Source organism: Bufo bufo, chromosome 7, assembly GCF_905171765.1.
Source record: "Bufo bufo chromosome 7, aBufBuf1.1, whole genome shotgun sequence".
In the NCBI taxonomy this organism is placed as follows: domain Eukaryota; kingdom Metazoa; phylum Chordata; class Amphibia; order Anura; family Bufonidae; genus Bufo; species Bufo bufo.
Genome location: NC_053395.1, coordinates 22579363 through 22651451, shown reverse-complemented (window position 1 = coordinate 22651451; position 72089 = coordinate 22579363). Strand labels below are relative to the sequence as shown.

The 72089-nt window shown below is 47.0% G+C and overlaps 1 protein-coding gene across 1 annotated transcript; it reads right to left on the bottom strand.

Moving 5' to 3' along the window:
- Positions 1-18439: 18439 nt before the first annotated feature.
- On the bottom strand, positions 18440-47653 carry TEKT4 (tektin 4). The gene is made up of 6 exons (XM_040441097.1): positions 46784-47653; positions 46410-46480; positions 41389-41532; positions 27659-27881; positions 23582-23736; positions 18440-18717 (listed from the first exon to the last, which is right to left on the bottom strand). Exons 1-6 carry the CDS (start codon positions 47315-47317, stop codon positions 18501-18503), a joined length of 1344 nt encoding a protein of 447 aa, XP_040297031.1. The 5' UTR covers positions 47318-47653; the 3' UTR covers positions 18440-18500.
- Between the last annotated feature and the right edge of the window lie 24436 nt (positions 47654-72089).

Sequence of the window (72089 nt, the reverse complement as noted above, 5' to 3'; positions counted from 1 at the left end):
CACTCAAGTGCTTTGTAATCATTTGGATGGATTTCCTCATGTGGGGCCCGGTTAATCTCCCACCGCATCGTCCACGCTTGTTCTTAACACCAATCACATTATTAGACAAATCATTGGCAGCGGATGATCCACTGCAGGGTGTTCTTTATATCTAATAAACTGTGGCAATCAATTCCTTTAAATACAGACCCAAGCTCTTTTCAGGGAAGCTCAGGGACGTCCGTGGATTGCGGTACCATCTGCACAATGAAAGGAAGGTCTCATTAGTATGTAAATTGCATTAATTACATTTTCATATTTATTTCATACTGACCAAACTTGCAAAATTGGAGCCAATAGACCGTGCCCCTGAGAACACCCCAAATGAGGTGAGACCGCCTATGACATAGGGCCATTTCATTTGACTCCAGGAAAGCCCAATTTTGCAGGGACAGTCCCTGAAAACGAGGGACTGTTGGTGACTGTGTTATTATTATTATTTATTTATTTATTTTCAATTTAGGAAAACTTTCTTGAGAGCGGCCATATTGGAGGCACCTCCTTCCTGTATTGCCTGCAGAGACAGTATGGCAAGGTATGCGCACTGTATGGCATCTGCGCTGCATGGGACCTAATGGACAGAAAAGTGTCCATAGACTTATACGGCCCCCAGAAAGTGATGGTGTACAGATGATGGCATCATCTAATAATAATGGGATGACTCTGTTGACCCTATCTTCTAATGATAATGGGATGACTCTGTTGACCCTGTCATGTAATGATAATGGGATGACTCTGCTGACCGTGTCATCTAATGATAATGGGATGACTCTACTGACCCTGGCATCTAATGATAATGGGATGACTCTACTGACCCTGTCATCTAATAAAGCGATGACTCTGCTAACCTTGTCATCTAATGATAATTGGATGACGCTGCGGACCGTGTCATCTAATGATAATGGGATGACTCTGCTGACCGTCTCATCTAATAAAGCGATGACTCTGCTAACCTTGTCATCTAATGATAACAGGATGACTCTGCTGACCCTGTCATCTAATAACGGGATTACTCTACTGACCCTGTCATCTAATGATAACGGGATGACTCTGCTGACCCTGTCATCTAATGATAATGGGATGACTCTGCTGACCCTGTCATCTAATGATAATGGGATGACTCTGCTGACCCTGTCAACTAAAAACCGGGATTACTCTACTGACCCTGGCATCTAATGATAATGGGATGACTCTGCTGACCATGTCATCTAATAACGGGATGACTCTGCTGACCCTGTCATCTAATGATAATGGGATGACTCTGCTGACCCTGTCATCTAATAACGGGATTACTCTACTGACCCTGTCATCTAATGATAACGGGATGACTCTGCTGACCCTGTCATCTAATGATAATGGAATGACTCTGCTGACCCTGTCATCTAATAACGGGATTACTCTACTGACCCTGGCATCTAATGATAATGGGATGACTCTGCTGACCATGTGTCACGGAACCATGAACCAGACGTACAACAAGAGATAAGTGAAAATAAGAAGGCTTTATTGAAAATAAAGCTGTAAAGCAAAAGTCCAAACGAATGGTGAAACCGAAGCAGAGTCTTTGAGAGGCCAGAGATCAGGAACCAGAAGGGTAGTCAGGCGAAGCCAGGATCAGGAACCAGCAGGGTAGTCAGACGAAGCCAGGATCAGGAACCAGCAGGGTAGTCAGACGAAGCCAGGATCAGGAACCAGCAGGGTAGTCAGACGAAGCCAGGATCAGGAACCAGAAGCAGCAGCAGTCTTAGAAGCATGTGAACACAGGAGGACCAAGCAAGGAACTGAAGCCACAGACCTCCTATATATATGAGCTAGGCATCCAGCTCCTCCCAGTGGGAAGGAGGAGCCGCAGGGTGGAAGGCTACAAGAAACCCAGAAACCAAGATGGCCGCCAGCACATGTCAAACGAAGGAGAACAGCAAGAAGGTAAGACCATGACAGTACCTCCCCCTCAAGGGCCCCTCCTCCGCGGAGCAAAAAACGGTTTCTGAGGGAAGCGTGCGTGGAAGGCTCGGAGCAAGGCAGGAGCATGGACATCTGCGGAGGGAACCCAGGAGCGCTCCTCTGGACCATAACCACGCCAATGGACCAAAAACTGCACCCGACCGCGGACCAGGCGTGAGTCCAGGATATTGCTCACCTCATACTCCTCATGATTGCCCACTCGGACCGGACGAGGCCGAGGAACCGAGGAAGTGAAACGATTACACACCAGTGGCTTCAACAGGGAGACATGAAACACGTTAGAGATCCGCATGCCAGGAGGAAGCGCAAGGGCATAGGCTACCGGGTTTACCCTGCGAAGCACTCGGAAGGGACCAACAAAGCGAGGCGCCAGCTTGGGAGTGGGCACTCGAAGGTTGAGGTTGCGGGTGGACAACCATACACGGTCTCCGACCTGGTAGGAAGGAGCAGGCGCTCGTCTGCGATCAGCCTGGAGTCTCTGGCGCTGCGCAGAGGCCTCAAGGGACTTCTGGATCTGTACCCAAGAAGCACGTAGGACGGAAAGGTGATCCTCCACAGCCGGAATATCCTGGGGAGAGAATACCTCCGGTAACACGGCAGGTTGGAACCCATAATTGGCCATGAAGGGAGACGTCCCAGAGGAAGAGTTCACCGCCGTGTTCCTGGCAAACTCAGCCCAAGGCAGAAGGTCAACCCAATTGTCTTGGTGATCGGAGACATAGCAACGAAGGAATTGCTCCAAGGCCTGATTGGATCGTTCTGCGGCCCCATTGGACTGAGGGTGGTAGGCCGAGGAGAAGGAGAGATGAATCCCCAACTGGGAGCAAAAGGCGCGCCAGAACCTGGACACAAACTGACTCCCCGATCCGACACAATCTCCTTGGGCAAACCGTGCAACCGGAAGACCTCCCTGGCAAAAATCGTGGCCAACTCTTGTGCAGAGGGTAACTTCTTGAGAGGAACACAGTGGCACATTTTGGAAAACCGATCCACAATCATGAGAATGACCGTATGGCCTCGGGATGCAGGGAGGTCCACAATGAAATCCATCCCCAGGTGTGACCATGGGCGCTCCCCGGTGGCTATGGGTTGCAGAAGGCCCAACGGAAGGTGCCGAGGGGACTTACTCTGGGCACAAACGGAGCATGCCGCTACATATGCGGCGATGTCGGAACGTAGGGAAGGCCACCAGAACAGACGTGAAACAGCCCAGGACAGCTGATTCTTTCCAGGATGCCCCGCGGTCTTGGAGTTATGGTAGGTTCGCAACAACCGAGTGCGCAACTCCTCAGGCACAAAACATCTGCCGTTGGGTCTCCCAGAGGAGCACCAGATTGAGCCGCCAAAATCTGCTCACCCAGGGGAGAGGTCAGGCTGGTGCGAATGGCGGCCAGGATCTGATTCGGAGGTATGACCGAAGTCGGAATCGACTCCTCCCTGGACAGCTCGGAGTACTGCCGTGATAGGGCATCCGCCCTGATGTTCTTGGAACCGGGTAGGTAGGAGACCACGTAATTAAAACGTGACAAGAACAGAGCCCATCTGGCCTGACGTGGTGTCAATCTCTTGGCCTCAGAAAGGTAGGTCAGATTCTTATGGTCCGTCAGGATGAGAACCGGAACCACCGAACCCTCGAGCAAGTGCCTCCATTCTTTAAGGGCCTGCACGATGGCCAATAACTCCCTGTCACCAATCTGATAGTTGCACTCCGCGGAAGACAGTTTCCGGGAGTAAAACCCACAAGGAAGCAGAGGACCCTCTGGTGTTCTACGCTGAGACAGAAGGGCGCCTACTCCCGTCTCAGACGCGTCCACCTCGAGGACAAAGCGCAACCCAGGGTTGGGATGCGACAGAATCGGAGCCGACACAAAAGCGGACTTTAGGGCCTCAAAAGCTCGGATGGCCTCGAGCGGCCAGACCTGGGAATTACTGCCCTTCCTGGTCAGATCCGTGAGAGGCTTGGCCAGCATGGAAAAGTCCCTGATGAACTTCCGATAATAATTGGCGAAGCCCAAAAAGCGCTGCAGGGAACGAAGACCACTGGGCTGGGGCCACTGTAAGACAGCCGAAACCTTCTCAGGATCCATGGAGAACACCTCAGCGGAAATGATGTAACCTAAGAAGGTTACCTGGGATCGGTGAAATTCGCATTTCTCAAGCTTACCGAACAGCTTGTTCTCTCGTAACCGTTGCAACACTCGTCTGACATCCAGAATGTGGGCCTCCATGGATTCAGAATATACCAAGATGTCATCCAAATAGACCACCACACACTGCTGCAACAGGTCACGGAAAACATCGTTGATGAATTCCTGAAAGACTGCGGGCGCATTGCACAACCCAAAGGGCATAACCAAGGATTCATAATGACCGGTCCTGGTGTTAAACGCGGTCTTCCACTCATCGCCCGCCTTGATCCTTACCAGGTTATATGCCGCCCTCAGGTCGAGTTTGGTAAAGACCGTGGCCCCTTTAAGGCGATCGAACAGCTCGGAAATCAAGGGTATCGGGTAAGCGTTCTTGATCGTGATGCGATTGAGACCCCTGTAATCGATGCAAGGCCTCAACTCACCGCCCTTCTTTTTCACAAAGAAAAATCCAGCCCCTGCCGGGGACGAGGATTTGCGAATGTGTCCGCGTGAAAGCGCCTCCCTCACGTACTCCTCCATGGCCTCATTCTCCGCTACCGACAGTGGATAGACTTTGCCACGAGGAGGAACGGCACCAGGTTGTAACTCTATGGCACAATCGTATGGGCGGTGCGGAGGTAGGGCAACCGCGCGCACCTTATCGAATACATCCCGGTACTCCTCGTATTCAGGAGGCAACAGAGAGTCCGAGGAAGTACACAGCAACTTGACAGACCCATGGATGCAACTAGCCCCACACTGCGGTGACCACGAGAGGATCTCGGCTGATCTCCAATCGAAGTCGGATTATGCTTCTGGAGCCAGGGGTAGCCCAAGACCACCGAGTAGTGTGGAGACGAAATAACCTGGAGGCAGACCGACTCTCTGTGAACGGCACCAATGGCTATCCCCACTGGAAGGGTCTCATGAGTCACGTGTGACGACAGAAGGGGTCTGCCGTCTATCGCCTCAAGAGCCAGTGGGGAACCTCGAGCCTGCAGAGGAATGGAATTGGCGGCAGCGAACACACTATCAATGAACAAACCACCAGCACCAGAGTCCACCAACGCCTGGGTCGTCACCAAGCCCCCGACCCAGGAGAGGACAACAGTGATCAGTGGTTTGTCAACACGGGAAACCGGGGACGAGGAGACTCCACCCAAGATCTGCCCCCGAGAGGATCACAGGTGCGAGCGTTTCCCGGACGGTTCGGACATGCCAACCGAAAATGCCCACCGAGACCACAGTACATGCATCGACCCTCGCGTCTCCGGAGTACCCTCTCCCCCTCGGACAGGCGAGCAAACCCCAGCTGCATGGGTTCACCCCCAGACAAGTCATCCCCAGGAGGCGTGGGAGGAGAGGGAGGCACGGGTGGGACAGCAAACGTAGGCGCCAATCTGTTAGAAGACCTCCGCAGGCTCTCCTTAAAGGAAGGTCTCTCCCTGAGTCTGGTGTCAATCAAAATCAGGAAATAAATAAGAGACTCGAGCTCTACTGGTAGGTCCTTAGCTGCAACCTCATCCTTCAAGGCATCCGAGAGACCATGAGAGAAAGCAGCGACCAGAGCCTCATTATTCCAGCCCACCTCTGCTGCCAGGGTACGAAACTCAATGGCGTATTCAGCTACGGATCGTGAACCCTGTCTGATGGACATAAGGAGCTTCGCAGCAGAGGCAGCACGAGCCGGCACATCGAATACATTCCGAAGAGAAGCAACAAAACCGGAAAACTCGGCAACCACCGGATTGTTGTTCTCCCATAAAGGGCTGGCCCAGGCCAAGGCCTTGTCCGAGAGCAGCGAGATCAAGAAGCCCACCTTTGATCTCTCAGTAGGAAAGGCATGTGGCAGCAACTCGAAATAAATGCCCACCTGGTTAAGGAAACCTCGGCACTGAGTTGGCTCTCCCCCAAAGCGCTGTGGAAGAGGGGCAGAACCGGTCATACCCCGAAACACCGCAGGCGCAACCACAGGTGTCGGGGTAGACTCTGGCGCAACAACCGGAGCGGCAGTAGGAGCGACAACCGACCCATCGGCAACGGGAGCGAAATGAGCCGTGCGTTCAAGCAGGGTTTGCAACGCCACATCGAACCGACCCAACAGGTGATCCTGCTGATCAAGTCTGGCAACCAGCATGGGTAGCGAGGATGGCCCTGTACCGTCAGAACTCATGGCTTGGTCCTAATGTCACGGAACCATGAACCAGACGTACAACAAGAGATAAGTGAAAATAAGAAGGCTTTATTGAAAATAAAGCTGTAAAGCAAAAGTCCAAACGAATGGTGAAACCGAAGCAGAGTCTTTGAGAGGCCAGAGATCAGGAACCAGAAGGGTAGTCAGGCGAAGCCAGGATCAGGAACCAGCAGGGTAGTCAGACGAAGCCAGGATCAGGAACCAGCAGGGTAGTCAGACGAAGCCAGGATCAGGAACCAGCAGGGTAGTCAGACGAAGCCAGGATCAGGAACCAGAAGCAGCAGCAGTCTTAGAAGCATGTGAACACAGGAGGACCAAGCAAGGAACTGAAGCCACAGACCTCCTATATATATGAGCTAGGCATCCAGCTCCTCCCAGTGGGAAGGAGGAGCCGCAGCGTGGAAGGCTACAAGAAACCCAGAAACCAAGATGGCCGCCAGCACATGTCAAACGAAGGAGAACAGCAAGAAGGTAAGACCATGACACCATGTCATCTAATAACGGGATGACTCTGCTGACCCTGTCATCTAATGATAATGGGATGACTCTGCTGACCCTGTCATCTAATAACGGGATTACTCTACTGACCCTGTCATCTAATGATAACGAGATGACTCTGCTGACCCTGTCATCTAATGATAATGGGATGACTCTGCTGACCCTGTCATCTAATAACGGGATTACTCTACTGACCCTGTAATCTAATGATAATGGGATGACTCTGCTGACCATGTCATCTAATAACGGGATTACTCTACTGACCCTGTCATCTAATGATAACGGGATGACTCTGCTGACCCTGTCATCTAATAACGGGATTACTCTACTCACCCTGGCATCTAATGATAATGGGATGACTCTGCTGACCATGTCATCTAATAACGGGATGACTCTGCTGACGCTGTCATCTAATGATAACGGGATGACTCTGCTGACCCTGTCATCTAATAACGGGATTACTCTACTGACCCTGTCATCTAATGATAACGGGATGACTCTGCTGACCCTGTCATCTAATGATAATGGGATGACTCTGCTGACCCTGTCATCTAATAACGGGATTACTCTACTGACCCTGTCATCTAATGATAATGGGATGACTCTGCTGACCATGTCATCTAATAACGGGATTACTCTACTGACCCTGTCATCTAATGATAACGGGATGACTCTGCTGACCCTGTCATATAATGATAATGGGATAACTCTGCTGACCCTGTCATCTAATAACGGGATTACTCTACTGACCCTGTCATCTAATGATAACGGGATGACTCTGCTGACCCTGTCATCTAATGATAATGGGATGACTCTGCTGACCTTGGCATCTAATGATAACAAGATGACTCTGATGAATCTGTCAACTAATGATAATGGGATGACTCTGCTGACCCTGTTCTCCAAAGGTGGCCACACACATGCAATAACTGTTCTCCAAAACTGTATGTTTATGTCAGCGGGGAGAGGAGAATAAGTCTCCTGCCAGACATCTCTGAAATTTAACATGCCCAAGTTCGGAAACCCCCTATATACACACCTTACATCACCTGCCTAAATGGCTAGTTTGGCCAAAGCACAGTCTACGACTTCAGGCCGAACACTTCTAATTAATGAGTGGCTCTCAATTATTCACTTAACCCCTTGTGTGCCATGCTGACCCGGGGGGGGGGGGGGGGGGGGGTAATTTTCCTCCGAGCTTCATGAAGCATTCCTGAGATAATATGTAAATTACTCTCAATAGAGAATATTAACGTTATGTGCAAACATGAAATCTGTGCTCCCTGGATGGTGGTGCAAATTAACATCAGAAAAGATTTAATTATGCAAATTGCACCCATTGTTTGCTTGTATGCACAAGTCTTAGAATCTCAATAGCACCGTGATTAGGCCAGACTAGTTGTGGAGCAGGGAGCGGGCAAGACAGTCCAGCCGTGAAATGAATTGGCAGGAAAGAAACGTACATAATACTAAAGAGAAGAGGAAAAAAGAAAGCTGCAAGCTGATGGCGCCCCTAGTGGTGAAGCCTGTAATACATACAGGATGAGTAATGTAGTGTATTGACACAGTGACTCCACCTACAGAATAGTGAGTGCAGCTCTGGAGTATAATACAGGATGTAACTCAGGATCAGTACAGGATAAGTAATGTATGTACACAGTGACTGCACCAGCAGAATAGTGAGTGCAGCTCTGGAGTATAATACAGGGTGTAACTCAGGATCAGTACAGGATAAGTAATGTAATGTATGTACACAGTGACTGCACCAGCAGAATAGTGAGTGCAGCTCTGGAGTATAATACAGGATGTAACTCAGGATCAGTACAGGATAAGTAATGTAATGTATGTACACAGTGACTCCACCAGCAGAATAGTGAGTGCAGCTCTGGAGTATAATACAGGATGTAACTCAGGATCAGTACAGGATAAGTAATGTAATGTATCTACACATAGACTGCACCAGCAGAACAGTGAGTGCAGCTCTGGAGTATAATACAGGATGTAACTCAGGATCAGTACAGGATAAGTAATGTAATGTATGTACACAGTGACTCCACCAGCAGAATAGTGAGTGCAGCTCTGGAGTATAACACAGGATGTAACTCAGTATCAGTACAGGATAAGTAATGTAATGTATGTACACAGTGACTCCATTAGCAGAATAGTGAGTACAGCTCTGGAGTATAATACAGGATGTAACTCAGGATCAGTACAGGATAAGTAATGTATGTACACAGTGACTGCACCAGCAGAATAGTGAGTGCAGCTCTGGAGTATAATACAGGATGTAACTCAGGATCAGTACAGGATAAGTAATGTAATGTATGTACACGGTGACTGCACCAGCAGAATAGTGAGTGCAGCTCTGGAGTATAAGGCCTCTTTCACACTTGCGTTGTTGGGATCCAGCATGCACTTCCGTTGCCGGAGGTGCCTGCCGGATGCGGAAAAACGCAAGTGTACTGAAAGCATTTGAAGACGGAACCGTCTTCCAAATGCGTTCAGTGTTACTATGGCACCCAGGATGCTATTAAAGTCCTGGTTGCCATAGTAGGAGCGGGGAGCGGGGGAGCGGTATACTTACAGTCCGTGCGGCTCCCGGGGCGCTCCAGAGTGACGTCAGAGCGCCCCATGCGCATGGATGACGTGATCCATGCGATCACGTGATCCATGCGCTTGGGGCGCCCTGACGTCACTCTGGAGCGCCCGGGGAGCCGCACGGACGGTAAGTACACTGCTCCCCCGCTCCCCGCTACACTTACCATGGCTGTCAGGACTTTAGCGTCCCGGCAGCCATGGTAACCACTCTGAAAAAGCTAAATGTCGGCTCCGGCAATGCGCCGAAACGACGTTTAGCTTAAGGCCGGATCCGGATCAATGCCTTCCAATGGGCATTAATTCCGGATCCGGCCTTGCGGCAAGTGTTCCGGATTTTTGGCCGGAGCAAAAAGCGCAGCATGCTGCGGTATTTTCTCCGGCCAACAAACGTTCCGTACCGGAACTGAAGACATCCTGATGCATCCTGAACGGATTTCACTCCATTCAGAATGCATTAGGATAATCCTGATCAGGATTCTTCCGGCATAGAGCCCCGACGACGGAACTCTATGCCGGAAGAAAAGAACGCAAGTGTGAAAGAGCCCTAATACAGGATGTAAATCAGGATCAGTACAGGATAAGTAATGTATGTACACAGTTACTGCACCAGCAGAATAGTGAGTGTAGCTCTGGAGTATAATACGGGATGTAACTCAGGATCAGTGCAGGATAAGTAATGTATGTACACAGTGACTGCACCAGCAGAATAGTGAGTGCAGCTCTGGAGTATAATACAGGATGTAACTGAGGATCAGTACAGGATAAGTAATGTAATGTATGTACACAGTGACTGCACCAGCAGAATAGTGAGTGCAGCTCTGGAGTATAATACAGGATGTAACTCAGGATCAGTACAGGATAAGTAATGTATGTACACAGTGACTCCACCAGCAGAATAGTGAGTGCAGCTCTGGAGTATAATACAGGATGTAACTCAGGATAAGTAATGTAATGTATGTACACATTGACTGCACCAGCAGAATAGTGAGTGCAGCTCTGGAGTATAATACAGGATGTAACTCAGGATCAGTTATGTACGTATGTACATGGTCAGTGTGCCTTTACTCTATGTATTTTACTCACTTATACAGCGCTGACACAGTCCGCAGCACTTTACAGACATTACCATTTCTTGCTGTCTCCAGTGGCGATCACAATCCTTATCCTTCTGGAAAGCAGGACAGCTCCTATAGGAGTTTAGATAAACATTAGGGGATATTAACCGAGAATGTAAAGTGATCCTCAATTACAACTAATTGGCATCAATAACAAGTGAAAAAAACAATAAGAATCCGCCAAGGAAGAATTATATTAATATGCTGAGTTTTATACCAGGGATCAGTACAATATAGAGACACCAATGTAAAGTGTGTAATAGGATTTGCTGGATGTGTGTCTTGCAGAATGCCCGCGGTGGTGAGCAGATATATTATACCGTCCGCTTATGCACTGACTCTGGAGCAGAACAGTTAAAGCCTCCCTACCAATTACTAAATCCAGGATTTGGTGAGACTTGTACAGGCTTGATAAACGAGCCCCATGAGAATACGCTCTGCTCCTAAATGTGCTCCCCGCCATACAGCAAGCAGGGGCGCATAATTATACAGACCATCAACAGTGATGTGAGACTACCCCCCATCAAGTGTCAGCGTCATTATACTGTACCCCAAGTGTCAGCGTCATCATCCTGTACCCCAAGTGTCAGTGTCATTATCCTGTACCCCAAGTGTCAGCGTCATTATCCTGTACCCCAAGTGTCAGTGTCATTATCCTGTACCCCCCATCAAGTGTCAGTGTCATCATCCTGTACCCCAAGTGTCAGTGTCATTATCCTGTACCCCGAGTGTCAGTGTCATTATCCTGTACCCCAAGTGACAGTGTCATTATCCTGTACCCCGAGTGTCAGCGTCATTATCCTGTACCCCAAGTGTCAGCGTCATTATCCTGTACCCCAAGTGTCAGCGTCATTATACTGTACCCCAAGTGTCAGCGTCATTATCCTGTACCCCGAGTGTCAGCGTCATTATCCTGTACCCCAAGTGTCAGTGTCATCATCCTGTACCCCAAGTGTCAGTGTCATCATCCTGTACCCCAAGTGTCAGTGTCATTATCCTGTACCCCGAGTGTCAGTGTCATTATCCTGTACCCCGAGTGTCAGTGTCATTATCCTGTACCCCAAGTGTCAATGTCATTATCCTGTACCCCAAGTGTCAGTGTCATTATCCTGTACCCCGAGTGTCAGCGTCATTATCCTGTACCCCGAGTGTCAGCGTCATTATCCTGTACCCCAAGTGTCAGCGTCATTATCCTGTACCCCAAGTGTCAGTGTCATTATCCTGTACCCCAAGTGTCAATGTCATTATCCTGTACCCCAAGTGTCAGTGTCATTATCCTGTACCCCGAGTGTCAGCGTCATTATCCTGTACCCCGAGTGTCAGCGTCATTATCCTGTACCCCAAGTGTCAGCGTCATTATCCTGTACCCCAAGTGTCAGCGTCATTATCCTGTACCCCAAGTGTCAGTGTCATTATCCTGTACCCCAAGTGTCAGCGTCATCATCCTGTACCCCAAGTGTCAGCGTCATTATCCTGTACCCCGAGTGTCAGCGTCATTATCCTGTACCCCAAGTGTCAGCGTCATTATCCTGTACCCCAAGTGTCAGTGTCATTATCCTGTACCCCAAGTGTCAGTGTCATCATCCTGTACCCCAAGTGTCAGTTTCATTATCCTGTACCCCAAGTGTCAGCGTCATTATCCTGTACCCCAAGTGTCAGTGTCATTATCCTGTACCCCAAGTGTCAGTGTCATTATCCTGTACCCCAAGTGTCAGTGTCATTATCCTGTACCCCAAGTGTCAGTGTCATTATCCTGTACCCCAAGTGTCAGTGTCATCATCCTGTACCCCAAGTGTCAGTGTTATTATCCTGTACCCCAAGTATCAGTGTCATTATCCTGTACCCCAAGTGTCAGTGTCATCATCCTGTACCCCAAGTGTCGGTGTCATCATCCTGTACCCCAAGTGCCAGCGTCATCATCCTGTACCCCAAGTGTCAGCGTCATTATCCTGTACCCCAAGTGTCAGCGTCATTATCCTGTACCCCAAGTGTCAGTGTCATCATCCTGTACCCCAAGTGTCGGTGTCATCATCCTGTACCCCAAGTGTCAGTGTCATTATCCTGTACCCCAAGTGTCAGTGTCATTATCCTGTACCCCAAGTGTCAGTGTCATTATACTGTACCCCAAGTGTCAGTGTCATCATCCTGTACCCCGAGTGTCAGCGTCATTATCCTGTACCCCAAGTGTCAGTGTCATCATCCTGTACCCCAAGTGTCAGCGTCATTATCCTGTACCCCAAGTGTCAGTGTCATTATCCTGTACCCCAAGTGTCAGCATCATTATACTGTACCCCAAGTGTCAGCGTCATTATCCTGTACCCCGAGTGTCAGCATCATTATACTGTACCCCAAGTGTCAGTCATTATCCTGTACCCCAAGTGTCAGTGTCATTATCCTTTACCCCAAGTGTCAGCGTCATTATCCTGTACCCCAAGTGTCAGTGTCATTATCCTGTACCCCAAGTGTCAGTGTCATCATCCTGTACCACAAGTGTCAGTGTCATCATCCTGTACCCCAAGTGTCAGTGTCATCATCCTGTACCCCAAGTGTCAGCGTCATTATCCTGTACCCCAAGTGTCAGTGTCATCATCCTGTACCCCAAGTGTCAGTGTCATTATCCTGTACCCCGAGTGTCAGTATGTCATTATCCTGTACCCCAAGTGTCATTATCCTGTACCCCAAGTGTCAGTGTCATTATCCTGTACCCCAAGTGTCAGTGTCATTATCCTGTACCCCAAGTGTCAGTGTCATTGTCCTGTACCCCAAGTGTCAGTGTCATTATCCTGTACCCCGAGTGTCAGCATCATTATCCTGTACCCCAAGTGTCAGCGTCATTATCCTGTACAGGGCAGTTTCTAGGGAAATTTACCAACAGGGCGAACATCAAAAAAGCGCGCCCCCCCTCTGATTGTGGGCGGATCTCTGCCGCCGTACCCCATTGTAGTTGATGGGGGCGGCAGGCATTCAGTCTGCAGTGCCGGATCCAGTGAATTCTCAGCTGGAACAGCCCGCCAGAATCACTAACGCAGTTGTGAAGGCAGCCTAATACAGCCCCACATACCTCTTATATCCAGTGATGTCTCCTCTGATGTAGACGTTCTCTTTCTTCATCTTCTCCATTCAGACCAGACCGCCATGATGATTTATTTCAGCCATCTCACGTCTCTGCAGATTTTGACAGACATCTTAGTTTCCTACTTTTCCATCATCCTCCCACCTCCTCAACATCCCATCATGCACCCCCAAAACTATACTGCATAAACTGATAAACCCCCTAAAAATACTAGTTACACACAGATAGCGCCCCCTTCAATAATTATTTGAACACAATGCTCTAAAAAATATCTGCACCCAGCAAATAATGCCCCTGACACTAATAGTGTAACCATAATGTCCCCCAAAAACAACTGTGCTAAGCTGATACTGTGCCAGGGTGCCCCCACAGTAATAGTGCTCCCCCAAAATCCCAACAATAGTGATAATACTGTGCCAGGGTGCACTTAGTAGTAATAGTGCCCCCAACAGTAATTGTGTCCCAGAAGTACGGTAATAATGCTCCCATAGTCCCCTAGTTGTAATAAAGCCCACCATAATGCCCCTGGTAGTAATAATTATATTTATAGTGTGCGCCAGTAGATGCGTCCCCTCTTCTCCATAGTGCCCCCCCATATTGTGCCAGTATATAGGGCCCCCAGTAGATGCGTCCCCTCTTCTCCATAGTGCCCCCCCATATTGTGCCAGTAAATAGGCCCCCAGTAGATGCGTCCCCTCTTCTCCATAGTCCCCCCTCCCATATTGTGCCAGTATATTGGGCCCCCATAGTGCTTTCCCTCTTCTCCATAGTCCCCCCCCCCCCCATATTGTGCCAGTATATTGGGCCCCCACACTCCTTCTTGCCATACTGTACTATAATAAAAACAATAAACACATACACTTACCTTATGCTGCTTAGCGATGCGATGCAGGCCTCTTCCGGCCTGTGTCCCGCTCTGGGTGCGGTATGCCAGACCTTGCAGGGGAATTATGTGTGAGGGCACGGTGTGAGCGATAGGTGGGCCGAGGCAAATACAGTTCTGGTTACTCACGGTTACGTCGTCCCTGGGCAGGCTCGCATAAGTGAAGAGGAGAACGGCACAGGAATTCTCTGGGGCACACTCTGGTGTAAGGGACACGGGCCAGATGTGGGTTCGAGGTGCCCTTGATGGTCTGTATTAATGTGCCTATGGCAAGGTCCCTTGTAGTCGTGACGCCAGTACCTTTTATATGGAGGTACAACCATTTACTGTAGTGTTCATAGAGGAACTGAGTCTGAGGCAAGCAGGGTGACACTCCAAATTGAACTTTACTGTAGATGACTTTTGATAACAGTTCATCCAATGCATTAAACAGTCTCAGTACAGAGAAGTCCTCTGCTGACAGGTGTAGGTCCCTCTCTAGATATGAGATAAGGAGATGGTAGCCTTACTGTTAGTAGAGCTCAGGAATGGTCCTGGTTTTCCTTATTCAGGCTTGTGAAGTAGCCAAAGGCTGAGATATCCTTCACGGTGGAGTCCAAAGGTCCTGAGGCACTCAGAAGAGGTGTCTAATAACCCTTTGGGGGTCTCCTTTCTGTAATAGTCTCTGAATGAATAAAGCGCTTCAGCTCTGGGCTGAGAAATGAGGATAACGCCTGCTGCATCCACTGCTAGACTGCGCTCAACTGCCACCAGAAGGTATCAGGAAGTCAACTGCCCTAACTAGGCCTGAGCTAACTATATATATATGGGAGGTATTATCTCCCCCTAGTGGTGAGCTCAGTGTAAATGCATGCTAATACACCTGTTAGCAGGGATGATGCATAAGGACATATTGCAGCTTAACAACAGGGTATATAAAAGGCATTTAAAGTACAATACAACAACTTTGCAGTACCCACGAGGGTAGTGGGACGCTGCATGGGCCGCCTGCACCGGCCTCTGATAGGCTACAGGCACTAAGCCTGTAGCCTATCAGAGGAAGGGCCAAGGGAGACGCCTCTCCCCTGCTCCTCCGCACCGTTCATCTGTATCGCTGTCCTGAGGACGGCGATACAGATGAATTTGGAGATGAGCGCTTCCACAATGGAAGTGCTCATCTCCACTCCTGCTGCCTTCGGACAGAAAGGGCCCCCCTTCGGCGCTGGGCCCTGCTGACGGCACCCCCCCTCTTCTGTCCTGAGGGATGCGCCCCTGGCGGTCGCACCCCTCGCCCGCCTCTAGAAACGGCCCTGATCCTGTACCCCAAGTGTCAGTGTCATTATCCTGTACCCCAAGTGTCAGTATCCTGTACCCCAAGTGTCAGTGTCATCCTGTACCCCAAGTGTCAGTGTCATTATCCTGTACCCCAAGTGTCAGTCTCATTATCCTGTACCCCAAGTGTCAGTGTGTCATTATCCTGTACCCCGAGTGTCAGCGTCATTATCCTGTACCCCAAGTGTCAGTCTCATTATCCTGTACCCCAAGTGTCAATGTCATTATCCTGTACCCCAAGTGTCATTATCCTGTACCCCAAGTGTCAGTGTCATTATCCTGTACCCCAAGTGTCAGTGTCATCATCCTGTACCCCAAGTGTCAGTGTCATTATCCTGTACCCCAAGTGTCAGTGTCATTATCCTGTACCCCGAGTGTCATTATCCTGTACCCCAAGTGTCATTATCCTGTACCCCAAGTGTCAGTGTCATTATCCTGTACCCCAAGTGTCAGTGTCATCGTCCTGTTCCCCAAGTGTCAGTGTCATTATCCTGTACCCCGAGTGTCAGTGTCATTATCCTGTACCCTGAGTGTCAGTGTCATTATCCTGTACCCCAAGTGTCAATGTCATTATCCTGTACCCCAAGTGTCAGTGTCATTATCCTGTACCCCAAGTGTCAGTGTCATCGTCCTGTTCCCCAAGTGTCAGCGTCATTATCCTGTACCCCAAGTGTCAGTGTCATTATCCTGTACCCCAAGTGTCAGCTTCATTATCCTGTACCCCAAGTGTCAGCTTCATTATCCTGTACCCCAAGTGTCAGCATCATTATCCTGTACCCCAAGTGTCAGTGTCATTATCCTGTACCCCAAGTGTCAGCGTCATTATCCTGTACCCCAAGTGTCAGTGTCATTATCCTGTACCCCGAGTGTCAGTGTAGATGAGAAGAAGAGGAGCACAGAATACCAAAAGGATTTCTTTATTGCACATGTTCCGTGTTTCAGAGACGTGCCGCCTTCTTCATCAGACCTCAGACGGGTCTTGTACCCCAGGTGTCAGTAAAGGAAAGTCTAAGCTCTTAGGTTCAGACTGGATCCCCATGTTTTCTCACTTCCTACTAGGCCCCACACCAGTAGTGTATTCTGCCCCCTAGTGACAATCAGACAACTTTTGTACAAAGTGTTCGTAAGGACACATTTTTTTCGTCATTTTTTGCAAAACCGCCACGTTTTCGGGAGGCGGTAATGACCCTTCCACAACAGCACTGAAAATTTCCTTTATAAATGATAGTTAGGTTCCATTACTTCAGTGAAGCAGCAGGACAGAAAACCTTTCTTAATTAGAGATCACATTTCTTTTCTTTCAGCCGCAGAGAGTGACCTCGAGTCGTCTGTGGGGACCGTGCGTCTATGGACCATTAATATTCAGATTCTCGTTCTTCCCATCTCCTCCAGAGATAAGGAACCTCGGCCTCTTGCCCTCATTGTATCGGAGATCTTTCGCACTCCTAAGATACGACAACGTGCGCCATAACTGCACCTCAATGTAAACTGAGACCAAACGTATCATCCAGGACACACCTAAGGACGGCCATACACTCTAGAAAACGGTTGGCCAGCGAGCGCTCTCTACCAATCCCTCAGCCAAGCATGATTTTTACATCTCTTAAAAGGACTGAGCATGTTGAAATCCATCTGACCAATCCTGCAATGCAGGAAGAGTCTGGAGGCCGCCATACATATTAGATGGTCCTCAGATCCCACCAAAAATTGGTGGTTTTGGCTGACATACATCTGGACAGTTTAGACAGGATCAGTAAATCCGCCCTACTGTGCAGAAAACTCCTATTACCTGTAGAGTTAGTGTTTTCCCAAGTGGCAAATGATTGGGGCCACGTGCTGCTTGGGGGACACGTCACTGCTGTGGTCAATCATTGGCCGCTGTGGAAATTTACTTGCAGGGACTGAAGCACAGTGAAGACCATTATTGGACCAACGAAGCCCGAACCAAGCACTGGGGAGCAATTAAAGGGTTGTCTGACGTCAGCCATTGGGGGCATAGTACTAGGATATACCCCCAATGTCTGATGGGTGCGGGTCCCACCTCTGGGACCCATACCTATCTTTAGGACAGAACCAGAAAAGTGAAGGAGAGCGCACCACACATGCATGGCCGCCCTGCATTCATTTGTATAGAAGCGGTGAAAACCACCGAGCGGAGAGCTCGGCAATTTTCAGCAGTTCTATGGAAATGAATGGGAAGGACACCGTACAAGCGCGGCCCACGCTCCATTCACTTCTATGGGGTGTTCCCATCTCGGACATCATTGAAGAAATATCGCTAGGATATGCCCCCCAATGTCTGATAGGTGCAGGTCTCACTTCTGGGACCCGCACCTATACTTAGAACGGAGCTCGCAATATGCTGGAGGGCGCACCGCGCATGCGCGTTCACTCTCCATTCATTTCAATGGAAGTGCATAAAATAGGCAAGCGTTTCCATAAGCCCCATAGAAGTGAATGGAGCGGTGGCCACGCTCGGGCAGTGCGCTTCCTATTTATTTCAATGGGACTTCTCAAAATATGGGCAAGATGGGCATAACCGTTAAAGTTCTTCGTTTGTTGGGTATCGCCCCATGTCTGCGCTCTTAATTTTCTCTTATCCTTATAATCAAAGACGACGTCAAACGGCGGGACTGAATTCTCAATCTTTATTCACGCAGGTAACGGTGAGCAGAAAATAACATCTCCATTGAATCTACTGAAAGCCAGTCAGCTTCATGACCGTCGGGTAGCGGGTGCGGTGGGTCATGCACTTTTCCCGGTCAATGAAGAGAGTGTTGGCCTTGTTGGCGATGTCTTTCTCCAGAGACATCCTGGTGTCCTCCAGGTTCGTAAGGGACTGCTCGGCCTCCTCCAGCTTCTGCTTCAGGAACTCTACCGACTCTGTGAGCTCTCCAACTTCACTGACCAACCTGGAGGAACAGAGACGCCAACAGATGACTACATGGTAGGTAGGGGGGCAGGGCAAGGGCGGGGGCACTGGTGAAGTGGCCTTTAGTGGCATCCCATAATACCATGTGAAAGAGCTATACCGTAAAGAGGCAAATGAAATGACCCCCCCCCCCCCTATGATCGTGCTGGTACTTACCTTCTTCCAAGTCGTAAAAGACTATTATATTCCCACTAATAAATAGAAGTATCATAATACTGTCCTCCATACTGTTATTATATAGTAGTACCATACACTGTCCTCCATACTGGTATTATATAGTAGTACCATACACTGTCCTCCATACTGTTATATAGTAGTTTTAAAGAAAAACTGAGATTTTGAGCAGCTCTCACCTGCCAGGGATTCCACTGTTATAGCACGGAACAACTCCTTCACCCAAATCAGGAGAAATACGGAAGTATAGAGAAAAAGAGGTTTTGTCCAGCTTGTGGTAATCCAAAGGCTTCTTTATTGAATATTCAGTATAAAATCCAGGTACAGAAAGCAGAGTCTACATGTTTCGGGCACAATGCAATCTTAGCCCTTACTCATGAGTAAGGGCTAAGATTGCATTGTGCCCGAAACATGTAGACTCTGCTTTCTGTACCTGGATTTTATACTGAATATTCAATAAAGAAGCCTTTGGATTACCACAACCATAAGCTGGACAAAACCTCTTTTTCTCTATTATATAGTAGTATCATACACTGTCCTCCATACTGTTATATAGTAGTACCATACACTGTCCTCCATACTGTTATTATATAGTAGTATCATACACTGTCCTCCATACTGTTATATAGTAGTATCATACACTGTCCTCCATACTATTATATAGTAGTATCATACACTGTCCTCCATACTGGTATTATATAGTAGTACCATACACTGTCCTCCATACTGGTATTATATAGTAGTACCATACACTGTCCTCCATACTGTTATTATATAGTAGTATCATACACTGTCCTCCATACTGTTATATAGTAGTATCATACACTGTCCTCCATACTGGTATTATATAGTAGTATCATACACTGTCCTCCATACTGGTATTATATAGTAGTACCATACACTGTCCTCCATACTGGTATTATATAGTAGTACCATACACTGTCCTCCATACTGTTATTATATAGTAGTATCATACACTGTCCTCCATACTGTTATATAGTAGTATCATACACTGTCCTCCATACTGGTATTATATAGTAGTATCATACACTGTCCTCCATACTGGTATTATATAGTAGTACCATACACTGTCCTCCATACTGGTATTATATAGTAGTACCATACACTGTCCTCCATACTGGTATTATATAGTAGTACCATACACTGTCCTCCATACTGGTATTATATAGTAGTATCATACACTGTCCTCCATACTGTTATTATATAGTAGTATCATACACTGTCCTCCATACTGGTATTATATAGTAGTATCATACACTGTCCTCCATACTGGTATTATATAGTAGTACCATACACTGTCTTCCATACTGGTATTATATAGTAGTATCATACACTGTCCTCCATACTGTTATTATATAGTAGTATCATACACTGTCCTCCATACTGTTATTATATAGTAGTACCATACACTGTCCTCCATACTGGTATTATATAGTAGTATCATACACTGTCCTCCATACTGGTATTATATAGTAGTACCATACACTGTCCTCCATACTGGTATTATATAGTAGTACCATACACTGTCCTCCATACTATTATATAGTAGTATCATACACTGTCCTCCATACTGGTATTATATAGTAGTACCATACACTGTCCTCCATACTGGTATTATATAGTAGTATCATACACTGTCCTCCATACTGGTATTATATAGTAGTACCATACACTGTCCTCCATACTGTTATATAGTAGTATCATACACTGTCCTCCATACTGTTATATAGTAGTACCATACACTGTCCTCCATACTGGTATTATATAGTAGTAACATACACTGTCCTCCATACTATTATTATATAGTAGTATCATACACTGTCCACCATACTGGTATTATATAGTAGTACCATACACTGTCCTCCATACTATTATATAGTAGTACCATACACTGTCCTCCATACTGGTATTATATAGTAGTATCATACACTGTCCTCCATACTATTATTATATAGTAGTATCAATCTTTATATAACTACTCTCCTGCATAACGGAAATGGGACGGATCCGTTATGCAGGCCACAGACTTCTATTATGACAGAATGAATAACGGAATGCCTTTACCGCCACGGAATTGCGCTATGGTCCGCGGTAACGGAATCCATAACACAATTCACATTATACCACAACACGAACCGTAAATGAATTTCAAAATATGAAATTCGCTCATCCCTAATAATAATCGGACTCGACCGTGTGTATAATTTATTGGCCTTAAGCCCTTCATTATCCTAGGCCAGTAGGGATTCTGGTATTAACCACTTCATTATTCTAATCCCATCATTATGCTAGACCACTAAGGATGCTGGCATCGAAGAGGACGTCCTGCGGGATATATTTTTTTTTGAAAATGGTCTTAAAAAGAAAAAGCTATAATCACCCGCACCGATCCCCACAACTTGCTGGGCCTCCACTTCCAGGTTCAGACCTGGCAGGAGACGCTGCGGCGGCTCATCACGGTGGCCACTGATTGACCAGGTGACCGTCTCCGGCCATTTCTTGTCTACCAAACAGGGACCAGGAAGCACAGACCAGAGGGGACCTGGTCATCAGTGGCATGGCAATGGCGGGGGAATCGGTAAGGACGTTCATGTTTATCATTCTGCTCCACCACAATGTATCCCGCCAGACAACCCTTTTATCCCCCTCACTCAATACACTCAGACCACAAAGGATACTGAAATTAACCTTTTCACTACTCTAGACCACCCGGGATGCTGGCATTAACCTCTTCACTATCATAACTAGAATATTAACTCCTTCATTACCTCAGATCACCAAGAGTGTTGATATGCCCATTAGTCATGGATAAAGCATAGCAAAAATGCCCAGAAAATGTAAAAAAACAAAAACAAAACAAGAAGTATTACCGCAATAATCCCTCTCCGCTCACTCACACCCAGACAATGGCTGGAACTGCAAATCAGCTCGTCACACCATGAACGACACGGAGTTGGACAATTCCTTTAAGATACCCAAACCCATGCAGTCAGCTGGTAGCGCTGCTCAGCCACGTCTCACTTTCAATCCTGGTTACTTGCCTTTTCCGTCAAGCGTCGAATAGGTAACGGTAGTAACAGCAATTTTCCAGCAAATTTTGTGGTTAATTTATTTCTCTCTTTTGGAATATTACTATTATTACAAGCTCTCGGCCGCATATATTAGGAGAAAGTAGTTATTTTTTATCTTACAGGTTTTTCTCTGATGCTTAGATGGGAAAGGAGGGTCGGTATTTCTCATTTATGCTGCGGCCTCGGGGCTTCTTTCATCTCTATATTCTCCGTATTAGGGACATTTGACATGTTGGATTATTTTGCATTCTCCCGTCATACCCATGCATTCTCCGTGCGCTTATCACAGAGACGAGACTTCATTTTTTTTCCCTCTGCATGTTTCTCCATGATCAAAGCGGAACGTCTTCGTGAAGTGATCCCGGTGGACACTACACAGTAGCGGGGACATGACTCATTGCTCCTCGGAGCCTCAGAAGTGGGGTCTGACTTGAATTGGACGAGACCTATTATTAAGAGCGGCCTCATCAATCTTTAAACGCAGGACATCTTCCAACCTAACAGAGCAAACCTCGGAACCCGGCTCCAGAACACAAGGGTTCTCAAATCAATATCTTAGGTGGGTTGTTCACTTCTTCTCAGCGGTGGACGGTTTTTAGCGTTTTTGCTACTAAGTTGGAGCCAGATTAGAAACAAATGGATGCTTTCTTCCAAGAAGAGTGCCCCATCTGTCTACTGGTTGTGTGTGGTATTGCGGCCCGGTTGCATTGACTTAAATGGAGCCTTGGTGCACTACCAGACACAACCTATGGAGGACGTAGCCATGTTTTCATAAACTTGTGCAGCTTTGGTATATTTTGGAATAGGCAGACCTTCTTGAGTATGGCAGATGTTGTACTGGAACGCGATAGGATTTGGCCCACCTTTATCACCATTATACATTGCTGTGTTAACTAACCTAAACCAGTGATGTCTCAGGTGGGTAGATCTGGGCCAACACCTGACTGACACTAATTTCTCTCGACCCATTACACCCTTATACACGTGACCACTCAACTCTGTGGGGCATGCATGTGTTCTCAGTGTGGAGAAGGGTGTAAGCCTCTGCAGGTGTCCGATTATCTCCCCTAAGAACAGACGGATCCTCCATGCCTGATCCAACATGCCCATTCCTCCTTTCCCTTCCGACATTTGAGAGTGGGGGCACCACCATACCTAATAACTGGTCAACTGCTCCTACCAAAATTGGGGAATTTGACTGACAATCTAATTTGTACAGCCGCCTTTAGACCAACCGACCAACTCAATTGTACAGCAACGGTTTCAGAAGTAGAAGAAGCAGTAGGTGGAAGAAAACCTTAGGCACCTCCATTTCTACATTGCAAGATTTGAAACCTGACAAATTTTTGGGATTTGTCACCAGTTGACCAGCTTCACCCATATAGTAAACCAGCCAAAGCCCAGTTTTTCATTCACCACCAAATTAGGTACTGTGACTAGGACATGGTCATCATGATGCATGGTGATTGATGGAGGTAGCTCCACCAGTAAACTTTGAAGTGCCCCATACCAGGATCCTCATCCAGAACCATCTCAGGAACAGAGGCTGGAGTAATATTCCCGATTCCCTGCACTTACCGGAACTGTACAGGATCCCTGCAGAGCTCTACATTGGGTCTGAAGGACCTCTGATACAACCGAGTCTGAGCAACCTTCATAGGAGCCTCCTTATCTGTGATGGCCTGCTTGAGAGCAGCAATATTATTCTCCTGATCTCCAATCTCCTTCAGGGTCTGTGCAGAGAAAAGAAAAATTACAATATATACATCTAAAAGTGCCGGTATTTTTATACAGAACCTCGTTTTATTTCATTTACTCAATAACCGCCCTCCGGAGCCTTTGTAGGTGCTCAAATATTTGCAAGGATATTATGGTGTATCGCCAGGAGGTTGAGCGGTGAATATCCAAGTGTATTTACACAGGGAACATGTCAGGAGTCTCAGCCAGATGCAAATACAGCGAGGAAAAAAATATCCCCTCTGCTTATAGCCTATTAACAACAGTCACAATATACAAAAGGTGGCGTTAAAGGGAAGGCAAAAGGGTTGGCTTAAAGGGACTGTCCACTTTGGACAATGGCTTTTTGAGAAAAGGATTAAGATCGTCCTGCTCCTGTGACCCTAAGTCGATAGCTGCAATCTGTGGAGAAATCTGAAAGCAACTGTTCAATTTTCCTGCAGTGCCCCCACAGGAGAAATGAAGTATTACAAATGTCTCATTGAAATCAAAGGGCTGATTGTATAAGACATAGATGCTCCAGGTCCTCGAGAGAGAGAGAAAGAGAAAGAGAGAGAGAGAAAAAGAGAAAAAGAGAAAAAGAGAAAAAGAGAAAAAGAGAAAAAGAGAGAGAAAAAGAGAAAAAGAGAAAAAGAGAGAGAAAAAGAGAAAAAGAGAGAGAGAGAAAAGAGAGAGAAAAAGAGAGAGAGAGAAAAAGAGAAAAAGAGAGAGAGAGAAAAAGAGAAAAAGAGAAAAAGAGAGAGAGAGAGAGAGAGAGAGAGAAAAAGAGAAAAAGAGAGAAAAAGAGAAAAAGAGAGAGAGAGAGAGAAAGAGAAAGAGAAAGAGAAAGAGAAAGAGAAAAACAAGCGCTCAATTTCTCTGCAGCACCAGCACAGGAGAAATGAAGTGTAGCAAGTGTTCAGTTTTTCCACAGCACTCCCGGAGGAGAAATGAGGTATTACATATTTATCATTGAAAACAAGGGATGGCTAATAAATAAGGGTTCTCAATGAAGGGGTGGATGCCACTTTCTAAACCAGGCAAGCAATCAGTTAAAAAAGACTCATGTGAACAGGAGGCAACCTCAACAAGACTGGCCATATTAGCATATCATCCATATGTACCTTGCTCAAAACAGGGGGCGCCATAGGTAACCGCCTTTGGCCGTTTGATTCTTCAGCTATAGAGCCTAAGGCTACTTTCACACTTGCGTTTGGGGTTCCGCTTGTGAGATCCGTTCGAAGGCTCTCACAAGCGGCCCCGAACGGATCCTTTCATCCCCAATGCATTCTGAATGGATAAGGATCCGCTCAGAATGCATCAGTTTGGCTCTGTTCCGCCTCCATTCCGCTCTGTAAGCGGACACCAAAACGCTGCATGGCCGTGCGGAGCCAAACGGATCCGTCCTGACTTACAATGCAAGTCAATGGGGACGGATCCGTTTGACGTTGACACAATATGGTGCAATTGCAAACGGATCCGTCCCCCATTGACTTTCAATGTAAAGTCAGGACGGATCCGTCTGACTAACAATTAGACTTAGACTTTTTTACATATAATGCAGATGGATCCGTTCTGAACGGCTACCATCGTTTGCATTATAGGTGCGGATCCGTCTGTGCAGACACCAGACGGATCCGCACCTAACGCAGGTGTGAAAGTAGCCTAACCTATACATTTGATATATTAAAATTCCCCCATGGCACAAGTATGGCCAAAGCGGATCCACGGAGAGCATAGCCCATCTAAAATAAGAGAAGCAGTGAACCTGGGCCCCCTCTCTCCAGGGGCCCCATAGTATCTGTATGAAGTGTCCTCGATAATTGGCTGGAGCGGCTCTCCTGAATTCCTTCATGCATGTAATTAGTGACTAAGGATCTAAATATTAGGGAAACCCGAGCCAAGCGCCACTTAACAGATGTCTGAGTGCTCGCATTACACCGTCAGGTCCCTCTAATGAACAAGTGTTAGCGGGCGGATGAGTCGCACGGTCGGAAAACAAACAAGTGAAACAAACAGCGACGTTCCGAGTTTAATGATCTGTCAGCGACTGTTGGCTGCGTGGGTTGTTATGGAAACCGCGGGGACGCGCGGCACGGGGCCAAAGGGCCAAAGAAAATATAGAAGTAAATTAATTATCTTCACAATCGCTACATAAAACCTACACAGACGACGGAACCGATACTAATGGGGCTAGACCAGAAATACAGCAGAGCGCTAATCATACGAGATACACCGAACGGCACAGGGACGGGTGTGTGACGGGCGACTCCCTGGGAAGTCAGTGGCCGCCATGTAGGTGCTCAACCCCGACACGCACCGCACACCAGGGTCAGTTGTAGGAAGTCAATTTACCTATTTGTATGTTTTTGGAGCATGGGAGGAAACACAAGGAGAACATAAAACCCATCTATCTATCATCTGTATATCAATCTATCTACTGTATCTATCTAATATCTATCGATCAGATAGATACTGTAGATGTACAGTACTCCAGAATAGTACTTACAAATTGTTTCTTGTTATATAATGTTCTGAATGTATTGTATAACCCAGTATAGCTTTGTATGGATCAGTCAGGGTTAACAATCCTGCCTCTGCTCTTGTAGGAAGCTAGGAGATGGACTTAGGTCCACCCCTGGTTCAGTGTGATTGTTAGCTGGGAAAGTGAGAGCAGCTACATGTGCTCATTCATCGGAGCCATCTCTGCTTCACAGTACTCCAGAAACAGAGTAAGATAAAGAACTAGAAGGTCCAGACTCTGCGAGGCCGAGCACTGGAGACAATCAGTAAGGTATTTGCTGTATAAGGCTCATATGGACTCTACTGCAGTGACAGGGACATTGCTGATACACCGTTCATACGTGGACATGACCTGGCCAGCTGTATCTCAATCCTCTCCCTCTCAGCTGGGAATTACAGACACCACTGTAAGAACCTTATTACCGGCCTTAGATGCTGCAGAGAAAAACCTAGGAAGAATAGAGGGAAGGAGTACTACAACTCCCATCCTAGCCTATTTACACACATTGCTATCATGGAAGATTTGCGCTGTGAATTGACTGGAACTGAGTTTTGATCCATTGGATGTACTACAACTCACATGCCTGCAGAGGGAGTACAAACTGGCCCCATATCTGGAGAAACTCCCCAATCCAAGAGACCGACAGATCCTGAGCCGCTACAGACTGAGCGCCCACAGCCTGCTCATTGAATCCGGGCGTCACCGACAGAGGTACAAACCCAGGGAGAGCAGACTGTGCCAGCAATGCGACCAGGAGGCCGTGGAGGATGAGGCTCATTTCCTGCTGCGGTGCCCCAAATACTCAGGAGTGAGGGAGACTCACTTCAGGAGACTGTCTGATCTCTGCCCAGACTTCACCTCCATGGAGGAGGAAGAGAGACTCTCCATACTGCTGGGGGAAGAGGAGAACACAGCGGCCATAGCAGCACAATATATTACTGCCTGCCATAGACTGAGAGGAGCCTGATATACCATGGACTCCTAGACCCCCGCCCTGGACATGTCCCCATCCCCCAAACCTACCCAATTATTTCCTACTTGCTTTGGCAATGCTAAAATGTATTTAGTCCTGCCAATAAAGATTATTTGATTTGATAGATAGATAATGAGATACATATGAGATAGATAGATAGATAGATATGAGATGATAGATAATAGATAGATAGATAGATAGATAGATAGGAGATAGATAGATATGAGATAGATAGATAGGAGATGATAGATAATAGATAGATAGATAGGAGATGATAGATAATAGATAGTTCATTAACCAGGAAGCCCAAGAAAAAAAACCCAGACACTTCTGTCTTACAAAGATGAGAGGCTTTAAGTGGTCTCCACCCTGCTGGGAGTTGTAGTTTTGGAGCCGACATACATGGCTTTAGATGAAGATCTTCTGTCTTCTGGCACCTCACCTTCTTCAGGTGGTCCTCCAGCTTCCTTTTGACGTCCTCCACCTCCTCGCATCGTTTGGCGAGGGCGCTGTTGACCGCGTCGCACTGGGATCGGAGGTCTTCCGCCGTGTCCTGCAGGATACTGTCGACCAGGGAACGAAGGTTGATGGAGGCCATTCTCTCCCTTTCTGCCCTGTATATGTTCTCGTGACTGTACTGGGCCCAAGACTCTGGGGTAGAAGTGCTGGAAACACAAAAAAGGGCGACTTTATTAAAAGGAGACGCGACTGCCTAAAGCGACAGAAAAGGGGTGAGCAACTGCGCTGCCCCCAAAGTCTGCCGTGCAGAACAGCTGGATGTGGGGGGGACTGTCGCCCTCGGCTCTGGTTACGCCGTTGTCCTGTTCTAGGGGATGACGATAATTCCTGTTTTTCGGAATGGTTTCTTCGCTGTCGGTCTACTGGCTACACCGCCGTATCTACAGGGGTCACGCCTCAACAGATGTTGTTTGGTCAGGGGATGTGCGCTCACTAATATGGATGACACCACGTAGGATCTATGGCCACAAGAGTCTAAAATAGCACGGCCAATTAAAGGGGTTGTCCGGAATTTGAAAAACAAAAAGCAGCGCCACCGTTGTCCACAGGCTGTCCCTGGTATTGCAGCATGTAAGTGAACAGAGCCGAGACGTGCAACAGACACAGCCAATAGACGATAGTTCTAAAAAAAAAAATCTAGAAACCCTTTGGGGGGGGATCTGAAGGTTGGAGTTCCCCTTTAAATGTTGGTAATTTCCTAATAATTATGTGTCAGGCTGGTGCAGGCAAAAGCTCGTCATTCATCCAGCTCCGCAGATTAGTCGGGGGCGCGTCTAATAAGCCGATCAAAAAATAAAAATCAATTAGAATTAGCGATGAAGAAACGCGGCGCGAGGGATTATAAAAGAGGAAGCCGAGGAGCCGGGGCGGTTCTTAAAATCTGGCGCATTACGTACGGGGTGAAGAAATCTACGCTACTGTATATGTTGTCTCTTAGTCCGGCCCCCGATTGTCCAGAAATCCTGGTAATCCAGACCATTGGGAGCTTCATGTATGGGTCTATGGGGCATCTGCACTGAGGTTGCGTTTTATCCTCCAGTCACATGCAAAGCAAAGGTATCGATCCTGCCGGTTGCCATTTTAAATGTGTGGCAGTCATGTGACCTCCCACCACCAATCACTGCACTCAGAAAACAGGAAGCCGGCTGGATTCTAAACCTATCTTTGGATGTTACCGGAGAATAAAACTCAAGATCGGAGCAAAGTTAGAACAAGGGGCAGATTCATTCATCAATATTTTATGTCGATTTAAAGGGCGCCTGAAACTGGTGGCATGTAGACATCTGTGTTGGTCCCATGTCCATATGTGCCCGATGTTTTATTATATGCAAATAAGCCTCTAGGAGCAACGGGGGCGTCGCCGTTACACCTAGAGGCTCTGCTCTCTCTGCAACTGCCGCGCCCTCTGCACTTTGATTGACAGTACCAGGCGTGAAAACGTCATCACACCTGGTCAAAGTGCAAAGGGAGCGGCAGTTGCAGAGAGAGCAGAGCCTCTAGGTGTAACGGCGACGCCCCCGTTGCTCCTAGAGGCTCATTTGCATATATGAAAACATCTTTTTTTCTCAGCAATGCGGGCACATATGAACATGGGACCAACACAGATGCCTTCAGCTGCCAATCTCACATGTAACAGGTCAGCCAGTAGACATTTAGGACATTTCCTCTAAAAATTTGCTAGAACAATTAAAAAGGCATGTATGGCCTAATACAATATTTGGAGCGGACCTAGAGCATTATTCATCCTGAGCTACATGGTCCGGGAATAGAATGCCCGACGTGTAGTGATGACTGACACACCAGGAGAGAAAATCAAGGGCAGGACGAGGGTGGTAATGCGAGTACGAAAAGCAATGGTGGCCTCTAGTGGCCACAAATATATTGCAGCATGTATTAATTTAATTTTTTTTTTCCCGGTTTGACGCTCAGTGTCCATTACATTAATTAAACGAGTTGGGACGGGAGGGAATAATGAAATAGCTAATTAAAACGCAGAATGAGACGCCCGTAAATAACATTTGAATTACTGCTCCGGGTGATGAATGAGCATTTAATACATCCGTCGAGACCTGAGGCTTTTTTTTTTTCATTTCGACAACCGGTGTTGAGCTCTGCTACCTCGTCTATTCGCCGCTTATCATTTAGTCGAAGTGAATCCTGCACCGCCCAAAGTAGAACGCTTTACTAATACTAATGCGTCAAAGAGACGCATCATTCATAACACATTAGCGCCAAACGGCGGCTCATTCATCTGCTAGCGCCGTTGGCAAACAGATCTGCGAAGGAAGGAGCTGTGCGGAGAACGGCGTAATTCCCATTGACATCACTTTTGGTTTCCGAAATGCCCAATGAATTTAGATCACGCTAAAGTACGGAGTTTGCAGCGAAATACCATGAAAAACGGACATTGAGATTCCTTGCGTCGTCTTTGACAGAATAATCAATGTCCCAGAAGATCTCATTTAGGGTTTACTCGCTGCATGCAGCCCTGAATCCTAACATCACAGCGAAGGCAAATGCCTGCCCGTCACTGTACGGAGGGGAAAACATTCCCCGTGTTCATCCGATAAGTATCTGCTGCCATCTAGTGGTCACGTCACAGAACACAAGCATTTGCACAGAGGGGCGCCTGAAGGCTAAAAAGAGAAGTATAAAGGCTGGTCTGGTGTCTGAGGGGCCTGAATTAAGCTGCGTCTGGTCTGGGGCCTTATATTAATATAGGGGGTCTGAGTCTGAGTATATTTAGGATTTTTGGTCTAAAATGAATATAGTGGTCTGCTCTGGGTCTAATATTAATATAGAAAAAAAATCAGAATACTGTATATTTAAGGGGCCTGGTCTGGGATTTAGAATTATTTTAGGGGCCTTATATTAGTACAGGGGGTATATATTCAGAAAGTCTGGCCTGGGATCTAAAATGAATATAGGGGTCTGATCTGGTTCTAATATTAGAGGGGTTATCCGATTTTTGATTCCTCACAGGGAATATACTCACCGCGCTCCCCGCGCCGCTCCTGGTCCCCGCACCGCCGCTGCTGCTTCTCCCTGTGCGCGGATTAAAACATCCGGTGTCGGGGAGGAGCAGCCAATGGCAGGCGGGGGGAGCCTCCCTAGCGTCACCTGAGATGCTAGGGTGGCTCCCCCCCCGTCCCCGCCTGCCATTGGCTGCTCCCCCCCGACACCAGATGTTTTCATCCGCGCACAGGGAGAAGCAGCAGCGGCGGCGCGGGGAGCGGGGTGAGTATATTCCCTGTGAGGGGCCCGGCACATGGGTGGGCTGTTTGCAAAATTGGATAACCCCTTTAATATAAGGAGTCTGAATATATTTAGGTGGTCCGGTCTGGGATACGAAATTAATTTAGGTATCTGGGGTCTTTTATTTATATAGGGGGGGGGGGGGGTAGGTTTGAATGTATTTCGGAGATCTTGTCTGGGTCTAATATTAATATAAAGAGTCGGAATACTTTATATTTAAAGGGGCCTCATCTGGAATTATTTTAGGGGTCTGGTCCAGGCCTTATATTAATATGGGGGCTCTGAATATATTTAGGAAGTCTGGTCTGGGGAATGAAATGAATATAGGGGGTCTGATCTGGGTTTAATATTAATATAAGGAGTCTGAATAGGTGGTTTGGGTTTTAAAATTAATTTAGAGGACTGGTCTGGGGTCTTGAATTAAAATAGGGGTCTAGCTTTGAATATATTTAGAAGGCTTGGTCTGGTGTCTGAAATGAATATTGGGGTCCGGTCCAGGTCTTATATCAATATAAAGAGTCAGAATATTGTATATTTAAGGGGCGTGGTCTGGGATTTAGTATTATTTTAGGGGTCTGGTCTGGGGTATACAGTAATATTAATATAAGGAATCTGAATATATTTAGGAAGTCTGGGGTCTGGTTTGAGTCTAAAATGAATATAAAAAGTGTGAATACATTTAGGTCGCCTGGGCTGGGATTCAAAATGAATTTAAGTGTGTGGTCTGGGGTCTTATATGAATATATGGGGTCTAGGTCTGAATATATTGATAATGTCTGGTCTCGGGTCTGGTCTGGGTTTAATGTTAATATCAAAACTCTGAATATATTTAGGTAATCAGATTTGGGATTTAAAATTAATTAAGGGTCCTGGTCTGGGGTCTTACATGAATATAGGGGGTCTGGGTCTGAACATATTTAATAGGCCTGGTCTGTGGTCTAATATAGTGGTCTGAATATATGTAAAGGGTCTGTTCTGGGGTCTGATTATATAGGGAGTCTGGTTTGGGGTCTGGTGTAAATAAAGAGGGTCTTAATATATTCAGACATATCCTTTCATATGAGCCACGCCCCTTTACTAGGCCACTCCCATTTGTGTCATGACCCGCTGCTCTCCCAGATGAACACCAATGTATTGGAATTTGTCATATGTACGTGCGATCAGTAGTGGCTTGTAGGGGGTTAACTTTTAGCGGTTATTAATCAGTCAGTGTGTGAGATTCCGCCGGCTCATCCTGCCTGTACTTTACTTGCAATGTTTTACTCTTGCTTGTGTGCTATGACTAAGAAGGCAGAAAACACTCGAAACACAGCAGCAGGATTGCACGCCTGTTGTGTGTCCACTTGGCTGGATTTTAATCTGCATAAATAAATTAAGATTTTTACCGCCTGCTGGAATTCCTTTTCTGCAGTTTGTGTTGCCCAACACTCTCCATGCCCGGGATGCTTGCTGGGAGCCGGCCGTATTGTTTATGGCTTCAGGGATTAATCTTCTCTACTATCTTAGTTCAACAAGGATGATGGCAAAAATCCCTCCACTACCCTAGACCACTAGAGAAGCATAAAATAACGCTATACCCTAGACCACCAGGACAGTCAGAAATGAGTTTCAATTTCTGTCCTTATTTTCTGTAAAGTTTGCTGCACCTTATAGTTTGGCAAATATTGAAAGTATCATAACATTTCCCATTACCTACAAGAATATAACTACTATAATACTGCCTCCTATGTACAAGAATATAACTACTATAATACTGCTTCCTATGTACAAGAATATAACTACTATAATACTGCTTCCTATGTACAAGAATATAACTACTATAATACTGCTTCCTATATACAAGAATATAACTACTATAATACTGCTCCTATGTACAAGAATATAACTACTATAATACTGCCTCCTATGTACAAGAATATAACTACTATAATACTGCTCCTATGTACAAGAATATAACTACTATAATACTGCTCCTATGTACAGGAATATAACTACTATAATACTGCTCCTATGTGCAAGAATATAACTACTATAATACTGCTCCTATGTACAAGAATATAACTACCATAATACTGCTCCTATGTACAAGAATATAACTACTATAATACTGCATCCTATGTATAAGAATATAACTACTATAATACTGCTCCTATGTACAAGAATATAACTACTATAATACTGCTCCTATGTACAAGAATATAACTACTATAATACTGCTCCTATGTACAAGAATATAACTACTATAATACTGCTCCTATGTACAAGAATATAACTCCTATAATACTGCTCCTATGTACAAGAATATAACTACTATAATACTGCCTCCTATGTACAAGAATATAACTACTATAATACTGCTCCTATATACAAGAATATAACTACTATAATACTGCTCCTATGTACAAGAATATAACTACTATAATACTGCTCCTATGTACAAGAATATAACTACTATAATACTGCTCCTATGTACAAGAATATAACTACTATAATACTGCTCCTATGTACAAGAATATAACTACTATAACACTGCTTCCTATATACAAGAATATAACTACTATAATACTGCTCCTATGTACAAGAATATAACTACTATAATACTGCCTCCTATGTACAAGAATATAACTACTATAATACTGCTCCTATGTACAAGAATATTACTATTATAATACTGCTCCTATGTACAATAATATAACTGCTATAATACTGCCTCCTATGTACAAGAATATAACTACTATAATACTGCTCCTATGTACAAGAATATACCTACTATAATACTGCTCCTATGTACAAGAATATAACTACTATAATACTGCTCCTATGTACAAGAATATAACTCCTATAATACTGCTCCTATGTACAAGAATATAACTACTATAATACTGCCTCCTATGTACAAGAATATAACTACTATAATACTGCTCCTATGTACAAGAATATAACTACTATAATACTGCTCCTATGTACAAGAATATAACTACTATAATACTGCTCCTATGTACAAGAATATAACTACTATAATACTGCTCCTATGTACAAGAATATAACTACTATAATACTGCCTCCTATGTACAAGAATATAACTACTATAACACTGCTTCCTATATACAAGAATATAACTACTATAATACTGCTCCTATGTACAAGAATATAACTACTATAATACTGCTCCTATGTACAAGAATATAACTACTATAATACTGCTCCTATGTACAAGAATATAACTACTATAATACTGCTCCTATGTACAAGAATATAACTACTATAATACTGCCTCCTATGTACAAGAATATAACTACTATAATACTGCCTCCTATGTACAAGAATATAACTACTATAATACTGCTCCTATGTACAAGAATATAACTACTATAATACTGCCTCCTATGTACAGGAATATAACTACTATAATACTACCTCCTATGTACAGTAATATAACTACTATAATACTGCTCCTATGTACAGTAATATAACTACTATAATACTGCCTCCTATGTACAAGAATATAACTACTATAATACTGCTCCTATGTACAAGAATATAACTACTATAATACTGCTCCTATGTACAAGAATATAACTACTATAATACTGCTCATATGTACAAGGAATATAACTACTATAATACTGCCTCCTATGTACAGGAATATAACTACTATAATACTACCTCCTATGTACAGTAATATAACTACTATAATACTGCTCCTATGTACAAGAATATAACTACTATAATACTGCCTCCTATGTACAAGAATATACCTACTATAATACTGCTCCTATGTACAAGAATATAACTACTATAATACTGCTCCTATGTACAAGAATATAACTACTATAATACTGCCTCCTATGTACAAGAATATAACTACTATAATACTGCCTCCTATGTACAGGAATATAACTACTATAATACTACCTCCTATGTACAGTAATATAACTACTATAATACTGCTCCTATGTACAGTAATATAACTACTATAATACTGCCTCCTATGTACAAGAATATACCTACTATAATACTGCTCCTATGTACAAGAATATAACTACTATAATACTGCTCCTATGTACAAGAATATAACTACTATGGGGGGGCGGAGTTTGGCCGCTGAGCTGCATGGCTGCTGGTGACTGAGCTCCTCTTCCTAATCGGCACAAACCCCCTTAAATAGCACTTTTCAGACGCTAAAAATGGGCAAAACGGGGAGAGATCGCCCCAGGGAACCTGTCGACCCACCTGTGAACCGCTCCAAACAGCCTGACATGGAGCAATTCCTGAGGAAAGCTGCCAAGGGCACCGCTGCAGGGACGCCTAAGATGGCGCCGGCTCCCTCACTCCACTCCGATGCGGAAGACTGCTCAGAAGCGGGAAGTATTTCGGATGCTTCCGAATATAAAAACAGACGGCGGGGACAAAATCTTTCAAAAGCGATCCTGCGCGAAGTTATGGATTCTGCTCTGGCTCCCCTGAAGCAGGACTTGGCGGAAATAAAGACCGATCTCCGTTCCATCGGCCAGAGAGTCGCGGCACTGGAAAATTCGCAAGATGCGATTATTCGCTTTAGCGAAGAAACATGCTCTACCCTGGGTGCGCATAAAGATCTCATCAACGACGCCCTCCTGCGAATCGAAGACCAGGAAAATCGCAGCCGCAGACGTAATATTCGCATCCGAGGCATACCTGAAATATTCGCACCGGAAGCGCTCGAAAAAGTCGCGAAAGAAATATTCGCGAATCTTTTGAATCCAGAAAGAGCAGCGAATATTGTTATTGAACGCATACACCGCGCTCTTCGTTCCAAGCCAAAAGCTTCAGATCCTCCGAGAGATGTTATCTGTGGTATCCTCAGCTTTGTGGACTCTGCGGCTCTTTTGAAGGCCAGTAGAGAGACAGACCGTCTAGAATATGAAGGCTCGCAGCTGCAGTTCTTTCAAGACCTGGCACCTTCCACGCTGACAAAAAGACGTATTTTGCGTCCACTTTTAGAAGCGCTTAGATCCTCCGGGACCCAGTTTCGCTGGTTGTTCCCCTTTGGCTTGGCAGTCTTCAAAAACGGAAGGCAGATCACCATACGCACACCCCAGGACTTGTCCGGGGCCTGGGTCTCACTGGGTATAGCCCCGATTGAAATCCCGTCCTGGATGCCAGCGACCAGGGAGACCCTATACCCTCGCCTCCGACTGCAGAAACCTGGTCCCTTGTACCGGCCGGGAAGAAATCCCGTTCCAACCTGGGTTTTCAAGCCTCCACTGCTACGGAACGCTCTCCTCATCGCTGAAGCCTTTCTGCTGTGAAAGTTGTCATCTCTTGCCGGCCATAGTTCCGGTGTTCTCCTGAAGATTTCCTCTGTTTTGCTGTTCAGGACATGCATCAGGGCCGCCTAGTTTTTTGATAAGGCCTTTCTGGATGTATTCAGGCCTTTGTTCACCTCCCTGTGGATCTTACCTTCCTGAGTTTATTCATCTCTCCCCTCCCACCCCTTCTGCACAGGGGATTTGTTTGCCAATGTTTCCCTCATTGACTTCCTTGTTACCTGATGGCCTTTTCTTGGCCTATTCCGGCTCTACGAGACCCCCCGCCTGATGGATCCCGGCACCAGTCCGTGATGAGAAAGGATCCTCTGGTTCACAGGCGCTCCGTGGAGCTCTTAAAATTGCATTATGTGATTTTGAATAATTGTTTGCCGTTTTGTCTACCCTTTTTTGCCCTCATGTGTTTCCCCTCTTGTGTCCTCCTTTCCCACCTTAATGTTCTTGCTTGGTTCGCTCAGACCTTGATTGCAATGTGCTTTCCCACTGATTTAAAATGGCTTCTCTTGTAGTCTCATCCCTTAATGTCCGGGGCCTGAACGAGCCGTGCAAAAGATCCCAAGTGATTTCCTTGCTACAGAAAGACAAAGTCTCGATCGCCTTTTTTTTCAAGAGACACATTTTCGGGCAGGTAAGATTCCTAATCTTCCTTCCAAAAAGTTCACTCAGTGGTACCACAGTGCGCAGACCTCTGCTAGCCGGGTGTCAGTATTGCCATTCACAAGCAGGTGCCCTTTGCGGTTACAGCTCCTCCTCGGATCCTGATGGTCGGTTACTTATTTGTGAAGGGCTCTATAGCAGGCACACGGTTACACTGGCCAATATTTACGCGCCTAATAGGGGACAGGTTGCATGGCTGGTTCAGACCCTCTCGGCGCTTGCTGCATTCAAACAGGTATGGGTCATACTAGGGGGAGATTTTAATGTAACTCTAGACCCACTCCTGGACTCCTCCTCGGGGAGATCGGCTATCACTCATGTCCGTCTTAGACGCCTGAGGGTGGCTCTACGTAAATTAGGTGTTATTGACACCTGGCGTACCCTGAACCCTACTGGTCGTGACTATTCATTCTACTCCCATGCCAAGTCCTCACACCACAGGTTAGACTATGTCTTTCTCTCCTCTGAACATGTCAAACAAATTGTAAATACCCGAATAGGAAGCATCACGTTGTCGGACCATGCCCCCGTCTTTCTGACGGTATCACTGTCCGCCCTCCCTACACGGGAATGGAACTGGCGTCTTAATGAAACCATCATCCAGGACCAGGTATCATCTGAGAAAATAGCCACCTCCCTCCAGGAGTTTTTTAGTACTAACTCCGCAGGTCCCTCCCCTCCCTCCCCTGCTGTAATCTGGGAAACCCACAAGGCTGTGATCCGTGGAGAGCTTATCGCTCTCGGCTCCCATATTAAAAAACAAAGAGCCCAGGCCATGTCTACCCTCCTATCCCGTATCGCTACTCTCGAGCTCAGCCATAAGCAATCCCAAGCGATAAGCCTCGCGGAGGAGCTTTCGTCGCGCGATCTCAACTAAAAGATATGTTAAACATTACTTCGGCTAAGTTGCTCCTACGTGCGCGCTTTTAAGTCATATGCACACGGTGGACAGAGGGAACAAGCTATGCGGCACTAACTAAACAACAATTTTCTGACTCCTTCATCCCGGCAATTAAAGATGCTGGCGGGCAATCATCTTAAATCCACCCCTGACATAGCCAAAGCATTCTGTGCTTTTTATGAAGACCTTTACAACCTCCCGGCCCTCCTGGTTCATTCTCCTTGCTCCATCGCGGAGGCCTCGAATAAGTTCCTCTCCTCCCTTCAGCTTCCCTCCATATCCCCAGACCAGTCCTCCCAACTAGTGGCTCCTATCTCTGGCCCAGAAGTCCTGAAAGTTCTAGCCACCATCCCCTCTGGACGTAGCCCTGGCCCTGATGGTTTCACCATCTCCTATTATAAAACTTTTAAATCTGTTCTAGTCCCTCACTTTAGCTCTTTATGTAATTACCTCCTGGAGGGTGGCCACCTTCCTCCCCAATCACTCACAGCCCATATCACCATTATTCATAAGGAGAATAAAGACCCGTTGCAATGTGGTAGCTACCGCCCTATCTCCCTACTTAATACGGACAATAAATGGTGGGCTAAGATCCTGGCTCAACGGATTCAAAAAGTTCTCCCGGATGTTATCCACAAGGAACAAGTTGGCTTTGTCTCTGGCAGACAGGGCAATGAGAATACCGTTCGCCTCCTTCATCTTATGAACTGGGCACGGACTACTTCAACTCCACTAGCTCTGCTGAGCACTGATGCAGAGAAGGCGTTTGACAGAGTGAGCTGGCAGTATATGTCACTGGCTTTGTCAAAATTTGGCTTTCCTGATCAACTTATTTCAGCTATTCTCTCTCTATACTCGGCCCCCTCTGCCAGGGTCAAAGTCAACGGCACTCTTTCACCCGCCTTTGCCATTACTAATGGCACTCGGCAGGGTTGCCCTCTCTCCCCCTTGCTATTTGTGATAGTCATGGAAACTCTCCTGTGCAAAATCAGGCAAGACCTCCCGATATTGAAGGTCTCCAGAAAGCTTCCCACACCCACCTTACGGCTGCGTTTGCAGACGATCTCCTTATTATGACCACCAACCCGGAGAAATCCTTCCCCCGGTTGCACTCTATTTTTGAAGAATTTGGTTGGGTCTCCAATTTCAAAATAAACTATAGCAAATCCTTGCCCTGAATGTCACCTGTAAACCTGCTCTTGTTGCGTCGCTTAAAACGCTCCACCCCCTTCACCTGGGCTGCACGGGACATCACATTTTTGGGGATTCACATCTCTGCTAACCTGAACGACCTTTACAGCCTTAACTACACCCCTATGCTTAATTCAATTACATCCCATCTACAGTTGGTTAAATTTCCTTTCATATCATGGATAGGCAGGAAGAATTATCTCAAGACCTTCATTGTTCCCAAGCTCCTATACCTGCTGCAGACATTACCCATATGGCTCCCGCTTTCGTACTTTAGAGAACTACGTAGAAGATTTTCCCTTTTCCTCTGGACGAATAAACCGTCTAGGATAGCTTACTCACGTTGACGAGGGAAAAGAGGTTTGGTGGCTTCGGCCTTCCCGATGTCCACCTGTATTACACTGCAACACACCTGAATAGGTGCTTCTCTCTCCTTTCGCGAAGCTCCCCAAACCTGTGCACAGCTCTAGAGCGTGGCCTAGTTACATATAAGGACACCCTCGTCCTATGGGGGTTCCGTAGCTGCACGCCCTCACATTCCTTTGCCTCCCCCATTTGGAAGGGCATGCTCGTTGAGTGGGCTAAATTATACAGATCCAGAGATCTTAGATTCCCCAATCCCCACCTCCCTCTGCACCTACTACAAAACTTAGCTCACCCTGAATCCACTACTTCCTACCTGGGGTCTGGCGTCAGTTGTCTAATCACAAACTGCAGGACGTTGTATCTGCGGCTGGGGACTTGGCATGGGACACAATTTGGGCCTTACCGGAGGTTCAAAAGCAATCCTTCCTGGCTCTTGCGGCCTTTCGCAAAGATACGGCGAACCTGAAACTCCCTCCCTTCTGCTCGGAGGAACCCACATGGCTAGAAAAGAAGATAGTTATGCCGATCTCCCCGAGGAAGCCCTTGTCGACTCTCTACAAGGAACTTCTCTCTTCCACACCCCCGGCGCTGTCCTTTCTAACTGCCTGGGAAAAGGAGCTCTCGTTCCGCCTCTCAGAACCTGAAAAGGCATTTATCCTTTCCAATTCTCATGGATTCAGTCGTTGTATCAAAATACAGGAAAACTCCTTTAAGCTACTCACACGTTGGTACAAAACGCCTGAGTTCCTTCATAATCTCAATCAGGAAATACCCGATCGGTGCTGGAGGTGTGGAACAGAGAAGGGGTCGCTTTCTCACATATGGTGGTCCTGCAGTCTAATCCGTCCCTTTTGGACACAGATTGAGAGCTTAATCAGGCACATCTGTGACTCACATATAAGTCTAAATGCACAATTAGTTCTGCTTTGGTGCCCCAATGTGTCCCTTACTCCCTCTAAGAACAACCTACCAACATTACTTCTTACTGCTGCCCGTCTGCTAATCCCTTTGCTGTGGAAGAACGATTCTGCGCCTACGCTGCTGATGTGGCAAGAGAAAGTGGATCAGATATGTCGCTTTGAAGAGCTGGCTCACTGGGAATCTCACACTCGCCCTCGTTTCCTAGAGATATGGAGTCCCTGGAAAGCATATCGTCACCTAACGCCTTGAACAACCTTATAGGGGTCTGATTGATACTGCCATCATTGTACCTACCCTCTTCCCTCCCCATCCCCCCCCCCCCCCTTTTTCCTCCCCTCTTCTTGTTTATGTTTTCGTTACCCCTATCTGTTGTCTTGTATGTCTATTTTTGTTTATTCCCCCCCCCTCATTTATTTGGCTGCGGTTATATATGATTGCACTAATTTGATGCCATCTGCGTATGGCGCATGCTGTACTGTTGCACTTTCTAACTATTTGCTGTCTCAATAAAAAGAGATTTGGTTAAGAATATAACTGCTATAAGACATGAATATGGATGTGTATTGGTAGGACAACGTTAAATAGCTCAGTGAACCTATAAGCTGGAAACTATTATAAAACATGGACATTTCCAGGGGGTGACCACGTGTAATGGAATATTGCGGTGAAGTAATTATTCTGTCTCGTCCGATACGACTTTACACCGCTTAGACTCCGGCCATAGATGGTAACTGATCAGAGCATTGGACGGACTCATTCAACTCAAAGTGAACTGGTCAATCAAATGTGCCCGAATACAAAACAGATCCAAACAAATAACCTGTCACCAGTAAATGTCTTTTCCTATAAAGTTGTGGAGCTACTCTGAAATAAAGCCACCAGTGACCACCTTATTCCCCTCATGCCCAGGCAGCGTAGGGACATCCACAGCAGCTCTATAATGGGAGTACCCCCAGTTCCTGAATCTCAGCTTTCTATACCCTGATGAGTGTAACACGCAGTGAGTGGGATATTCGGGTCGAATGTAACTCTACCTCCTACTATTTGACTTACTTGTCCTCAAATTTAGATGAGTTGTGATGGAATTGGATCTCGGTGCTTTGATTATTGTATCTTCCACTCTTGTTGTCGATGTCGTAAGCTTCCACCTTGTCTGACCAGTCCATCTCCAGCTTCTCCTTGGCATCTCTGTTCTTCCTGAAGGGAAAGAAATAGAGAAGCAGTAGGACCCATTGTTAAAAAGATTGTCCATATGGAGGTAATGGGGTAGTTCTTGTGAAATTAAGTCCCAGTTATTGCTCAGCGTCTTAGGAACCACAAATATAAAGCAAGAACAATGATGTGTACCAGAGCTACAAAACCCCAATCCTGGCTGCCAGATGTGGTCTTCAAGCCCTTCTGCATCCTATTGCTCCAGTTCCTTGTTTAGTGACATCAACAAAGATCCTTCAATGTCAGAGCATCCCATTAAGAGGTACATCTAACCAAACCCCCTCCCTTCCCCCACAAAAAGAAAATAAGTTGACCCCCAAACCTGAAGTACTATGATATCTCATGGATCAACTCCTGTGACTCACTCAAAATAAGAAAAATGAATCGATGTTCCTCAGGGGTGGAACTTCAACTTAAAGTAACATTTTCCTCATGTATCAAAACAGCATGAAGAGATAAAAAGAGCCCTTGTTGACCACAACAACCAATCAAATGTCACCTTTTATGGAGACGTGGATGCATGTAAACACACATGGCTCTGTTGAGCATGTATGTGTCTTCAAAGTGGAGAGAGGAATAAGACACCTCTGGTGGTAACTTGTCACCTGCAGGGACAAAGGGTCAGGCATGTTGGAATCCAAGATTCTTCTTTCCTCAGGCATCTGCTGTCAGGAGAGAGCCGGGACACGCTATATACATTAGATAGTCTGCAGATCTGTCCTAGAGGTTATACTGGAAACTTTCTAAAGTTTGAGGGATCTTCTCCAACCTTCTAGTCTGTGGTTGTCAAACTCTTCAACTTCTTATTATTTTAATCACATCCATACGAAAACCTCTTGACTCCTTCATATCAAAGAGGGGGCTTCATTAGTTGTTTCCCTCTTCTCCACCTTCCTTGTCTATTTCTCTCAGCTTTTTCCTATTGTATATTCCTTAACGACCTGGAAGACAACTTAAAAGTTTGTCCTCCAGCTTCAAAGTCAACTTAGATGTTCTTCTTCTTTATATCTTGTCAGTCACCTCCAGGAAAATGGAGCTGTTATTCTATCCATCAGTCAAATCCGCCTCTCCTGTAACCTCCACTCTCTCTCTAAGACGCCTCAGGAACGTCTTGTTACACATGATCAAACCAACGTCTTCTATTCTTCTCTAGATACCTTCGGAATTGGAATGACTTCAATAAACCCAAGGTGATTTCGCATTTAAAGTGCAGCTATTGTTAAAATTAGTAGTACTTGTGAAACTTGTTACAGGGGATGGCGTCATCTTCCTCACCTTGCAGCCTGTAGCTCATCTTCTTTCTCCCCCCAAAACCAAGAAAACTAGAGGAATACAGATGAGTATAGGCAGGGAAGAGGGGTGTGCAGCATGCTGTGAGAGGGGAGGAAGAGGAGAAGCAGAGGAAGGTGTGGTTCACTTTCAGTAATCAGCACGCTCTCTAGCGGACATGGAGAGAGAAAATTGATGGAAAAAGCCCAAGTAAGATTTATAATTTCAGCTCGAGGAGCGACTGCCATTTTTTTTTAAACGGAGTTGTCTGAGAGTTACAAAATTATACTGGCAGCAGAAAAATCCAACATTACTCACCTGTTACTCACCCACCGATCCAGCATCTGCTCTGGAAGTCCCTCTGATCTTTTATCCATGTAAACAGCGGTCTTGCGCAGTACATGCTAGGATCAGTGATTGGCTGCAGTGGTCATGTGGATATAAAGGATACTACGCCAGTATAATAAACAAAGACTGGCTGAGACCACTGCAGCATCAGTGCAGGAGCGGCGAGGATGTGAAAGGTGAGTATTGTTTGAGATTTTATAACATTTTCTGCTGCCGATTTGCTAGAGAGTAAACTCTCAGAAAACCCCTTCAATAACCATGGTTTAGCGGCACTCACTTTTTTATTTGTTGAGAAACAATTTTCGATATTATTATTTTTTTTTTAATACAATATTTTTCGCTCCATAAGACATACTTTTTCCCCTGCAAGTGTGTGTGTGTGGGGGGGATGTCAGTGAAGAAAATACTAATGAGGGCTTCCATTATGGAAGTGCTCATTGGTGTACAGTAGGCCCGGGGAGCGGTGACTATAGAGCTTCTGGTGCTGGCGGTACTCACTGCTCTCTGGTCTTCTGCTGACGCCGCACGCTGCTCTGTCCTGGCGGTATACAGTGTTAGGCTACTTTCACACTGGCGTTTCTGGGTCCGCTTGTGAGATCCGTTTCAGGGCTCTCACAAGCGGCCAAAAACGGATCAGTTTAGCCCCAATGCATTCCGAATGGATAAGGATCCGTTCAGAATGCATCAATTAGGCTGCGTTTGGTCTGCGTTGCGTTTTTTTTAGACGGTCACTAAAACGCAGCTTGCAGCGTTTTGGTGACCGTCTGACGATGCGGAGCCAAACGGATCCGTGCTGACTTACAATGTAAGTCAATGGGGATGGATCAGAACAGCTGGAGTGCTGGAGGTTGCTGATCCCTGATTTATAGCTTAGTGCTATGTAGGCTGGGACTGTTTCTCCTTGTGGAGAGCACCGCACAGGCATAGGGTCTCTTCCAAACGAGAGAAGGCTATCCCTGTAGTGTCACCTCGTGGGAGAAGCTACGTTTAGCAGGCAACATGCGTCGTGTGATGCATAAAGAAAGCCACACAATAGAAGAAAGAACCCGATCACATGTTACAATTGTTAAAAATATATGAACGCTAATAATAATCATCAAAATAGCTACAAATTGCACTGCACTTGCGCTACTGTCTATGACCAGCAGGTGGTGATAGACTGCAGAACCACATAAGCATAATATATACGTGTATTGCCATCTGCTGGTCATAGGCAGTACTGCACTTTAAAAACAAAAAACAAATATTCCATTATTATTTATGACAAAGCATTAACCTCTTTTGTCAGCCACAGATTTGATGCTCCTACGCAGGACCTGCCTAAAACCAGCAGGGAGAATAATGGCGTGAATCTAATAGTTCTTTACCAATTATTCTAGCTGATTAATACTGAAAGTTAATGATTACATCCAGTCTTAAGAAGCCGGATGGAGAGACAGACAGGAATGGACTGTGACGCTTATCTCTTCCCAGATCCTATGATTTTACACCTAAGCCATAGTCAGGGGTGCACCACCAATTTCGATTTCCTCAGGCAGCACCAGGTAGGGGCCAGAGGGGGGCAGCGGAAGGGCCATGGGCAATGAGCGCTTTCATTGTGGCAAAGGGGTTAGGTTAAGAAATTGGCATCTTTTTTTTTTTAGGGGGAGGGAGGGGGGCGCCGTTTCAGTTTTCACCTCAGGCAGCAGAAAGGCTAGGAGCACCCCTGGCCGTATGCTTAGGCTTTATGGCACTGAGTGCTATCGGTGCTATTCGTTTTAATGCAGGATATTGTAAAAACCGTTGCGCAGACAGGCGGCATAAAGGGGCACTCCGCCGCTAATCTGCTCATTACAAGGGCGATCTGTAGACCTGTGGATAAATCTGCTCGTGATCTCTGACAGATGTCATATAAAAGAGAACAAAGCCCTAGTAAAGTTGTGTCCATTGCCGTCTACAGGGGCGGATTAAGTGCATGTGACGCCCGGGGCCGTCTACCCCACACGGGCCCCTCCCTCCATGTTAGTTTAGTTTTTTCTGTATGAAGAGGCTGCGGTGCTTCATGGGCCATATGACATCTTCAGAAAAAAAAAAAATACCCCAAACTGGGTCCTAAACTGAAAAATTTGGTCGCCAAATTTAAAATACATATATTTATAATAAAGAAGACAAATCAAAGGTGGAATCTGATTGGCTGCTGTGGGCGACTAAGTCAGTTCTACTTTACACCAGTTTGATAAATTACCCCAAATGTCCCTATAGTGTCCACAGCAGCTATAATGTCCCCTAGAGACCCCCAGTAATAATAACACCCTCTATTGTGCTCCAGGCAATAATGCCTGTATAGTGTCCCCAGAAATAATAGAATGGCCTCTACAGTGCCTCCCCAATAGAAAGGCCCCCCACATAGTATTCCCTCCCATAATAATTTGCCCCACATCCCCCCCCCATGTACTCGATGTCTCTTCATATGTCCTACTGTTTTTCCCCCAAAGTAGGCACATGAAATAAAAAAATAAAAAATGAAAAGCTAAATACCCCCCTATGTCCAGGGCCAGGCGCTTGCTCGCAGAGGAAGGCGGGATGAGGCAGTGCTGCGTCCCGGCACAGGCGCGCGATGACGTCATCACACACGCCTGCGCCGGGATTTCACTACCGCATAGGCCTGAAGCCTACTAGGCCTGAAGCCTATGGCGGTGATCGGCGACGAGACAGGGAGCTATGCGCTCCCGTGCCCCGCTGGAGTAGGTGGGCGTTCGGGTCGGCGTTGGGCCTGCCAGCGGTGCTGGGCCTATTGTAATCCACCACTGGCCGTCCATCACTGCCAGCCTACTGCTTACTGATCAGGCACAGACACCTACGCGCTGCCCCATCGCAGAGAGAACTGATGTGGGGGCTCAATTACTCCGTAAAGTAAAAAAAAAAAAAGTTTTGCACTAAAAGGGCAAGAAAATATCACCAAACCCAGAATACTTTATACAACATATGGCCACCAGGAGGCAGCAAACGACATGACCGTCAAATGGTGAAACATAAAAAAGGTGAAAGGATGAAATATCATAGAGTGTATTACTGTAGTGCAGCGGCGACATGAAGCGCACGGCGTCATAGCAACCAATGACACCGTGCGCTCCTGCTCTAAACAGGAATCCAGCCCGGCATACCACGGACCGCTCTCGGCCACGAAACACGGCCGTGTGCATTCAGCCTTATTCTGATGAATGTCGATAGCAAACTGCAACCAATGCCAAATATCACAGGTATACCTTATCTGCTCGATGGTTTGCTCCAGTGTCCTTTTCAGAAGATCTTGAACATTTCGAATTAGTTCCACCTCCTTCATAATATAAAGAAAACACATAAAATGTATTTATTAATCTGTAGCATGAAAAAATATAACTGCTATAATTCTGCCCTCTATATATAGGGATATAACTGCTATAATTCTGCCCTCTATATACAGGGATATAACTGCTATAATTCTGCCCTCTATATACAGGGATATAACTGCTATAATTCTGCCCTCTATATACAGGGATATAACTGCTATAATTCTGCCCCGCTATATACAGGGATATAACTGCTATAATTCTGCCCCGCTATACCAGGCGCTGCCAGCAGGGGGCGCGCCCGTCCTCACCCTCAGCAGCTCCACCTCCGCCCCGTCCCGCACCAGTTCGGCCCCGACCCTCCGCTCGCGGCTCTGCAGGTTGTCGCTGGCGATGCTGTAGGGGATCTCGGCGGCGTCCAGCGCCCTCTGCAGGCGGCTCTTCTGCTGCAGCAGCAGCCCCTCGGTCTCGGCCGTCAGGTCGCGGACCTCCCGCTCCAGCTCCGACCTCCAGAAGTGGACGTCCAGCAGCCGCTCCCCCAGCTTCTTGGTGGCGTCCGCCTGGCTGCGCTGGGCCCGGGCCTCGCACTCCGCCGCCAGCTGCTTGGCCTCGTGCCGCCCCTTCTCGGAGCAGTCCCTGTCGGAGAACGCCTGGTAGTAGGACGTGTAGCCGCCCTGCTGCCATTCCTCCAGCAGATACTTCGCGGTACGGAAGCCAGAAGTGGCCAGACCGGAGGAGGAGTGCTCCCCGGTGTTATAGGGGGCCTCCACCGTGTGGACCGGAAGGCTCTCCGTCGGGATACTCTGTGGGGCGGGCGGCCGGGAGACGAGTACCTGAGCGGACATGGTGAATCGCCGGACACCGAGGCTAGATGCTTCTTGCTAGGCCTCGGTTGTTATGGCAACGATGTCAACTATCAGGTAGCGCGGCGTCCCGTTGCTAAGGGACTGTAAAGCCAGAAAGAGGCTGCATCACATGATCAGAAAACGTAGCCTATCACGTAAGGCAAGGCGTTTTTTTTCTACTTAGTTACTATAGTAACCATGAAACCCTTCTGGAAGCTCTGTATTCTGTTGCTAAGAGACTGTTTCCAAGAGACAAGCCGTGTCACGTGTTTAGGAGTTAGCCAATTTTGGAATGTGGACTGTGCTTATAATATTTATTAGAGGAGGAGGAGCCGGCCTCGGCTTATGAATATGTAAATGTTTGGCAGCCTCTGTTCTATACATATTCATGTATCCCTGAGGAGCGGCTGCCCTCTGACCACCTGGGCCGCTGATCTCCGCTACCGAGCAGAGAAATGTACTAAAAACTCCAGAGGGCTGGCAGGGAGCATGATGGGAGTTGTATCACAGGCGGTCGGCCGATAGGTTGGAGAATGATCACTAAAGCCACATAGACCACAGACTATTGTAGGGCAAGCGCCACTAGTGGGAGTGCAGAATTATTAGGCAAATTGTATTTTTGAGGATTAATTTTATTATTGAACAACAACCATGTTCTCAATGAACCCAAAAAACTCATTAATATCAAAGCTGAATATTTTTGGAAGTAGTTTTTAGTTTGTTTTTAGTTTTAGCTATTTTAGGGGGATATCTGTGTGTGCAGGTGACTATTACTGTGCATAATTATTAGGCAACTTAACAAAAAACTAATATATACCCATTTCAATTATTTATTTTTACCAGTGAAACCAATATAACATCTCAACATTCACAAATATACATTTCTGACATTCAAAAACAAAACAAAAACAAATCAGTGACCAATATAGCCACCTTTCTTTGCAAGGACACTCAAAAGCCTGCCATCCATGGATTCTGTCAGTGTTTTGATCTGTTCACCATCAACATTGCGTGCAGAAGCAACCACAGCCTCCCAGACACTGTTCAGAGAGGTGTACTGTTTTCCCTCCTTGTAAATCTCACATTTGATGATGGACCACAGGTTCTCAATGGGGTTCAGATCAGGTGAACAAGGAGGCCATGTCATTAGATTTTATGACAAGACACGGAGGCTCCTATTGCTTTAACTCTCTTTACTGTTACCATAGCAGCAAAGAATGAACAGTCAATCACAAGAAGAAAACCATAGTAACCTAACTCCTCCCACCATCCCAGTATATAATGGCTCAGCCCCTGGGATCATCCTCTTTCTTTGCTGCTACCATAAGCAGATGAGTACCTCTTGTTATCTTATGTTGTTTTCCAGTATGAATTTGTTTATTTCAGGGTTATCCCTTGTATTGTCACACTGTCCCGATTCTTTCATGGGTTAATTTCGGTTATATATTCGTTCGTATTGCATTGTCTAACCTATTTTCATCCCTTTAGCGGCCAGCATATCTGCGGATAACTTCCCACATCGTCTGGGCTATTTTTTCTACTCACCGGACGCTCCGGTCCCCCTTAGGCCCCCTTCTCGTTTCCCTTGCTCTCCGTCTCTTGCCGGCCGAACTCCCGCTATCGCGGGACTTCGGCCGCCATCTTGGTACTCCCTCTCTCCCTCCCCGCGATCTCGCGGGATTTCGCGCTCTTTTGCCGCCGTTTCGCCGAGATCTCGCGATATCTCGGCACCTTCTCCTCAGCCGCACGGCGCGCTTTTGGAGTCTCCTGTCGCCATTTTGCTCGGTAAGTTCTCCCCTTATGCGCTTATACCTGCGCTTACTTACATCTTCAGGCCCTCATTGCCTTTTTTCTTTCTCCCTAGGTTGTTTTTCTGCTGCAGCTTCTTGTGGTCTGGGGTGAATTACTCCTGCCACTTCTCCCATTATGTCCCGCCGCAGTGCTAGTTCTACCCCTAGACAGGGTGACCCTTCTGCCCCTACTCCCCCTCCTGCTGTAGACAACCGTATGGATAATTCCTCACAGGATAGGCAGAATGCCGTTTTACAACAATCCATATCTAATGCGATTATGGCAGCCATGGGCTCTATGTCCTCTGCCCTGTCACAGTCTATATCACAGGCATTATGCTCGCAGTCTGCTCAGAATGCAGGGGTTGATACTAACATGCCCTCAGCCTCCAGAACCTCTATGACTGATGGTGAGCCATCATATGATCACGCGGTTGTCCCGCGTAAAAGAGCCTGCTCGCGACAGGCAGAACGCACTCGCGCTTGGAAGACGGCCAGGACCTTGCCTGAGCCAGTGTCTGATTCTGACAAAGAATCCATAGAGGAGGCTCAGAACGAGTCCAATTATGACTCAAATGAGGAACTTGAGGATGTGATTCCTGATCCTCTTGACCTGTTGCCTAACCCAGTTCCCACCACGGCAACGGCGGCTATACCAGAAGGGCACCCCATTCAGGACAATCTTTTGGTTGATCCCCTGGGCAATCCATTATTTAACCCCGACGAGCTCCACCACCCCCGCTCTGCAGAATGGCTTCCAGCTACTCATGTAGCACAATACCTAGAATCTAAGATCCGCACCCCATTAAGTAAGGAGTCTCGCAACAAGTTGCGAGCGGAGTGCCCACGTCCTCTCATTCCCCACAAGGTGTGTGAGACACCGACAGTGGATCCTAAAATGGTCCAATTTCTGTCAAAAACGGGGTTTAACCCCAAAAAAGGGTTGGATTCGGCTCTGAGAGCCGTCCAGGATAAACTCCTGGATATTACGGGCCCCCTTGCCAGGATATTTGACATGGCGGAATCCGCCAAAGCAGAAGGTACATCCGTAGACCCCATTGAATTGGGGGGATGGATTCAGAGGGCCATTTGTATTACGGGTAACGTAAACACCTCGTTGGCCATAGAGAGGCGGAAGGCCATTCTGATTAAAGTGGAGCCAAAACTCTCCAACCTTGCCCTGTCTGAGGCGGGCAAAGATGCGCAGGGTCTCTTATTCGGAGATTCATTTATAAAAGAATTGGGCAGATATGTCGGGGCCTTCACGGCTCTTGACAAAGCTCAGTCCTCAATGAAAAGAGTATTTAATAATCGTTTTTCCAACAGGGCCGGCAGCTCTAGGGGCCGTCTGTCCGGCCGCTCCAACTTCCATCCCCGCGGCACGGGGAGAGGCTCCTTTAATTACAGGTCCTCCCTTCAGGACCCCAGACACCAACCTTCCTTCTTCCCCTCCCGGGGTACACAAGGACGTTCCAGAGGTTATCGAGGAACACCCTCCTTTCGCCGTCCAGTCGGTAAGTCCCCATCCCGCTCTCAGATTGTTTTCTTCAACAGATTGTGTCGGAGGCAGACTCCGTCTCTTTTTCCATGCTTGGTCCGCGATTACCTCAGACCGGTGGGTTCTGAACACCGTCAGAGGTTTCACAATAGACTTAGTAGGCCCCCCAGATCTCTTACCTACTCCCCACCCTATACACCTAACCGTTGCTCTCCAATTACACCTGCACAGGGAACTGATGGAATTATTCCACAAACAGGCAATAGAACGTGTCACGTCTCACACCACTGGTGTGATCAGCAATATGTTTCTAGTACAGAAAAAAGGAGGTCAGATGCGCCCAGTCATCAATTTGAAACCCCTCAACGCGTTGGTTCAGTATCGCCACTTCAAGATGGAGGGCATCCATCTTTTAAGGGACATGCTCCTGGCCGGCGACTGGATGGTGAAACTAGACCTAAAAGACGCGTATCTCACAGTCCCAGTGGCCCCTACATCCAGGGATCTACTCCGCTTCCTTTGGAGAGATCAGGTCTGGCGGTTCACCTGCCTACCTTTTGGCCTGTCCTCCGCCCCTTGGTGCTTCACCAAGGTAATGAAACCGGTCGTTGCTTGGCTCCGCAGCAGGGGTGTACGCATGATAATTTATCTAGACGATATTCTTATCATGGCACAGAGCCCGTCCCTTCTCCTCAGACATCTTTCCATGTCCATCAACCTTCTTTCAGGGCTGGGTTTTATCATAAACCAGGAGAAATCGTGCCTCACACCAGCTACTTCGATGGAATTTCTGGGATTCAGGATAGACTCCTCTTCCCTGACCCTCCATCTTCCCCTATCCAAAGTCCGGTCGATTCGCAAGGAACTACGCCACGCTCTACTTCGACCGCAATTGTCTCTACGACATTTGGCACGGCTAATAGGTCTTCTGGCATCGTCCATACAAGCCATTTTTCCGGCCCCCTTGCATTACAGGGCCCTCCAGCGGCTCAAGATTGCCCACCTCCAGGCAGGAGCCACCTATTCCGACATGATCAGTCTGGACAAGGAGACGAAGGACGAGCTCCAGTGGTGGATCCAGAACCTTTCGGTCTGGAATGGCAAAGCCCTATTCGGTCCTCTTCCGGATCTGGTGATAGAGTCGGACGCCAGCTTACACGGCTGGGGGGCGCACTGCAATGGGGTATCCACAGGAGGCCCCTGGTCCCCCGAGGAGGCTCGTCTCCATATCAATGGTCTGGAACTGCTGGCAGGGTCTCTGGCGATTCGCAGTTTCGCCAACGACACGGTCACTACCTGTATCAGACTACGGATGGACAATGTCTCCGCGGTCCGTTACGTCAACGGTATGGGAGGCACACGCTCATCAGTCCTGACCTACCTGGCGAAGGACTTTTGGGAGTTCTGTCTCGACAGGGGTATCGTGGTGATTGCAGAGCACCTCCCGGGTCTTCACAATGTGTTAGCGGACTGGAATTCACGATACATTTCGGATTCCAGCGATTGGAAGTTAGACGAGAGGATATTCCTAACTTTGTCATCTCGGTGGGGTTCCCCCTCTGTGGATTTATTCGCGAACCGTCTGAATACCCAGCTTCCCAGATTCTTCAGCTGGCGTCCAGATCCTCTGGCGGAAGCAGTGGACGCGTTCCTGCAACATTGGGGAGGAGCGTTAATGTACGCTTTTCCCCCATTTACTCTGATCCCTCGAGTTCTCCTACAGGTTCAATACCAAGCAGCGGAACTCATCTTGGTCCTACCTCTTTGGAGGTCACAGGCTTGGTTTCCGCTGGTTCTGGAGCTATTGGTGGATTTTCCGCTTCTCCTTCCGGACCAACTCTCCCTCCTGCGGAGTCCGACGGGGGAATCCCATCCCCTTCTACAAGCAGGTCTCCTCCGACTTCTAGCCTGCAGGATCTCGGGTGTCCCAACTCACTGTCTGGAGTTTCAAACACGACTATTTTCCTACTGGAGAGCGCATGGGCCCCCGGAACCAGACGAGCTTATCGTTCCGCCTGGGACGCTTGGGCTCGTTGGTGCGGAGGACACTCTCTGGATCCCTTTCGTGCCCCTGTAGCCTCTGTTTTGTCCTTTCTGTCTTCCCTTTATGATTCAGGTAAGGCCTATCGCACAATTAACCTTTACAGGTCAGCGATTTCCTCCAGACACGAAGGTGTTGAGGGATACCCGGTGGGCCAACATCCTTTGGTGTGCCGCTTGCTTAAAGGCTCTCGCCTATCTCGTCCTCCCAGACCTCGTTTTTCTACGACTTGGGATGTGGAATTGGTATTAGATTTCTTATCCTCTTGGTCTCCTAATGCTCAACTGTCTCTACGCCAATTATCGGCGAAATTAGTAACTTTATTATGTCTCATTTCTTGTAAGAGGGTTTCGGATGTCCGTGCCCTAGACTACGATGCACGATCATTTATCCCGGAAGGTGTCCAGTTTAACATCTCCAGACGTACCAAAACAGGCATCCGCTTGGTGTCCTATCCTTCCTTCCGGCAGTTCCCGCAACTTTGCCCAGTCGCTTGCTTACAGGAGTACGAGTCTCGTACTATGGCGCTGCGTTCTCCAGAATTTCCGCATTTATTCATATCTTTTCGGAGACCTTATGCTCCCGTCTCCAGTGTGACCTTGTCACGCTGGGTTAAGGAGATTCTGGGTCTAGCAGGCATTGATACTAATACCTTTACGGCCCATTCGGTTCGTAGCGCTTCCGCTACTTCCATGTCGGTTTCTGGAGCCGTTTGGAAGATGTCATGCGCTTAGCGGATTGGTCCAGGGTGTCCACGTTTCGGGAATTTTATTTCCGTCCCATGTCACATGCATTTACTTCTGTTGTGTCTCAGCTTTAAACTTGCAATAGGAGCCTCCGTGTCTTGTCATAAAATTTCATGATTTTCCTATTCCATGACGTAAAGTCATGATTTTATTAAAGACACGGAGGCGAGTATTGCCCACCCTTCCCACCCTAACGTAGATTGTGTAGAATGTTCGGATTGTATTATGTATTGCCGTCTCTGCATCTTGGATATTTAATTGAACTATAGTTTAATTTTGCTTAGTGCATTACTTTGCCTTTTTGATTCTATCACTGCCGTGTGTTTCAATTCCATAGGTTGAGACGACGATTTGCTTCCAGATGTGGTTCCAAGAACAGGTTCCGTGTTACTATGCCGTCAAGGTTCGTTTTCCTTGCTGTTGAAGGTGTTATCCTGTCGGCGTGGTCAAGAGTTTCGGTCCAAGATAGCCAGTTTCAGAAGATTTACAGTTCGGAGCAGCTGTACAAAGAAAGAGGATGATCCCAGGGGCTGAGCCATTATATACTGGGATGGTGGGAGGAGTTAGGTTACTATGGTTTTCTTCTTGTGATTGACTGTTCATTCTTTGCTGCTATGGTAACAGTAAAGAGAGTTAAAGCAATACTCGCCTCCGTGTCTTTAATAAAATCATGACTTTACGTCATGGAATAGGAAAATCATGAAATTTTCTTCTTTTATACCCTTTCTTGCCAGCCACGCTGTGGAGTACTTGGACGCGTGTGATGGAGCATTGTCCTGCATGAAAATCATGTTTTTCTTGAAGGATGCAGACTTCTTCCTGTACCACTGCTTGAAGAAGGTGTCTTCCAGAAACTGGCAGTAGGACTGGGAGTTGAGCTTGACTCCATCCTCAACCCGAAAAGGCCCCACAAGCTCATCTTTGATGATACCAGCCCAAACCAGTACTCCACCTCCACCTTGCTGGCGTCTGAGTCGGACTGGGGCTCTCTGCCCTTTACCAATCCAGCCACGGGCCCATCCATCTGGCCCATCAAGACTCACTCTCATTTCATCAGTCCATAAAACCTTAGAAAAATCAGTCTTGAGATATTTCTTGGCCCAGTCTTGACGTTTCAGCTTGTGTGTCTTGTTCAGTGGTGGTCGTCTTTCAGCCTTTCTTACCTTGGCCATGTCTCTGAGTATTGCACACCTTGTGCTTTTGGGCACTCCAGTGATGTTGCAGCTCTGAAATATGGCCAAACTGGTGGCAAGTGGCATCTTGGCAGCTGCACGCTTGACTTTTCTCAGTTCATGGGCAGTTATTTTGCGCCTTGGTTTTTCCACACGCTTCTTGCGACCCTGTTGACTATTTTGAATGAAACGCTTGATTGTTCGATGATCACGCTTCAGAAGCTTTGCAATTTTAAGAGTGCTGCATCCCTCTGCAAGATATCTCACTATTTTTGACTTTTCTGAGCCTGTCAAGTCCTTCTTTTGACCCATTTTGCCAAAGGAAAGGAAGTTGCCTAATAATTATGCACACCTAATATAGGGTGTTGATGTCATTAGACCACACCCCTTCTCATTACAGAGATGCACATCACCTAATATGCTTAATTGGTAGTAGGCTTTCGAGCCTATACAGCTTGGAGTAAGACAACATGCATAAAGAGGATGATGTGCTCAAAATACTCATTTGCCTAATAATTCTGCACGCAGTGTAGTGGGACTGGGGTTGCCACCTTTCCCAACAAAAAATACAGGCCAAGTTAAGCCACACCCCAAAGGGGGTGTGGCTTAATGCAGGGTGATAAGCCGCTGTTATACTGTGGTTCCCAATAATATTAATACCCACATTCGTGTCCCCCGGTAAGAGTAATGGCCTCAATTAGTGCCCCCCAGGAAGAATAATGCCCCCCATTAGTGCCCCCAGATAGAATTATGCCCTATTTGTGCCCCCAGAAAGAATAATGCCCCCATTAGTGCCCCCAGTCTGCTTCAGCAAAAAAAAAAAGCACTCACCTCCTCCATTTGCTCGCACTGTGGTAACGCCCCCTGCTGACTGGAGGCTGAGGACAGGACCTGCGCTCCAGTGTGATGACGTCTCACAGGTCCTGTCCTCCAGTCAGCAGCGCGAGCAAATTGAGGAGGTGAGTGCTTTTATGAAAGCGCTCATTAGTAGCAGTCCGCACTGGAAAATACCGGCCATTAACATTGCCGGTAGAAAAAAATTACCGGCACCAGCAGGGCCATACCGGCCGGGTGGCAACCCTAAGGCTGGGTTCACACCTGAGCGTTTTACAGCGCGTTCCTACGCGCTGTAAAACGCTCAACAGGCAAAAACCAATGATCCCCTATGGGCATGGTTCTCACCTGATCATTTTACAGCGTGTACGAACGCGCTGTAAAACGCCCTACGCCCCAAGAAGTACAGGAGCTTCTTTGGGGCGTATGGTCGCGCGTTCCCGCACATAGACTTCCGGGAACGCGCGACTATAGGCGTTTGCTTGTTTCCCTCCTGCGTATGTAAACGCCCGATAAAATTGCGCATACAGAGTACGCTCAGGTCTGAACCCAGCGTAAGTGGGACCCCCTGGCAATCTAATGGACTCACTTCAGGGGTCAATACCAGAGGTGTCAGGGGGGACACAGGTGTATGGAGGGGACAGAGCTGTCAGGGGGGAGGTATCTGCGAGGACAAAGGTGTCTGGGGGGGGGGACAGAGGTGTCTGGAGGGGGGGGACAGAGGTGTCTGGGGGGGGGGGACAGAGGTGTCTGGAGGGGGGGACAGAGGTGTCTGGAGGGGGGGACAGAGGTGTCTGGAGGGGGGGACAGAGGTGTCTGGAGGGGAGGACAAAGGTGTCTGGAGGGGGGGGACAGAGGTGTCTGGAGGGGGGGACAGAGGTGTCTGGAGGGGGGGACAGAGGTGTCCGGGGGAGGGGGGGACAGAGGTGTCCGGGGGAGGGGGGGACAGAGGTGTCCGGGGGAGGGGGGGACAGAGGTGTCCGGGGGAGGGGGGGACAGAGGTGTCTGAAAGGAGGACAGAGGTGTCTGGAGGGGGGGGACAGAGGTGTCTGGATGGGGGGGACAGAGGTGTCTGGATGGGGGGAACAGAGGTGTCTGGAGGGGGGGACAGAGGTGTCTGGAGGGGGGACAGAGGTGTCTGGAGGGGGGGACAGAGGTGTCTGGAGGGGGGGGGACAGAGGTGTCTGGAGGGGGGGGGACAGAGGTGTCTGGAGGGGGGGGGGGACAGAGGTGTCTGGAGGGGGGGGGACAGAGGTGTCTGGAGGGGGGGGACAGAGGTGTCTGGAGGGGGGGACAGAGGTGTCTGGAGGGGGGGACAGAGGTGTCCGGGGGAGGGGGGGACAGAGGTGTCCGGGGGAGGGGGGGACAGAGGTGTCTGGAGGGGGGGACAGAGGTGTCTGGAGGGGGGGACAGAGGTGTCTGAAAGGAGGCGACAGAGGTGTCTGGATGGGGGGGACAGAGGTGTCTGGATGGGGGGGACAGAGGTGTCTGGAGGGGGGGACAGAGGTGTCTGAAAGGAGGGCAGAGGTGTTTGAAAGGAGAGCAGAGGTGTCTGAAAGGAGGGCAGAGGTGTCTGAAGGGGCAAAGGTGTCTAAAAGGGGATGTCACGGACACTTTCGTGTCTGGAGATCAGAGAGAATGGCAACACGTGGGTTAATCTGACTAGTTCCTTGTGGATCATTTGTGTCTGAGTTGTTTTGGTAATGACCACACCTCTGGCAGGTGTTGTTGGTTTGGTCATTTAACTTCCCCTATTTATTACTGCCTATCCCTTCTGTGGGTGCGGGTTATAGCTTCAGTTTCTGGACTCTAGGCCAGCTGGTTGTTGGATCTCGGTTGAGCTCCTGGCTCTTCCTTTGCTCCACGTGGTAGTTAAGTGTCGTCTTCCCTATTTGTATTTTGTTTGTTGTATTTCCCTATCTTTTGTATCTAGGCCTGAGCGAGACGCCTGTTCATCCTTCTGGTGCAGGAATAGGTTGTCTCAAGTCCTGTCACTATACCAGGGCCCTACAGGATGTGTTAGGGCTCTAGGTTCCTGTGTATGAACTTTCCTACCATCGGGGTCAGTTCATACTGATAGTTAGTCAGCACTTGGATTAGGCTTGTTCTAGGAGGTGACCTTCTTCTTTACCCTAGTTTCCAGGCCTAGTTCCTATCCCCTTTCCTCCTGTGCTCGGTGTGGAGTTTCCCACCCACACCGCATCCGTGACAGGGGGGCAGAGTTGTCTGGAAGAGACAGAGGTATCTGAAGAGGCAGAGGTGTCTGGAGGGGACATATTTTGGGGTAAAGGTGTCGGGCAGCAGCTCTTTTTCCACTGAAAACCCCGACATGCTAAGAGAGCCGAGTGTCCGTGGCATTCGGGAGAGATCGTTGTCCGACCAGTAGCTGTTGGATGGTCACAGGCGCCGTTAGTTTTCTGTAAAGGGAAAGGCTTTTACAGGGTGGTACTCGAACAGTGGGCGGCAGCAAAATAGAAGCGTCCTTACTGAGAGACGTGTGCCACCAAGTGTATTCAGACCCCCTAGTAATATGAGACCCTAGTTCTGACCCCTGACTTAAAGGCTATGAACACCTTCTGGACATTTTTATTTTTTTTATGATTGAAGTTTACTTAATTTGTCTTTATTAAAAATGTCCATCCCCCTTCTCTGTACAGATGTCAGTCTCCGTCTATTTGCAGACTAGCTTTCTGCTCACAGTGAGTCCTGCCAGATGGAAGCCCCTGTGTAACCCTTATCTCCGATCTCCTGACCTCATAAACACTTGTTTAAGCCATATTCTTACCAGTTTCATAAGAAATTAGCTATGATGAGTTTGTGAGCTGTCAGGAGATCAGAGATAAGAGTGACAGTCTGCAAATAGACTGAAATGTAACCCCTGTATCACAAAAACGTCTGAAAGTGTTTAATAAAGACCAATTACAAAAATTATTTTTAGCCCAAAATGAGTAAGATGTAATCCTAAAAATGTCCTGAAGGTGTCCCCAGCCTTTAAAGGGGATATCTGACCATAATGAAAAATGAATTATAGTTGGGGAAGGGGTCAAAAAATTAAGAAATCATTGCTCATCATTTGAATGCCCTGTCACTCCAGTACCTTGTCTCCTGTCCTCCCGTCCCAGTCATTTCTGGTTCCCGCTAGACCAGGAGTGGTGATGTGCCATCCTTGTTCACATGACCTCTGCAGCCAATCACTGGCCTCCGTACACAGGCATCTCCCTCCTCATTACACACACAGCACTCTAGTTGCTTTCTTCATACTAGCCTAATTCTCTGGCTGAGCACCCCCAATAATTGTCAGTGATTGCTGAAGTACCCCCATAATGGCAGCCATGGTGCCTCCACAGCCGGATCCCCACAGACCTTAACTGTTAGTGCCCCCACAGTCAGAGATTCCCAATGATGGCAGTCCCATAATGAAAGCCAAGGTACCTCCAGAGTATCTAAATATCCCTCCACAATGACCTAGTTACAGGGCCCTTGAGAAGAAGGGGCCCAGCTTCAGATAGCCCTATATGAGCCTACTAGACTCAATCAGAGCAATGCAAAGCAGGGTTATGCCACCAGCAGGGGGCAGCATTGTGATATTTACTATGGGGCTCCCACCACTACTCTCTACTAGAGCGTAAGGGGCCCACATAGGGACTGTATTTGCTGCTTGTCCCTGTTCTCTTTCCTTGCAGGGGAATCAGAGACGTCTTCATGCAGATGATCTGAATGTCTCATCTCGCACAAAAAAATCCAATTTTACAGCAAAAAGCAGAAACTGAAATAATTTCACACTTCACAATCCAAGTCTATGATAAGTCCCACACCAGCGGGCTCACAGCTGAAGAGACATTGATAGAAGGGGAAATATGTATGTGATTAAAGGTGCACTTTCTTAAAGGGACTTTCCATTTTTAGAATGAAAAAAGTTTTGTTTTAAAAAAAATATGAATTATATATATATATATATATATATATATATATTGTGACAGTGAGGGGTTGTGTCCGGCAAGGCAGGTATTCTCCTCCCAGCATGTGCGGCTGGGCTGATTTCCAGCCAGGTGAGGTCAAATACCGGACCGGAGTTTAAGTGCCGCTCCGGGTTTTGGCAGCACCTGGCTGTCCTTAAATAGGCAGCTGGGCTCAGCAGAGATGTCTCTGTTTTTAGGATCTGAGGCTTTGTGCCGTGCTGGAGGGCTGAGAGCCGCATGCTTAGGAAACAGGCCCCCTAAAGCCTGCTGTGGACTACTGGAGGCAGAACTGCCAGCAAGGTGACTTGTGTTATATGAACTTTCCATTGTGTGTGAATTAACACCAAGACTGCAAAGTTACGTGCTGTTTTGTGCAATTGCCTCAAGTGCGAATAAACACTGACGTTTTGAGTTAAGAACTTGTATTTTGCCTCTGTACTGCGCCCGCTTAACCTATCTACCAGAGCGAAACCTCACAATTGGTGGAGGATGCGGGCAAGAGCAGTGAGGCTGGCGTGAACGCCGATATTTTAGTTTTTTGCATTTTTCAGGCACGGTTGTAAGTCGTACATTAAACCAGCTGTATTACAACCAGTGCCCCACGACAAAATGGAGGCTGTTGTGAAGGCCCTCATGGAGGCTAATCTGCAGCAGCGAGAGACCAACCTGCAGCAACGGGAGGCTAATAAGCAGCAGCAAGAGACCAACCAGTTGCTGCTACAACACATGATGGCTTTGCAGACAGCAGGAGCAACCCCGAGCGTCCACGATGCCCGGAAAGCAGTCCATGATTCCTAAGATGACCCCCGCAGACGACATCGAAACCTACCTGGCGATGTACGAAAAAGTGGCCACCCGGTAAAAGCTACCCCGTGACCAGTGGGCTGAGGTCGTCGCTCCGTTCCTGGCATCCGATTCCCAGTGGGTGTATTTCATGCCAGGAAGCTGTGTGCAGCAGGTACCCCAAAAACTCTAAGCCACCTGTGGCATGTGGAGGTAGGAGACACTCCAGCGGAGGCGCTGCTGGACTCGGGGAGTCTGGAGTCTCTAGTAAGGGCTCCCCTGGTCGGTCAGCGGAGTATACTGGCCAGAAAGTCGGGGTCATGTGCATCCATGGAAACTTAAAAGACTATCCCACCGCCCTGGTGTCTCTAACCACAGGGGCCGGCAGATGGACTCACAAAGTGGCAGTTGCCCCAAATTTACACTACGAACTTATAATAGGGAGAGACTTCCCGGCACTGTGGCCTGCTATGAGAGGGACTGATACCCATGAGACAGGGATAACCGTAGCAGAGTGACCCGGCTCAGGGGGGAGACCAGAACCCTGGGAACCTGAGACCGAAGGGCACTATTTTGTTAGTGCATTATTATCTTTTTTTTTTGTTGTGAATGTGGCCAGGGACATCCGCATATTTATTTATCATACCATGCAGGATGTTTTTATCTTTGTTGTTTGTGTTTTTTTAATGTACGACATACAATCTTGCCTGAAAAAATGCACAAACCAAAAATATTGGCGTTCACGCCAGCCTCACTGCTCTTGCCCGCATCCTCCACCAATTATGGGAGGTTCGCTTTGATAGGCAGGTTAGCGGACTCCGTATAGAGGCAAAGACCAGTTTATAATTCAAAAACTTCAGTGTTTATTTACACTTGTTGCAAGTACACAGTATGACAGTTCAATTGCAGTATTGGTATTTGTTCACACCCAGACAGTTCCAAAAGCAAAAAACAGTCACCTTTGTTCCTGGGTGTTAATCCACACCCGGTCGGCATAGCATAGGACTGAGCAGTCCTCCCATATTCAGGCCTCCAGCCTGGCACAAGTATCTGATCCCACAGAGATTGCCAGAGCTCCAATGTTAGAGAGAGATCATCACCACCACTTGACACTGCTGGCTGTTTTTTATAGGCCTCTCAAAACCCGGCCTGGAACGTGGGGAGTAGTCACCCACCCAGCACTTTGACTACTCCCAGTAAGAGCCGTCCCGCATCAGCTATTTACAGCCATACTAGATAGCAAGGTGTTATATAGCAACTGCTGCTGACACATGAAAACTGGCTCTTACTCCACCGAGGCCCGGAACCTCGGTGACACATACCTATCATCCACGATGATTCCTTGTACCTTCTTACAATATATATACACTACTCACAAAAAGTAAGGGATATTTGGCTTGTGGGTAAAATTTCAGGATGAACCTAAAATGCCCTCTAACCTTTACAGGTGAACCTAATGTGACCTTCTCTAAACTCTTGCATGCGCATGTCCAACTGTTCAGTGTTTCAGTACTTTTTACACAACTTGCTGTTCTCTAACAAGGAGCTTAACGGCAAAATTCACAACAGGTGTTTGATCCATGAATCACCCAATAAATTTCCTAGTTCAATTAGAATTAGTATTTAAAAAGTCTTCCTCATCATGCTATTCACATTTTGACATCATGAGACCAAGACGACACCTAACAATTGATCAACAGTACCTCGCCATTGCGAGGCTTCAAGCAGGATGTTCTCAGATGGAAGTGGCCACTGAGCTTAGAGTGTCACAGAGTGTAATCAGCGGGTTGTATCTGAAATACAGAGAGACTGGAAGAGCCACAGAAAGGCAGAGAAGTGGACGTCCTTTGGCCACATCCCACACTGATGACCACTTCATTGTGAACGATGCCCTGCGGAATCGGATGATGAATGCCACACAACTCCAGGCACATTTAAGGGAGGGTGAGAGGCACCCTAGTGTCATGTCACACCATTGGAAACCATTTACATCAGCGTGGTCTGCGTGCTAGACGACCTGCAAGGGTACCTGACCACACCACCAGGCACAGGTGTCATCGTCTTGCATGGGCTAGGGAGCGTCTATGCTGGCCAAGGGACCAGTGGGCTTCAGTGCTGTTCACTGCTGAAAGTTGATTCACGCTGAGCAGAAATGATGGCGCTATGCATCAGCCACTGTTGTCACCAGACGAGCCTTTGGTGGTGGTGGTGTTACAGTGTGGTCAGGTGGATCTAGTCAATACAGAACCGCCCTACACTTTGTGAATGGTCCAGTGACAAGTCCATACTACTTGAAAAACATCATTAATCCAGTCATTGTGCCTCTGCATGAACAACACAGACCTAATTTTATCTTCATGGAGGATAATGCGGCAACTCATTGAGGTTGCATCATTAGGGAACAGCTGCTGGAGACTAGGAGACCTCACATGGAGAGGCCTGCACTTTCTCCATACCTGAATCCCATTGAAAACCTATGAGATCAGCTGAGTCGCCATGTAGAGGCTCGTAACTCTGTACCCCCAGAACCTCAATGACCTGAGGGCCGACCTTCAAGAGGAGTGGGATGCCATGCCTCAGCAGACAATAAGTCGACTTGTGAACAGCAGGAGACGTTGTTGTCAAGCTGTAATTGATGCTGAAGGCCACAAGACAAGTTCTTGACATTTTGTGGGGGTATACCCACCACTGGTGTCGGATTTTGTTTCAAGAAATTGTTTGAGATGAAGAAATTACCATTGCTGCTTCTACTTAGTGTTGCCACCTTTCCCAGTGCCGCCCAGTAATAGTAATGCCCCCATCAGTGCACCCCAGAATTAATGCCCCCATTAGTGCCCCAAGTAAGAGTAATGCCCCCCCTGTAAGAATAGTGCCCCCCAGAATTAATGACCCCATTTGTGCCCCCCGCAAGAATAATGCCCCCATTAGTGCCCCCGCAAGAATAATGCCCCCCATTACTGCCCCCAGTTAAAATAATGCCCCCATTAGTGCCCCCTTCTCTGTTTCTGCAAAATAAAATAAAAAAGCACTCACCTCCTCCATTTGTTCACGCCACTGTGAACGCCCCCTGCTGACTGGAGGCAATATCACTGAAGCGTGAACGTTTTCCATAAATTTCACCCAAAAGCCAAATATCCCTAACTTTTTGTGAGTAGTATAAATATATATATACACACATTATTTTATATGCAGGTGGCTGACCAGGTGACTAGAGCCGCTGCCCCATAACTCCCAAACTAGTGTCACAACTTCCTTTCTTTAGCACAAACTTCTGCTCTAACACTTTGCAGATTCATAATCTGAAGATCATGAGTTTGTTCTTCACATAGGATTCCAGACTAAGAGAAGAAGAAAATTTAGGAGCACATGTAATGTGGGACAACCCCAGGGGACGAGTCGAGGGGGAACGCGTGGGAACGGCGTTCCTGCACTTTTTTCATGGCAGGAACGCCGTTCCCTTTCAGGGCAAAAGGACTAGGAGGAAGCGGTGAAGGCTTTGTACTCACCGCCGCCTTCCTGGTCCTCGGCTGTGAGGGCTGCGCACAGGAGCCGAGTGAGTCGCTCTGTGACGTCACTCCGTGCGCAGCCTACAGCAGTAGAAGAAGAGCGTCTCCGTCCAGGAGCAGGAGAGGTAAGTGTAAGTGGTTTTTTTTTTCCATATTTTATTTATACTATAGGCGCTGATGAGAGGCACTGACGGGGGGGGGGGGCTGATCTGATGAGAGGCACTGACGGGGGCGGGGGCTGATCTGATGAGAGGCACTGACGGGGGGGGCTGATCTGATGAGAGGCACTGACGTGGGGGGGGGGGCTGATGAGAGGCACTGACGGGGGGGGTGCTGATGAGAGGCACTGACGGGGGGGTGCTGATGAGAGGCACTGACGGGGGGGGCTGATGAGAGGCACTGACGGGGGGGCTGATGAGAGGCACTGACGGGGGGGCTGATGAGAGGCACTGACGGGGGGGCTGATGACAGGCACTGACGGGGGGGCTGATGGAGAGGCACTGACGGGGGGGCTGATGGAGAGGCACTGACGGGGGGGCTGATGAAGAGGCACTGACGGGGGGGCTTATGAAGAGGCACTGACGGGGGGGCTGATGAGAGGCACTGACGGGGGGGGCTGATGAGAGGCACTGACGGGGGGGGCTGATGAGAGGAACTGACGGGCGGCTGATGGAGAGGCACTGACGGGGGTGCTGATGGAGAGGCACTGACGGGGGGCTGATGAGAGGCACTGACGGGGGGTGCTGATGAGAGGAACTGACGGGCGGCTGATGGAGAGGCACTGACGGGGGGGCTGATGGAGAGGCACTGACGGGGGTGCTGATGGAGAGGCACTGACGGGGGGGCTGATGAAGAGGCACTGACGGGGGGGCTGATGAAGAGGCACTGACGGGGGGGCTGATGAAGAGGCACTGACTAAATATATTTTTCAGCTAAATATTATTTTATTTTTTTCGGGGGGGGGGGTTTGCAGTGGATCTTGGGTGAGTTCCCACACTTTTTTTCCCAGGACTCGACCCCTGGACAACCCCTTTATGTTAGAAGGGGCCCCCAACAAGCTGCTCATATGGTATCCACTGCTGCAATCAGCTCTAATCTGCATGAGAACCTGACAGCAAGTGTTTCATTGCCCTGCAGCACCCCCGCAGGGGAAATGAAGTATTACATGGTGTCCAACAAAATCAGGGACTGGCTGTGCAGTAAATGTATGGACAAACTGGGTCCTCCAGAGAGAGGGAGAGACGCACTTTCGAGTTGCTTTTATCTATGTGGGCCAGAATAATGAAAATTGCTTCTCTAGATGAGACACCCCCTTTAAGTTAAACAATAAAGAGGTTTTCCCCAAAAAAAATTGTGTAAGACTGGGAATCTCTGTAAAAAAAAATTCTTACCCACCCGGTCAATTCCTTTGCAGTGCTGACATCATCGCGTGATTACTGCAGCCAATCACTGGCCCTAGTGGTCATGTGCGGTAGTTGTAGCAGGACCTGCACTGCAGCAGTGATATGCTCAGCTAGTCCAGGCGACTGCTGAGGCTGCAGCGATTACATAAAGCGGCATTTACTGCACCTCCAGTAGGACCAGAACTGCGGCGCTCGAATAACGGAGGGAGTAAGCAGGGGCAGAGCTATAGGGGGTGCAGAGGTAGCAGTCGCTACCAGGCCCAGGAGCTTGAGGGGGCCCAAAGACCCTTGTGCCGCATAAGAAGACACTGGTATTATAGACAGTGCATGATGGTCAAGTTACACCTCTGGCTGGAGGAAAGGGGTAAGGTCAAGAATTTGGCATGGGGGAATGAAGGGATGCCGTTTCAATTTTTGCCTCAGGCAGCACAAAGGCAATGTGCTCCCCTGCCCCTGGCCACAAAGCACTAAGGGAAGGGGGCCCAAGCTTAACTCTTGCACCAGGGGCCCATGAGCCTTTAGATACGCCCCTAGTTTGAAGGGTCCTGGAAAAACCCCTTTAAACTATTTCTGGTGATCTTTGCATGCATTGCTGCCCTCGGCCTCTAGGTGGCGCTGCACCCCTGTACAATGGGCTAGAGTCCATTTAACCAGGCAGTAATGTCAGCATCGGTCAGCGAGTGAATCCCGGGCTTATTGTAATTCTCCACTTTGATAATTGTGTCGTCCCCAGCAGGTCCCCTCCTTTCATCCGTATCGCCTGATTCCTTGCCGCGCTGTATTATGTGCCCAGATCCCATCATCTTTTTTTTTTCTGCTTTTCGCTTTGCATTTCTCTGAACATAAGTCAGCAGGCCGGGATAGTATTCAGAAGTCATGCTTCACTTACGCTAAGAACGAATTTGGCGATTACCGACATCTGACCGCGTGTCTGCCAGCACGGGGAAACACAATGTTTTCTTATCATAGCATTAAACCCCGCTCACTGCGACCGGCAATATCTGGAAAGACCCTCTAATTGTACAATGCAGGTGGCTGCCAAAATAGACTGTCTAAAAAATGTGTTTCCACCCTGAAAATAATAAGGCTGTGGGTGCTGCATTGTCCATAATGACATCACGTCCATCGGTCATGTGACCCTTTCAGGAGGTAACACCTCATTTCCAAAATTCTGTGCTGATGAATTTTGTAATGTATTTTAATAATTAGCTATCCGTTTTTATCCTTCCCATTACACAACTACAAATTTAAAGGATAATATTCTGTCTGCCTTCTGCCACCACTAGGGGGAGCTCAGTGCAAAGAGATTTATAGCCAAGATCAGTGAGCGTTCTATTAAAGATGTTATATAACCTTTACCTAGCCTCAGTATAGGTCATAAATCTCTTATAGGTGTGGGTTTGACTGACGCCACCCCTGCCAGTCAGGTGTTGGAGGGGGTGGCAGCCTCTTCTTCAGCTTGGCACATCACATCCATCAGTCACATCTGCCTTCCTGCAGCTCAATACAATTAAAGTGAATGATATTGAACTGCAGTACCGGGCACAACCACTGTGCTGTGCTAGGCAGACTATGAAAGGGCCACAACGCAGTGTCCCCTTGAAACGGTGGAACGATGGGAGTCAGGTCATCGACATTATATTCGTGGGATCTATCTTGCGGAATGTTCTTTCAGAAAGAGCTCCTCCTAGTGGCGGCTGCAGGAGTTATACTTTTATCTAGCACAGCACTACTCTTTTTCCTTGTGGCTGTGTCCGGTATTGCAGCTGAGACCCAAGTCAAATGAATGGGGCTGAGCTGTAGTACAATCCATGGCCACAAAGAGATGAATGGCGCTACTGTTGCGGACAGTCCTGTTGATCGTGGGGGGGGGTCCACAGGGGTTTAACCACACCACCTATATGTGGGTGCAACATGGGGTACTGCGGTTTTGCAGCAGACATGTTTGCCCGTCTTCATCCTGGCACTGGGCGTAGATTGGCACACTGGCTGCCTAGATGCCACCTGATCTAGCGCTACCAGTGCCAACGCCATCAAAGCCAATTAGTAAGGGGCTGTTGGTGTCTTCATCACAGTCAACACATGAGATTTGCTGCCAACATTTTAATGTCGTCCTTCCCCTCGGCCAACAAAAACTGCCATATTCTTTCATACCACCCCCTTCACCAACCCCTTCTAAAAAACCACTGACAGCAAGCGGAAGTCATTTTCAAAAAGCCGAGGCTCCGTGATTCACAAATGAATTATTAATGGTTTTCTTCTCAAGGCATTGCGTGATTGCAATTAGGTACGCACTTCTCTGTGGGCTGCGGGGAAATGCATAATCCTCATGTAAAAGAAAGATTTTCACATCAAAGGACAGAACGTAACTTGTTGAAAGTTGCTCAGGGACTCGGCTGCCTGGATCTTTGCTCAGCAATTTCGTTATTTTCACAAAGCTGCTGGTTCTGCGAGAGGTGGATCAAGTCTAAAGAGACTCTCAGCCCATAGGAAGATCGTGACGTCGTTTTTTTTTTTCCAAACTTCCATGACAGCACACTGCCTTCTATCCTCGCAGGACGGTGTCATTTGGTATTGTAAGTGAAAAATGACTGATTGTTATATAAGAAAGGAATGAAATAGCTGAAGAGGCTCAAAACTGGGGTTTCTAGAAATCGGTATAATATGAGAACAAATCCAGTCACTGTTTCTAGTACTATACACATCCCTAAGATATAAAAAAAAGTTTATCTTAATTATTAATCATATTTATTCTGCATTTCACCACCAGGATTTAAAATAATACTGTCACTTATGTCGAAGAAAATAACTACCATAATACTGCCTTCTATGTACAAAAATATTATTACTATAATACTGCTCCTATGTACAAGAATATAACTACTATAATACTGTCCCTATGTACAAGAATATAACTACTATATTACTGTCCCTATGTACAAGAATATAACTACTATAATACTGTTTCTATGTACAAGAATATAACTACTATAATACTGCCTCCTATGTACAAGAATATAACTACTATAATACTGCTCCTATGTACAAGAATATAACTGCTATAATACTACCTCCTATGTACAAGAATATAACTACTATAATACTGCTCCTATATACAAGAATATAACTACTATAATACTGCTCCTATGTACAAGAATATAACTACTATAATACTGCTCCTATGTACAAGAATATAACTACTATAATACTGCTCCTATGTACAAGAATATAACTACTATAATACTGCTCCTATGTACAAGAATATAACTACTATAATACTGCTCCTATGTACAAGAATATAACTACTATAATACTACCTCCTATGTACAAGAATATAACTACTATAATACTGCTCCTATGTACAAGAATATAACTACTATAATACTGCTCCTATGTACAAGAATATAACTACTATAATACTGCTCCTATGTACAAGTATATAACTACTATAATACTGCTCCTATGTACAAGAATATAACTACTATAATACTGCTCCTATGTACAGGAATATAACTACTATAATACTGCTCCTATGTACAAGTATATAACTACTATAATACTGCTCCTATGTACAAGAATATAACTACTATAATACTGCTCCTATGTACAAGAATATAACTACTATAATACTGCTCCTATGTACAGGAATATAACTACTATAATACTGCTCCTATGTACAAGAATATAACTACTATAATACTGCTTCTATGTACAAGACTATAACTACTGTAATACTGCCTCTATATACAAGAATATAACTACTATAATACTGCCTCCTATGTACAGTGTACAGTAATATAACTACTCATGACTCATTTTGTCATGGATAAAGTTAGCAGATAGCTGGAACATATAAATAAACGCGCGACTGGCTTGATCCCAAACTAAGGAGCTTATAGGTGAGCCCAATAAAACCCTAAGAGCTCTCCCTGACTGCTATGCACATGCAAGGGTCTGTATGGTAGACAATAGCATGCCCGCGTACCTAATACTGTTTGACACCTGAAAACCCTATAATAGTGAGGGGACACGACCACCAGCTCCCTGCACTTAATACGGACAGAGTCAGGGTCACCTAGAATCAAGCCAGCAAGGAAACACAATAAAGTAAATGACTTATCTGAACAAACAGCAGAAGCAGCCTCCAGCAGTGAACACCTCATCCAGGAAGTAGTATAAACCGCAAAGTGAGGCAGTATGGGAGGGATTATAAAGGAAGACAATTAGTCGAAATAAGTGACACCTGGCAGAAGGAAAGGAGATGAGAAAGTGAAACCAAAACAAAGAACATCATACAAGAGGTAGAGAAGAACGTCTGCCAGATCTTCTCACAGAACTGGCGGTGACACATTTAATAAAGGGAAGAGTAAGTACAGCCAGTATCTCAAGCTGCGGAAAGAATTGGAGTCACTCTATTCGGCAGATGGGGGGGACCAACAAGAGATAAACCGACTGAAGTCTGAGATAAGGCAGTATCAGTACAGCAGGTATACCTCCCTGGTTCTGGAACGGGATTATGGGACCTTAGGGTCACCTTATCCCTTTGAGACCTGCCGGGAGCGTGGGGCGAACAAAGTGGTCACAGGTCTCACTGACTCCCAGGGAGTTTTGCAAGAATCTCGGGAGGGTATCCTGGGGGTGGTGAGATCTTTCTATACTGACTTATTCAGAGGAAGGCTTTGGATAAAGATAAGATGACTCAATTCTTGGAGGCAACTCCAGGACCTGATACTAACGATATGGACTTTTCTCCTTTAGCATCAGAATTGATGGTGAAGGTGGTTAAAGTGGCCATTGATAAATTACTAAAGAAGACAACAGGTCCAGATGGTATAACAGCAGAATTTTATAAGAAGTTCAGAGACTACTTAACTCCAATCCTCGTGGATGTGTACAAAAACGGTCTAGGAAATCACCTGATGCCTCCTTCCATGAGGTTATCCTCGTTAATTCTGCTGTCTAAAGATAAGGAGCCTAGTGACATCAAGAACTAGAGCCCAATTACCCTCTTGAATGTCGACAGGAAGATTCTGGAAAAAATCCAGTTTTGTAGATTAGTCTGTTTGTCCCGGGCACTGTTGGCAGGCTGTCAGTTTGGCACAGTAAAAGGGCGGAACATCTCTGGAGCAGTCATCTCGATAAGGGAGATGTTTGAGAGATGTAAAGCTCTTCGGTGTGAGAGATATGTTGTCTGTCTTGACCAGGCTAAAGCCTTTGACAGAGTAGAACATGAGTATCTATGGGCTACTTTGTCAAAGTACGGTATTCCGGGACAATTTATTGATTGGCTGAAAACCTTGTATAGAGAGGCAGAGAGCTTTCCTCTGGTCAATGGTTGGCAGGGTGACACATTCAGGGTTGAGGCGGGGGTGAGACAGGGTTGCCCACTGAGTCCACTGCTGTATGTGTTTGCCTTAGACCCATTCCTGAGGTCGCTGCAGGAGTGTGATTTTCAGAGGGTGCCGGTCCCCCACTGCTTGCCTCTGAGTGTAGTTGCCTATGCGGATGATGTCACGGTGGTGATATCTGAACCTCGTGAGGTGCAAATGTTGTCTGCAGCCATCAGAAGCAACTCGGAGGCCTCAGGGTCTCTGGTCAACCTTGAGAAGAGTCAAGCTTTCTGGACACTGAATTCTGTTCCAGAATTTGATCTGCCACAATTTGCGAAAGCCTCCACCTATATTAAGATCCTAGGGGTTACATTCGGGAGGAATGATAACGCCAGGATAAATTGGGAGGAGAAGTTGGAAGCCGAAATGCAAAGGTTCAGCGATGGAAGAACTGGAGGCTGACCTATAGAGAAAGGGTTACTATGTTAAAAACTTACCTCGTTCCTGTCTTCCTATATGTATCTGTCATTTTTCCTTTGCCAGAATCTTTCTCGGCTAGGCTCTTAAGCCTGTTCTTCCAGCTTCTTTGTTGGAACAGGTTCAACCCAGTAAAAAGAGGGATCACCTATGATAAATCCAAGGGTGTACTTTGACTCCTTGTTCCTAAAAGTTAATTTTGGTGACCTGGACCCAGAGAACATCTCCCTGTGGGTGAACAGTGTCAGGGACTGGATATTGCCTTTTGCAGAGTCTTGGGTGCGAGGCGGCAGTCTCAAGAGGGGGAGATCGACTCGTGGCTTCCTCTCCCAGTACCTGGAATATGGTCTTAGGTGCTTGAGGAACTGGATTGTTGAAACGTGTATTGAGAGTAAGACCAGGAAAGAACTGTACCTGACCATATGTAGGACTTTCTTTTATATACAGCCAGCATTAAAAGACTGTACAACGGCAACCTTAAAAAGAAAGTCTGAGGTTTCTTAATGGTGTCAGGCTCCCCGCAAAAATTTTTTTGTATGGCCTGGCTGTCCTAGCATGGAAAGCTTTATTTTAAGGGTAATCTAAAACATCTGAGTGTGTCAGAGCGTAAGTGTCCCTTAAAAGGAGACAATGGCACATTTCGTATCTGAGTGCGAGGAAGGTCGGAAAATATGGCAGGAAGTATCCTCCAGGTTAAATATCCCCAGACTGCAATGTCTTATATACCCAGATATTATCTACAGGGAGTGCAGAATTATTAGGCAAGTTGTATTTTTGAGGATTAATTTTATTATTGAACAACAACCATGTTCTCAATGAACCCCAAAAACTCATTAATATCAAAGCTGAATATTTTTGCAAGTAGTTTTTAGTTTGTTTTTAGTTTTAGCTATTTTAGGGGGATATCTGTGTGTGCAGGTGACTATTACTGTGCATAATTATTAGGCAACTTAACAAAAAACAAATATATACCCATTTCAATTATTTATTTTTACCAGTGAAACCAATATAACAGCTCAACATTCACAAATATACATTTCTGACATTCAAAAACAAAACAAAAACAAATCAGTGACCAATATAGCCACCTTTCTTTGCAAGGACACTCAAAAGCCTGCCATCCATGGATTCTGTCAGTGTTTTGATCTGTTCACCATCAACATTGCGTGCAGCAGCAACCACAGCCTCCCAGACACTGTTCAGAGAGGTGTACTGTTTTCCCTCCTTGTAAAT

Coding starts and splice junctions, on each gene's coding strand:
- TEKT4 (XM_040441097.1), bottom strand. CDS start 47,317: ATGTCCGCTCAGGTACTCGTCTCCCGGCCGCCCGCCCCACAGAGTATC. Junction 46,481..46,783: donor CGGAGGTGGAGCTGCTGAGG/GTGAGGACGGGC, acceptor TATATTATGAAG/GAGGTGGAACTAATTCGAAA. Junction 27,882..41,388: donor TCATCTAAATTTGAGGACAA/GTAAGTCAAATA, acceptor TTGTGTTTCCAG/CACTTCTACCCCAGAGTCTT.